Source organism: Lolium rigidum, chromosome 5 (assembly GCF_022539505.1).
Source record: "Lolium rigidum isolate FL_2022 chromosome 5, APGP_CSIRO_Lrig_0.1, whole genome shotgun sequence".
Classification (NCBI taxonomy): Eukaryota; Viridiplantae; Streptophyta; class Magnoliopsida; order Poales; family Poaceae; genus Lolium; species Lolium rigidum.
In genome coordinates this window covers 189,454,934-189,526,403 of record NC_061512.1, presented here as the reverse complement: position 1 = coordinate 189,526,403, position 71,470 = coordinate 189,454,934, and the positions used below count along the sequence as shown (strand labels likewise).

General features: G+C 46.3%; 4 protein-coding genes and 2 long non-coding RNA genes across 6 annotated transcripts; all 6 read right to left on the bottom strand.

The window, feature by feature from the left end:
* Positions 1-11,143: 11,143 nt before the first annotated feature.
* LOC124651698 lies at positions 11,144-12,507 on the bottom strand. The gene is made up of 3 exons (XR_006987481.1): positions 12,398-12,507; positions 12,225-12,297; positions 11,144-11,509 (listed from the first exon to the last, which is right to left on the bottom strand). It is a non-coding gene; the product is annotated as an uncharacterized LOC124651698 (long non-coding RNA).
* Positions 12,508-12,641: 134 nt separating this feature from the next.
* LOC124656876 lies at positions 12,642-15,463 on the bottom strand. Its single transcript, XM_047195536.1, has 3 exons — positions 15,309-15,463; positions 12,786-13,696; positions 12,642-12,655 (listed from the first exon to the last, which is right to left on the bottom strand). Exons 1-3 carry the CDS (start codon positions 15,461-15,463, stop codon positions 12,642-12,644), a joined length of 1,080 nt encoding a protein of 359 aa, XP_047051492.1.
* Positions 15,464-33,049: 17,586 nt separating this feature from the next.
* LOC124651611 lies at positions 33,050-34,412 on the bottom strand. The gene is made up of 3 exons (XR_006987462.1): positions 34,303-34,412; positions 34,130-34,202; positions 33,050-33,415 (listed from the first exon to the last, which is right to left on the bottom strand). It is a non-coding gene; the product is annotated as an uncharacterized LOC124651611 (long non-coding RNA).
* A 134-nt stretch (positions 34,413-34,546) lies between these two features.
* Positions 34,547-35,546, bottom strand: LOC124656874. Its single transcript, XM_047195535.1, has 2 exons — positions 34,691-35,546; positions 34,547-34,560 (listed from the first exon to the last, which is right to left on the bottom strand). The coding sequence occupies exons 1-2, from the start codon at positions 35,544-35,546 to the stop codon at positions 34,547-34,549; spliced, it is 870 nt and encodes a 289-aa protein (XP_047051491.1).
* Positions 35,547-47,552: 12,006 nt separating this feature from the next.
* On the bottom strand, positions 47,553-53,767 carry LOC124656873. Its single transcript, XM_047195534.1, has 3 exons — positions 52,921-53,767; positions 52,682-52,821; positions 47,553-47,834 (listed from the first exon to the last, which is right to left on the bottom strand). Exons 1-3 carry the CDS (start codon positions 53,765-53,767, stop codon positions 47,553-47,555), a joined length of 1,269 nt encoding a protein of 422 aa, XP_047051490.1.
* Positions 53,768-66,990: 13,223 nt separating this feature from the next.
* On the bottom strand, positions 66,991-67,972 carry LOC124656872. The gene is made up of 2 exons (XM_047195533.1): positions 67,075-67,972; positions 66,991-67,010 (listed from the first exon to the last, which is right to left on the bottom strand). The coding sequence occupies exons 1-2, from the start codon at positions 67,970-67,972 to the stop codon at positions 66,991-66,993; spliced, it is 918 nt and encodes a 305-aa protein (XP_047051489.1).
* Between the last annotated feature and the right edge of the window lie 3,498 nt (positions 67,973-71,470).

Sequence of the window (71,470 nt, the reverse complement as noted above, 5' to 3'; positions counted from 1 at the left end):
AGAGTAGTAGACGAGGCCCCATAAATACTACCGATGCTACTAGCTGATGCCCCGTTCCGAGATGGGTTTTTGGTACGAGTGTCCAGGTTAGCCTCTTCTGGCGAAGCATTACTGACATATGGGACCGAGATGGAGGATACGACGACAGGGACCACCGGTCGGCTAGTGTCAACTGCAGCGGTGCCTGTTTTGTGTTCCTCAAGGGAGCGGGCTGAGAAATGAGAAGGCTACGTGGGATGTGGGAAGCGCCTAAACGGATCCAGGACGAAATGCCGTTTTGACTTTATAAAATGTCAATAAAGGCCGCCATCATGATCACCTCATCAGTAATGTGTGCAACGCTGGTTTCCGTTAAAGCACCATCAACTTTTGACTCTGAAACTCCGGAAGAAACATCATCGGTCATTACATATATTTCTTTCAACCGTCTTTGTCTGCGTTGGTTGATAAAAAATAGCCCCATCACTCATGAGATATTTGTAAGATTTTTATGAAATATGCTTTGGACATGGTTTTATTCTAATAATGCTAGTTTTATTCCGACAATATTAGAATATCTTACTATGCCCAGCCCAAGTTAATTTGCCCAGTGCCAATTAATTTGGGTTGGAGGGAGTAACATTTTAACGCAGTTCTATCCTATGAGTAGTTTGCAGGTTTTGCCAAGAAAACAGTCTGCTATATACTTTTTCAGAACCCTAGAGCATCTCTACCTAATTCTCAAAAACCGACTCCCATAATCCAAGTTTGGAAAGAAAAGAATCTAGGAAGGAAAAAAAAACGCCCTTCTATAGCAGCAAGGATGATGTCTTCGACGGCCTCACACAACCGATTAAGGTCACCACACCTTGTGTTGTCCCGAGACAATTGCACAGATGGGCCTTAGGAGGTGTGTCGTGTGCTCAGAAGTGGCGGGAACGAGCGGTGAAGATTTAGCTCGTGGGGTGACCTAAATCGGTCAGATGACCTCGAGGGTGGTGCTAGTGCGGGGTGTGGATGGATGGGGGCGTTACACTCCTCTACGGACGAGTTCGGGTCGAACACAAGGACAAAGAGGGTTTGGGGCGACGGCGGGAGAGTGGATCTTTGAAATTTGAAGATGTTATCATAGACTGCCATAACTTTACGGTGAGCATCTTGAAGCTAATCTTTTAGGTTAACAGTAGCTTAACCTCAGAACACGCATATATGGATTTATTGTAATTCTGGTTAATCATTAGAACACCGAGCATCATCCACATGCTTGGACTCTGAAGCATGGACTGACGTGCACGCTGCCTTTATCATGGCAACCCAAAGGCTCCAAACCCTAAAAGAGCATATAATCTAGTGATGGTGATGGGCTGGCTATGGCATCACCAATATCATTTGCTATTAGCCCCAACTCTACTTGTACACTAAGACTCCGTAGCTAGCAAATCATTCTAGTTATCTAGAGCGGTGTCAGAAGGTGCCTTTCAGGAAAAAAAAAAATCTTTTTGCGTGCTTGTATATATAGTTCGACCAGTAGCGTATACAATTTCGAGCTGGGGGGCATACAAAAAAAATGAGGACCATTATATGCTATGATTATCTTTGAATCTATACGTGCTGTGTTGTGAAATCATATATGCAGCATGGTTTCGTAGAGCGACTGGCAGTATGGTCCACGCAACTCAAATATCTTGTCCTAGCACTCTTTCTGTAGCTGTTACGTATTTTCAGGGTCATGTAAATGCGTAGGTTTTCTCTATTTAGTTTTCGTGCACATCTACTTGAGTGTTACGTGTGCAAGATGTTGGGAGGAAAGGGATGGTGGGATATATCAATATACTAGGCGAGGGATGAACTCAATAAAAATGGTTAAGACCTAATATTCAAGATAAAACGAACTATCTCACACCAAAGTAAATTCAAGATAAAATGACAGAGTGTGTTTTTTTAAAGAAATACACAATAATATTTCAAAATTACAAATAATAGGATTCATTAGACTATTAAATTTTGAAAAGAAAGTGCAACTAGCTGCTACTTTTTTTAATCATTTTAAGATCATTTACTTTCCTGTCAACATGAACAAAGTGTAAGGATTTTAGCGATCAGTTCGTTGACAATTTTTGATCGAGTTCAGCAAAGCCTACATCAGTGGAAGCCTTTTCTCGGGTATTGCCCCCCCCCCCCCCCCCCAGCCCCCGTTCATCGACATAATGCAACCCATCACAAAGCCCATCGATGCTTTTAGTGTAGCATTTCTAATAACCCTATAGGGAAACGATCTAGCCACCCTTGCCTTGAGCGCCAGGAAGACCACCGCCTAAAGCAACAACGACAACTACACGGGGCCAGTGTCGTTGCTGCCCACATGGTCGGTGCCGGTTCCTTTGCCTTCATTGGCTACACCTCTGTCACATTGCACCATGCGCTCTAGGACGACACTTCACCACCCCTGCATCGAGTGCAACATCTCACTTCGGCAGTTATAGCCTAAGCCATCTATGTTAGTTGATCATGCTTCCGCTAATGCGAGGTGCTCGAATGCTTAGTTTATAACCCAATTATGTTAATTAAACCCAAATACAAAAGTCTAACAATTCCGACATAATTTTTTTGACGCGTGATCTTAATTTTGACCTAACACTTAAACCTTTTTTTATTTAATTTATCTCACACAACAGCTTGCCTAATTAAGGTCCTAGTAAGAGAGGCGCTTCCTTTAAAATGACCAATATTACTGGACTTGCAACTCTATCCTGTGTAGTGATAGTTAACATCAGTGTTCCGAATCAGGAAAATTAGCTAAGGAACATCAGAAAGTTATTGTAAAGTAATACTGGTATTCAGGGCTGGACACATGTTCCTTGCCTATGGCCATAACTGGTCTAAGTTTGTGACCACCCAATAATCCACTCATTTTTGACACACAATAGCCACTGATTTCCGGTTATTGGAAAATGATGTTAACATCCAGACTCTTGGACCTCAGCAAATGGAGATAAGCCTAACTTTTCTTTCTTTGCATCAAAGCATAAGCAGAAGTGCCGCTCTCGCTGCGGTAATTGTCCTAATCCTTAGCTGGATGGTCCCATTTAACATTTTGGAATCTTGACATACACATACAGTTAACAAAGACTTTAGGAAAAGTAGTTCTGGCAACTACTTGCCACCACCCATATCCATTCTCTTAATTTTTTTACTTGTTCATGTTCAAAAGATTCTGTAGTAACCCATGGATGTAAGTTCAGGCTATATCATGTGCACATCTGCAAAATAAATTTAAAAGTAGAACCATATGTGAACCAGAAAAAAAATAACAAGAGAAAATGATTAGTGGGACTTATGGCTATTTTTTATTTAGTTTCCTGTACATGTCACAAGGAGCCATTTCATATGAATTTCGTATGAACACATATACAGAATGAACTACATCCACAAATTATTTTAGTTTTTTCAGAAACTTGGAATCTAATTTTTCGACAATAAGGCACAGTGGCAACTAGCTAGTTGCACAAAATTATTAGAGCATGTCTAGCAGGCCCCTCAAAACGCTGGTACCCCGTATTATTCCGGCGGGATAGGGGGTGAGGGCGAAATGGGCCGTCTAGCAGGCCCCGTATTCGGGCCGGCTCGTATCGGCAGAATACAGAGCCCGTCAAACCCACCCCGCCGCCCCCTACAAATAGAGGGTGAAGGTGCGAGTGGGGGTCCAACCCCTCACTCGCAACCCTAGCCCCGCCGTGCGCCGCCGCCAGCCATAACCACTCCGGCGAGCAATTACCCACGGGCACGCCGCCGCATTTGCACCGCCGCCAGCCATGAGCGCACATTGTAGGAGCAGCATGTCGCCCGCCGCCGGATCGAAGCCGGCCACGTTGGAGGAGGCGTGGCACTGCCACTGCAAATTCTCCACCGCCGGGAGTCAGCGTGCGGCGTGCAAGTACGTCGGCTCCGAGTGGATGCCGCCGACGCTCCGGGACTTCGCAAAGGGCGGCCGCTACCACAAGGTCGACCCGCCGTTGAAGCCGATGAGCAGCCGATGAGCGGAGGCGATTTCGAGAAGTGGCGGTGCGCGTGGGACCAGGTGTGCGCATGGAAGGCCGCATGGGAGGGGAGCTCCAGCGGCAGAGCGCCGCGAGCCAGCGACGAGGAAGAGGAGGCGGAGGGGGGGGAGGACTCCCTCTTCTTGGAGGCGATGGCCGCGCCCAAGAAGGAGGCCGCCGACAAGGCTCGGGCGGACGCGGAGGAGGCGGCGCAGGCCATCGCCGCCGTCAAGGAGCTGATGGCTCGGGAGGCCGCCGCCACCACTCCGCTCATCATCCTCGACGACTAGGCTAGCATTGTAGAAGTCGCGATCTAGTAGGATCACGCAATTTTGTAAATCCCCTATCTATGATCAATGTGAAGAACTATCTATGAATTCTCCCGGGTTTTACATTTTAAAAATACGGGGTAAAATAAGGGGTCTGTTAGACGGAATGGTTCGGGCGTTGCAATTTTTTTGATACATGCCCTGTATTCGCTCGATACGGGGCGAGCAAATACATGGTCTGTTAGACATGCTCTTAGTTCCTTTGATGGTCTTCTTAGAAGCATTGGTTACTTGCCTGCATTCTATATCAGCCTTGAATATTTAAGGTTACCTTCAATCACATATTGACCATCATCTTCTTTTCTATACAACACTACCTCCGATTCAAGGAATAAGGCGCCCTCGTTTTACGTGCTTTTTGTTTGACCAAGAATTACTTCAAATATATAAAGATTGTTTATATAAAATTAGCATCATTAGAAAGTGCTTTTCAATACGAATCCAACGATACTAATTACATATAATATAATCAAGATTGTGTTGCTTAATTTTTATGGTCAAAGTTCGTTTTGAAATACGCGTGCGCCTTATTCCTTGGGATGGAGGTTTAATAGAATGACTTAGAAGAGCATACAGAGGATATATACATCAAAAAAATTATTTTCAAAATTCTGCGACAAAAATTTGACACCGATGTTAATTAAAAACATATCAGTAAAATTACACATGCTCCAATGATGTGAAAGTTAGGATATTCTGTATATTACATATTCCGTATTGACAACCGCACAAGGATATTTTTTTGAAGGGCGCTGAAGGAATTGGTTAAGCTTCTCACATGATGCTCATAGGTCTGTGCAAGTGTGCATGTCACACCCCTACCCTAGTAACTCCTAAAACGGGTACATGATACGTCCCCTGATGCCAGCTGGTTAATGCCCCTGCTGCATCCACATGCAGCATCAGCCTCTTCCATTAGATGCAAGGTGGGAAAGAAATGGTATCTTGCTGTCAATGGCACCAAAATCAGCATGATTCCATTTATTGAGTGCATCTTCCATTGGCAATAATAGTGCAAATGGAGTAAAGGTGTCTACGGGAGGGGACGAGTCTGGTGAAAGTTGGGAGTGGGGGAAGAAGAAGAATGATGCTGCTGCCCTTGAGCTAATTTTGTGCAGAATCGCCCTCCCAATATGCAATCAACTAATTCCATGCCCATGACTCCACCAAACTGGGCTGTGCAGAAACAACCTTGCAAGATATAAGCATTCCATGTCCATCCCTCACTGTCACTGGGCAGGGCATCCAAGGCTGGGAGTGGAGGGAAACCACCATCATTGATGCCTCTGTTTGTGTGATTGACAGCATGCATGGGTGGCACTCATACCATATCTTTGTTCAATTGGGGCTTTGATGTCCTCCACAAAGATTCCCTGTGGATGGATAAAATGGAGATGGGTAGCATAATTGACACTACTGCTACTACTACTTGTGTGTGTTTGTGTGTGAGCCTCAGGTGTTGATGGACCATGTCCACTGGATTATGTAGTATATAGCAACAGTTTCCTAGTAGCTGAGAGTAAATCGCATCAACTACGTGTGGGCTCAAAACCAAGATATCTAACTGTCAGATACTTCAATTGGTTCATGATGCATGTGACATGTGGGCTGTTAATTTCCTACTAGATTTTTGGGTTCACCATGACAGTAACAGTTGATGCATCGGGTCCACTGGAGGTTTGTTGTATCTCCATAATTGAGAGGAGTAGAATGGATGGCAAGAGGATGGATGGGGATCTTATCTCTGAAAACCACAACAAAGTTAGCCGAAAGTGTCAAAGATAGCCTTTTCCATCATTTTCCATCTTTATTCCGTAGACGATAATTAAGCCGTCGCTTAACATTCTGGAGCTAGACTCGTCGGAAACAGCAAGCTAGCTAGGATAGATTACTACCCGATCCAATACTAGTCCAATAATGCAACCCTTGTTTCTAGTTCAAACCTGACAGAACAGGCTGTGATGGGATCGATTTGTAACCTCAGTTTTGTGCATCTTCCAGTTGGTCAAATGGGGTGCGCCGTTTGCCGTGGTGCTATGGAATCATGGACTGAGACGGAACAATCCATAATTAATTGATTTTGCAATCAGCTGATAAGTTTGCTTTTATTCCATCAAACGTAACCAATTATGTCAATCCCTTTCGTGAGACGATATTAGCAATGATCCGTTCCGATTGCTTGGCACTGTCGACAAGTCATGGATTACTGGCACGGCACCATTAGTAGGGGATCACAGAGTAACGGGTTAGTGGACTGCGACTTACACTGGCAATTTTTTCTGGGCAAACTAGACTGGCAATTAGAGTTGGGAAGATATATTTTTAGTTTTCAGAGAGAGCAGTTGGGAAGAGTTAGTCGCTGTGTCAAAAACTGCTCATATAGCAACATAGCTGGGGGCTACGTTTTTGTTTTTGTTTTTATTTTTGGTGAGAACCTGGGGGCTCCGTGCGTAATGTGTTGTGTGGACTAGGCCGGCCCATGCTACACTGAACCATTTTGCACTGCATATTTAGTAGTCCCGCTAACTGGCTCTTGGCCGTAGGCTGTATCTCTGCTTCGGGCTTCAATGTCCAAGGTAGTAGGTGTGTTCGGCCGGAAATCCTATACGTCGACCAGATCGGTGCCTACCAGGTCGGGTATTGGGCCTGGCCCATTTTCACCTTCTTTTTCGTTTTCTGTTTCTGTTGTCCTTTTTATTTCTTTTTTTTGTTTATTTTTCTTTTTGTTCAAAATCGAAAAATTTCAGAATTGAAAATAGTTCAAATTCGAAAAACTTTAAATTTTGAAAATTGTTCAAAGCTAAAAATTGTTCACATCCGAAAAATATTCGTAATCGAAAAAATTTCAAATTTAAAATATGTTTATTTTTGAAAAATGTTCAAATTGTGGGAAAAATCGAATTTTTGAATAAATATTCGTTCGAAAAAATGTTCAAATTTTTTTCCAATTTAAAATTTGTTCCAATTTGAAAATTGTTCCAATCTGAAAAATGTTCAAATTTTGAAAAAATCAGATTTGAAAAAGTTCAGAATTTTAAAATATTTCAAAACTTAAAAACACAAAAAACAGAAAAAAAAACAGTAGAAAAAAACGAAAATTCGAAATAGGCAAAAAAATATTGGGCCAACCCAATACCTACCAAAGGGTGTGCGGCAACCGGTATCCACCGATCGGGTCGGTCTACAGCATCACCCGTGTTCGGCATGCCCTGAAGTGGACAAGAAAGAACATACGCTGATGCACCCACTGCCTAAAATTATGTTTTAAATATTTAAAAAGTTTAGGAAGAATATCCACATGTACATCTGGATTTAGTGTTTGCATACGAAGTTTGGCGAAAAAACATTTTTGTTGGGTAAAAAGAAAACCATATGTCTTGTGAAAAACTATTTTAGAACACCAAAAATTATCCTCCAAAATAAAGTGCTACAAAAAATATCATTTTTCTATAAAATTTGTTTGCGGATATAGAATGCCCGGATATATACCTAGGATTTTCCCCTGAATTTTTATAATATTTTAAAATACATCTAATTTTTTTTATCATGAATATATCTAGAATAAAAAACGAGACCAACCCAAGCACAAGCATCCGTTGACTTTTTTTATAGAGGAAAACTCCATGAGCACCCCGAATTCAAACCTAAACAGGATGCGTGCGCTCCCACACCTCAAGCCAGCAGAGCGACGCTCTGTTCTCAATATATCTAGAATTACAAGTCAAAACACCATGTCAATGGAACGTGCACTTTTCCGACTATGGTGGCCACGTGGGCATGGTCACCTAGACACCTACTCGTTAACTAGCCCTGTCCGTTAGTGATGCTGGTTACCACTAAATTGTTTCACAAACCGGTGAAAAGTGTTTTTGGCTCCCGAGCTTTAGTGCTTCTCCATTTAAAAAAATCAAAAAATTATTTATAAGTTATCAAAATATATGAAAACTAATTCTGGAGATTGTTAGTGATATATCTCACAATCATGCAAAATCTCAACACAAAATTCTTTTTTTACTTTGTGTAGATAAAAATAATAAAATCTGACATGTTTTTGGAGATATAAAAATGACTACTCAGATATGCACTTTTGTCATTTCTCTGTAGCTTAAAATATAAAGTATTTGAAATTTATATTTTACATGTTTGTGGGAGACATTATTGACTATATGCAAATTTTTTGTTCAGAATTTTTCAAAATCTAAAAATATGATTTTTGATTTATTTGAAAACTGAGATCACTAGTGCCCATGTGCACCAAATCTCTGACCCAGAAACTGGCTCCTATCTACGAGCTCATGGCTACCTAGGCCCAATAAGATATGTCGCCATAACTTGATAAGATACAAATGCAAATTAGTTTCAATTTCAACGAAATCTACGCAAATTTGATTTGGCTGTCAGTGCATATGGTCCTTTCGTCTAAAAAAATATATTTTCAATTGTAAAAAAGTCTAATATTTTTTTAGCATGTATATCTCAACAATATATGTGCGCTCGTACAGTTTCGCGAAACAACCCATATTTCTTATGGTCAGACAACCCAATATGTGTGCTCCTGAAAGCAATTCACTAATGTAGCAAAATAAAAGTAGTTTCCTAATACCTTTATCAGTACAAAGAAGAATAATTTCAGTAGAGGAACGATAAATACTCGTTGAACTTCGTTTTCACTATTTGTCGGACAACTAAAGTTACTGCTCTAATGGAGTATATGCAAGAAAAAACATTTGCATTGTAGAAAGAACCAATGCATGAACAACTTAAGATGCATTGCCTAGAGCAAGAGACACTGCAATAATGATCAAAATAGTTCCATGCTCCAACTACACAAACAACCCTGAATGCATTGTGGGTCTGAACTCCAGGATGCATCTCATGCATGAACTCAAATAACTTGTCGACCATTATCTTACAAAACATCCAATGAACCCTGAGAAATCTTCGATACTAAATCTTGGTGGACAGGGGCGCAGGTCACAGCGCAGGAGGGTTCGTGTGCAGGGCGGCGGCGGCAGACAGGCTCTAACAGACCTCTAAATTTTTCAAAATGAGGCAAAATATACACATGCTTAAAATCAAACAGGCTCATTAAAAATAACTAAGGTGAAGAGAACTTTGTCTCCCTTTCTCTGAACCTTGGTTGACATCTATAAATAACTTAGGTAAAGACCATTTTGTCTCTCTTTTTTATGCATCTATATTAACCAAATTCTGTTGTTGATAACCATCTATTACTAGGTTCATAACTTAAAATAGTTTTGATCTCAGGTCTTGAACACCCAAGTTTATCTCGTTTGGTTCAGTATCCTAAAGTTGGAACTTTTGTAGAGCAGAAAGTGCTCCTTCCCGGTCATAATTACAGAAACTTTTGTGCACACCTTATATCCTAAAAATCAAAATTGAGCTAAACACTATGATTCTTGTAAATGATATTTAAACACATTCATCTTCTGAAAGGAAAAACGATGTCATATAGCAAGTAATCAAAATAAAGTATGTTCGTAAAATAACAAGAAATTATTTTCAATCTGCAACTGAGCTTATAGCAAGTACTAGTAATTTCTTATAAAACTCTACAAGATAAATAATTAACAACATCAACGTACAAAAGAAGAAAAAAAGACATTTGAAATTACTCGTGGGTGCTCTGTATGAATCAACAACAATGGAATGCGAAGCGAGGTAATTATCAAATAAAATGAGAAGGGGTGTCTATTCACATTCCTCAAAATCAAGCAACTGGAAATCTATTTCAAATGAAGATGCACGCAATATTTATGTGTTTCTACTGCTGCATCCAATTTTCTTGATTCAGAACTATCAATGTATAGAGTTGATTTGGATTTTCACTTTTCATACATAGACCAAGTCTAGAGGAGGCTGAATTAGTTACAGCTTGGACTATCCATGCAAGTAAGTTGATTTCTATCCTAATGAAATGCAGTACTGCTGCAAATTCAATTGGAAATAAAATGTCTCTTTACCTATATGAAATGTGAGTGAACGGATAGTAGCGTATTATTGTGATTCGCGCATATACCTCATATATCTCTGCATCAATAAAGTTTGAGAGTAGAAGCTTACAATATTATTTGGTCTTGAAACAGTTGCATTATATCGATCTGGAAATTACGAATATATAAATTCAATTATTTTTTCACTTTATATTTGATAGCATTCACAAGTAACAAAAATACATGGATTTGTAATTAGCAGAGAATTCCAAATAATAGTCTAAATAAGGTAATCCAACTTTCCTATCTTAATGGGTTGCAAGAGTCTGCGTATGAGATTTGTTAGTTCTATTTGTGGCAACTACCTTGGACCTCCCATATTTTTATAATAAACACATTCAGGTAAGCACTACACCAAGGGGGTAGAATGTATGCGCAACATCAGTGTTACTTCTAGGTGCTCCTTCTCATCTTCTCGCAAAATAACAAAACTATTGATTATGCGATATAAGAAAAGCAGCCAATTATTAACATAGATTGGTGTAGTCAGCTTCTTGTCAAAGAAAATTATCATGCAGACTCAATATACTAACATACATATACTGACTCATTTATTAAAAAACAAAAGTAGCAATTAGTTCCTTCTTCATGCACAACAAAACCCAGATTAACATATATGATCATCTCCGAAGTTGAATATATACCTGTCTCAGTGTACAATAAAGCATTTTACTTGCAACATTACATATTAAATCAAGCACTATCCGGTTTTGTACCAACAATTGAGGTTGAGATGGGATTGCACACCACACGCTTAAATCTGTTGACAAAAACAGCCTAATTTATCTGTCAGTACCGAGCAAAACAGTCTTTTTGCTAGATTGTCTACATATTTTTTGTGGTAACAGTTTCATATAATATGCAGACGAGACTAATAACTTTATCAAACTGAGGTGATTCTGGGAAAATTCACGATAGATCAATGCAATTTCGCAAAACAGATTTAACTAGGCGGTGAACAATCACATCTCAATCTTAACCATTTGTACAATCGGACATTTGGCATGAGCTCAAGCAAGATCATCGACACCAACAGGTGTTTTGTAGGAATAAAGATAGACCAATGAAAATAAGACCCTCTCCTTTTGGTGCTTGGATATATGCAGAATTGAGGCGTCCATAACCTCCACAGTACACGAATCATTCATGCCTAGCAAAAAAAAAAGCAGCATGCAGAAAAGTAGATGTCAGACCAGTGAGCAGACCAACTGAATTAAACTGATCAAATAAAAAATCAAAGAAAAGTAATGCTAAATAAAATACCAAGACACAGAATTAATCAGCTCCTAAATGTGCCAAGTTAGCTTTTTTAGGTTCATGACTCGACTTTTTTTATCAGGAGTAATAAACTGAGAAACAAATCTGCAAATGAGAAATCAGAGGGAAAAGGTGGACCAATTCGATTGAAAGAACACATTTTTAGATACTGCCAATGTGCCTTGCAATGCTAGTTAAAAAAACCATGCTACTCTTTACAAGACAATTTATTTTATATAATAAGGTGTTGCTTGGTGCATCGGAAGAACTAATGTTTGAGCGATGTGCTACTGGCTTACTGCAAAACAAAGTTAAATGTGTAGTGGGATATTCCGCTTAAATTTCAGTTGTTGGCAGCAGAAGAGGCAGTTCGTGAACAAACCAGCATAAAGTGGTTTGTTTGTAGAATTTATACGATTTTGAGATATCCATGGATTTCATATCTAAAGAAAAGTCAAAGCTAGAACTTTGTCATACTGATTCAAGACCAGGCGCATAACTAGCAAGGTATATAAGGACGTGTAGTTGACTATGAGCAAAAGAAGGAGCATCCAGAATTAAAAATGCATGCTCTACAAGAGAATCAAGGCACTGCAGGCGAGACTAACCCCGTATCGCCACTTCCTCTTCACATTCCACGAACGATTACCCTTAACCTGAAAAGAGATTGCTCCTTTGTTCCTGCAGACATAGGTCGGAAAACAACAAGGTACGGAGTAAGAAAGTAGAACAAAAGGCTGCAATCAAGGAAGAACTAAGTTAGGGAGAAGAACTGGCTCACCAAAGACCACGATAGCAACATGTGAAGATATGATGAATGAGGCTACACGGCCCAGGTAGAAAGTTCGATATAGATCCATCAGCTGCCGGGCACCACGTGGAAGTACTCAGTTGGTATTGACCAAGATACACTTTTCCGCCACAAGGTACCATCACAAGAGAGTTGCCCTCAACATTGGGTAGCACCTTACTGCTGACACTTAAAATCCTTCCGGATATGAAGAGAACATTATCCCCGATGCTTGTTACAGGGACAAACCTGCCTAGTATAAGGTCAGCAAGTCTGTAAACTGTAATGCGCGAAAAAATGGGATGACCCAAGCAAATCAGGAGGATCTCCGAGTCACATTCTGCCAGGTAGGAGGAGATGCGATGTTCGCTTGGCGGACCTGTGGCAATCAACTCTGGTGGTGGTGGCAGTGAAGATGAAGCTGAGGGCTTGGCATCATACTGGGGCGGTAGAATCTGGAAAATCCGTGTTGTGGTGGAAACATGATCCAAAATGTATATCCTGCCTTGGAGCGACACTGGATTCAGAGAGAAGGAGAGGTTCCTGCGGGCGACGCTCCATTGCTGGTCCCCGACGGTAGCGATGGCTAAACATTTGATACCAGAGATGATGATCATGACGGTGATGGCTCCATCTGCGCTCACGCTGACGGAGGTAGAGCCGATCTTTCTGAATTTACTCCAGATGCGTCTAGTCTGAGGGCTGTCCTCCGTGGGCGAAAATTGGAACTCAAACTGCCTCAAGAGGGTGATGAGCGGCGGGAGCTCTGCGATGTCACCCGTGAACGGATGGAGGAGGCGGATGGCTGTGTCCTGGTCGCGTTGCAGGAGCAAGAGGCCGTCGACCGAATCGAGGACGCAGTGGTGGCTGAAAAGCGGGAGCTTTGAGCGGACGATGGCACCGGTGGAGAGGTTGATGAAGTGTATGTACTTGCGTAGCTTGCCGTGGCCAGGGTGCAGGCCGTGACCCTCGGGCAGCATCATCCACCGGCGCGGGTGGAAGCGCGGGTCGGGGACGCCGCGGCCGCGTGGGCAGACGGTGCTGCAGCGCCAGTGGTGGCAGACGGCACGGAAGCGGACGTGGTCTAGCAAGTCGCCGGTCTCCAGCAGCCGCCACCCGATCAGGCGGACTAAATCCGGTTGCATAGACGCCCAGGACGATGACGCGTCCGAGGAGGAGACGGCGGCGGGGGTAGTGCGACCGCGACGCTTGCTGCTGCAACCCATGGTGGGCAAATATCGCTTCCGATGCACCCGTGATGAGCAGCCGCTCATGCTAGTAGTAGCAGATCTGGTTGGCAAAAGCAATACAGATTGAAGTGATACAGGTGTAGGTATTACCCTTGCGGAACGACCCAAATAAACGATAATCGCCTGGCAAAGAAGAAGAAGGTAGCCCGGCGGGCCAGAGAACGGCGACGCGGATCGCCGCAGATCCAGACGACGCACTAGCTTAGTTGGATTGCCTTACTCCCGCTATATTAATACAGTGGCAAAGAACGCGTCCCGTCCCGAGGCGCGAGGATACGGAGTATCGCGTCCGCCAAACACGCGAACAAACAGTACGCAGTGGACTCGTTGGGAAAATCGAGCTTTCTTTTCGACCGAGTCAAAGGAGCGCGTGTCATTCACGTGCGCGGGCGGGCGCGTAACGAGAGGACACTTGCTTGGTCCACACCCAAAGGAAAACAAAGCCTCCTGCGTTTCGATCGGCCGAGTGAAAACAAGAGCCTCCTGCGTGCGTTTCGTCCGGCTCTAATCGCCAACAATTCGCTGCTTGCTCTCTTCTCGCATCGCACGCTGCGCCAACCTAATCGCGCCTAATTACCGGCTCGAATTGGCTGGCTACCTATTGTGCACTTAGCCAGTCGCGCGTGCACTCCATTCGCACACCAGCCAGCTTTTGATCCATTCTTACGGTTCAACCACTTCAACGTTCATTCTCGTCCCGCTCGATTAAAACTATTTGATTCATTCAAACTTAGTATATCCATCTACCTCCTCATTCAAACTTCATTAAAACTGTTTGATTCATTCAAAATTGAGCAAAATGACAAGACGAATACATATACTACTAGATGATGATCAAATGTATACACAAAGACTAGCTAATCACAGCAACGAGAAACAATCAGCTTCCCTATATATACGCATGTAGTCCAACTTCAAAACCACCGCTGCCGCTCTTTAGTCCTCCTCGATATCCTCGAACAAGAACAAAGCATCTTCAGGTCAGCAAATAATCATATTTACAAACCAGACTCGAAATAACAGCCGCAAATAAAGACACTTCATTCACTCATTACCCACTACCCAGCAAGAAAAACGCCATGTATGTACTACTTAAACCAAATCACATATCTATGACTCCAAAACATCACAGTAGATGAGAAAGAAGTCTAGATAACCCCCCTAGGTTTCACGTTTGGGACGAAGACCCCCCTCAGGTTTCAAGTGGAGCACTTAACCTCCTCAGGTTTGCATTACCGGATACATTACCCCCTCTAAGCGGTTTGTGAGGCCGATGGTTGTTTTGGAGGCGGTATTGGCCCACGCGGAGGCTGTGCGGTGAGGAGGTGGCACCTGGCCGTGGTCGTTTCCTGGTCGAGCATGACTGCACGAGCTCGTCTCCGCTCTGCTCCTCTCCTCTGCTGGTCTCTCCCGTCGCCACTTCGCTCGACTCTCACTCTCCGATGATAAGCGGCTGAATCTGGCGATTCAAGGGGTCTTCGAATCAGTGCTGGTTCGTGCTCCTTCTTCCCCAAATTAGCTACCTCTTTCCCTCTTTCGTGCAGGACTCAGAGGATGGACGAACTGGAAGAGGACAGATCGAATTGGAGATTCAAATCGGAGAATTGGATTTTTATCATCAGCAATGAACTTGGAGGTTGGGATATATGTACGCTGTGACGAGCTTCCGGTGGAGTATTCCTGCAACGCAGACGTACATGACCTTCATCGGGATTGGCGCCACTCCCAAATCGCGAAGACCCTCAACCGCGAGCTGCATCGCCTCCGCGTCCGCCGCCCTATACACTTGCATCGGCATCGAGCCCATGGCCCCGTGGATTTCTGCGCCTGTGCACTTGCATCGCCATCGACCGAATCGTTGTCGAGCTCGACCCCCACGGCAGCGCAGCGGCGAATCGCACCGGGCGATGGGGAAGAGCATGGGCGGGCGGTGGGGAAGAGTTGCCGGCCCGACGGGAGTGCATGAGAGTAGGAAGCGACAACGTGGACTTTTCTCATTCCCCATCTCTTAACCGTGACTCAGTCCACATGACCCAATACCGCTCACGGAACAGCTAATACAATCACAAACCGCCTGGAGGGGGTAATGTATCTGGTAATGCAAACCTGAGGGGGTTAAGTACTCCACTTGAAACCTGAGGGGGTTCTCCGTCCCAAACGTGAAACCTGAGGGGGTTATCTAGACTTCTTTCCAGTAGATGAGCTGCTACCAACAACTCTTCTTATCAGATTGATAGCACCTTCAGTGAGAAAACGACTTTCTAACAAGTCCAAACAGCAGTGTTCTTTAAACACCCAAAAGTAGCATGTATTCTTCTTCTAAGCTGGCTGGGAATGTGCAAGTGTGTTTAGTGGCTGACAAACAAACTTCTTGGATTAGAAAAGACGACTAGAGAGTTAAACCAAGCAACTACAGACTGATGCTTTGGCAAATGAAAACCAACAACGCCTGGACGTCGCTGCATCATCAACATACTCAAGGCCAAAACAACATCTGGCAGCAGTCAACCATACATTTCACAGCAACTTAAACAACATGTACTTGAAAAATAGGCAGCTCCCATGGGCAGTGCCTCAATCAATATATGTCTATCTCAATTAAGAACATATAGGACGTAATAACCAATTGGTCTATCAGTAGAGCACGACCAAATGCATGCTCAAGAACAACTGTAATCAGTACAGTAGGGAATCAATTCATGCTCAAGATTGATTTTTTTTTTCACTAGCGCAGAGTCCTGCTTCAGTCGATGAGGGGTTGAGAGAGAACGAGATGTCTCACCGGCCCGGGGCGAAGGCCGGGACTCGCAGGCCGGCCGCACCTGCCCCCGCGCGGAGCAGCCGGTCGCCGAGCCGGGTAACCACCACCAGCTGCCGGGGCGCCGCCTTTCCATGGACCTGCTGCTCCTCCACCCGTGACGCCCCGTCTCCTCTCCGCCTCACCACCATCCGCAACAGCGCCGCCGCCCGCCATGGGAGGAAAAAGGCCGACGCTTTCGATCTCCAGGGGATCCTAGTCTAGGGTTTCTGTTGGGGAGGGATTTGGTGGTTCCACGCGGTGGGATAGAGTGTGAGGGGGTTTCGGGGTGGTGGTCGGCAGGGCAGGGCAGGGAGTGGCCGGAGTTGGCCCGGATCAATCCGGCGGCGGAGGTGGAGGAAAGGGGTTGGGTGGCTGGTCACGATGGAGTGGTTGTGGTCGATGGTGTGGGGTTCTGGACGCTGGGATGGGCTCGACTTTTTGTTGCTTGATTTGGGCCCAAGTTCAAAATTGGCTGGGCCTGGGCGCGTGAGCCAAATTCCTGCGTGTGCCTAATTTCAAATTCCTGCGCGGGATTAGCGCGACGATGGGAATTTTGGAGGTACACAGTGAGGTAGCCATTTCCTCTGTTTTGATTGGCTGGAAGCACAAAAATGAATGCATGTGATTACATGTAATATTAGGGAGTGATTCCAAGAGATAGTTTCTAAAAAGGTCCATCGAGGCACCACAAGTTTGGGGACAACACATACTACATATTTGGCGCGGACACCTCGAGGGAAGCATATGTGTCCTCATGATAGCGAAAGACCTATGGAGTTGAGACCATGCTAGATTCATCGACTTGACGTCTGCATCATCGAATTGAGATGGCGCATCGAGCCAAAGTGCTAGACTTTCGAATATCTAGAAGAACCAAGGGGATTATGAAACCAGTGGGCACAAAAGCATCGAAGAGCTTCATTGGCGCTATTTCGTGCATCCCTCTATCTAGTGGGCCCTTGTGATGTCTAAACCCTATCTTTTTTGGAAGTGGTGATTTCCTGTGACTTTAATCTTTTTTCTATGTTATCATGACCAAAGCAACAAAAGAGGAAACTTCTTACAAGAGTTGCGTCAAAATCCTAGAAGCATGAGTTTTGCTTTTGAAGTTCAGAATCTTCCTACAGGGTTGAAGGAAGTGCCACTTCAATTCAACTCTTCAAACAAACCTTATATGTCCATTTTAAGATCACATGCAAAAAATGAAGGATTTTGACCATTAATCGCGACATTACCCATGAGAAACCCCGACTTGTAGGCCCCGCGAAGTCTACCCCTAGTTTTTCCTCGGAACTGGCTATTTGCGGGGCTTTACTCTTTTATATTAGAATGGGTCATGTGAACTAGACCAAACCACAAAGAGGTGCGACTATTATGATAGTTTGGGTCGGTTGTTTCAAAGTGGGAGTTTTCACTACAAGTCTAGAATATTCATGCGGTATGGACATGTTTATGAAGCGAGTGCCATTTCAAAGTGGTGTATTATATTTTCCTCTTTACCCCACATTTATATACCCATATTATGACCCATTGCAAACTAGTAAGGATTTTCGACCATTCCTCGCATGATTTCATGCGTCCCTTATCCATCAAGCCCCGCAATGTTCACCCCCTGGCTTCAAGCCCAAAGTAGTGATTCAATGTCACTTTCCACTTTGCGTGTTCTCACATAGGTCATGGAAACTTGAAACCCCAAAATAGGCCGTTTGTGTTAGTGGCCTCGAATTGGAAATTTTGCATTATAAGTGTCGACATACGTTATTGTCATGTGTGTGGAGGTGGAAGGAAGATACGCGCATTATCTAGCGGGAGAGAGGAGGGACATGAGGAGGAACCGGATGAAGACCATGGCCTTCGTGATGATGCTCATCGTGACCATGTTGGTCATGTTCTATGTGATTGTAGTTTAGGTTAGTAGCTACATTGTGAGGTGTATGACGACACTTGTGACGACTATGTACCGAGACTTGTAACTTTGTGAAGCTTCGTCGTTCGATGTTGCATATGCACATGTGTTGTATGGATCAACATTTCGAAACGAGACTTGCGTATTTGTGTATTGATACCGAAATGAGACTTGGCTCTCTATGTGCTTCTCATATTGCATGTACTGCTGTATAAATATGAACTGTTGCATAAATTTGCAAATATGCATTGTAATACGTTGGAAAAAAGCTATAAAATTGTATTTTCGAGTACTACCGCCGGCGCACCTACATGCCCTACTGCCGGCGCACAAGGTACGCGCCAGTGCTGGCATCCCTACTTTGCGTGTTCTCACATAGGTCATGGAAACTTGAAACCCCCAAAATAGGTTGTTTGTGTTAGTGGCCTCGAAGTGGAAATTTTGAATTATAAGTGTCAACATACGTTATTGTCATGTGTGTGAAGCAATCTACACGAGAACTCATTGACGTTTGTTGTTTGGTGTTGCGGAAGTTCTTACCACCTTTGTTGTTTGGTGTGATGGAAGTTCTCGTGCCAAAAGTGTGAATGCCCTTGCTAATTAAGTTTGACTAATTGACTACCTTAACTACTAGTTGTAATTTTTAGTGAAAAATCTGCTGACCACGTAAAGAAATAGAAAGAAGAAACAATTCTAATTATAGACAGCTAGGTTTTTTTTTTGAGCAAACGCCAGGAGCTCTGGCTATTCATTAAGAAGAAAGGAAAATGATCCAGTTTATAAGAAATACCGGATCGAAAACCATACAAACTTGAGTAACTCCGACATGCGCACTACTCCCAAAGTTTAAAACAACAACACAACAAGGCTCGGCCTGGGCAACGACCCACTTGCTGCCAGCACTCCTCTTCACGCGGGCGCGCGTCAGCAGCAAGCCGGGGGCGCATGGGGCGAGGCACAAGGAAGCTCCGGCAGCTGCGTGTTCGCCGCTGGAGCAGGCGGGCTTCGGGATCAGGAGAGGAGCAGCCTCTGCTCGGAGGAGAAGACCGTCGGCCTGAACGGGGAGGGCGGAAGGGCGCCTGGCGGTGGCGGCGGATGAAGAGGAGCAGGGGGCGCGGCAGCCATAGCGCTAGACTTCGAGGACGGCGACCGTCGCGAGGCCCAGCCTGGCAGGGGGAGGCGAAGGTGGCCGAGCGACGAGGGCGAGGGCGGAGTGGCGGCCTCGCCGAGCTCGGCTGAAGAGGCGGCGGATCCCGCCCAGGCACCGGCAAGAAGGAGCACGGCTCCCGCAACATCGGCAACAGCAGCGCAGGCTAGCAGGAGGGACGGAGAGAGAGCGGAGCGGGGATCCTCGATGCATATCAATTCATGGTCGCAAAAGCGCTACGCTCTAAGCCCTAGCGTGTAGTTTTCCATAGACAGCTAGTTTGGCACGTGATACCTACACTGTTTTCTTTGGCTTTTTTAGTGACGTAATTGGTATCTACATTAGGCCAAGTTTGAGTGATCAATGGAAGGAAAAACAGGAAAATCATAGTTGAGCATAGGATTACCCAACTAGCTCAGCTACATTACTTGATTTTTTTTCGAGGCCGCTGCTACGTACGTCACATCTATCATATTGTGCCACCTTTATTCCACAGAGGAATCTATAGCCCAACACCACGAAGGCAACTGGAAGGCATCTCCGTAAACGCGCTAGCATATTCTTCCTGGATGCTTATCAATTCATGTGTTGTTAAAAGTAAAAACGGCTTTGGATAACTGCCATAAAATAACGGCGTCCTGAAGTTTGGGCGGGAAAATAGCGTGTCCAAAAGTTTGGCCAGGAGGGCAACTGAAGCGGGAGCGGTGCCGGTTGGGCGGGGGTACACATGAAAGGCATCTTGTTAAACACTCTAGCATATTCTCCTTGGATGTTTATCAATTTCAAGTGTTGTTAAAGTAAAAATGGTCTCGGATAACTACCAATAAAATAATAGTGCCCCAAAGTTTGGGCGGGAAAACACGTGTCCCAAAGTTTAGGCGGGAGGGAAGCCGAAGCGGGAGCGGTGCCAGTCGGGCCGAAGTATGCATGAAATATGTCTCGTTAAATGCCCTAGCATATTCTCCTTGGACAACTATCAATTCATGTGTTGTTAAAAGTAAAATTGGCCTAAGGGAACTGCCAATAAAATAATGGTGTCCCGAAGTTTGGACGGGAAAATACCATGTCCAAAAGTTTGTGCGGGAGGGGCATCCGAAGCAGGAGTGTTGCCAGTTGGGCAGGAGTAGGCATGAAATGCGTCTCGTTAAACACAACAACATATTCTCCCTCGATGCATATCAATTCATGTCTTGTTAAAAGCAAAATTGGCCTCGAAGAACCACCAATAAAATAATGACATCCTGAAGTTTGGGCGGGAAAACGCCATGTCCAAACGTTTGGGCGGGAGGGCATCCAAAGAGGGAGCGGTGCCATTTGCGCGGGACTACGCATGATATGCGTCTCGTTAAACATGTTAAACATATTCTCCCCGTATGCCTATCGATTCATGTGTTAAAATTTAAATTGGCCTCGGAGAACTGTCAATAAAATAATAGCGTCCCGATGTTTGTACAGCAAAAGGCCATGTTCATGTGTTGTTAAAAGTAAAATTGGCTTCAAATAACCGTCAATAAAATAATGGCGTCCCGAAGTTTGGGAGGGAAAACAAAGTGTCCAAAAGTTTGGGCGGGAGGACAGTCGAAGCGGGAGTGGTGAAAGTTGGATGGGAGTACTTATGCCAGGCATCTCACTAAACGCGCTAGCATGTTCTCCCTAGAGGCATATCAATTTATGTGTTGGCTCGGTGTCTTCAAACTGGGACTTTCTCACTATAAGTCTAGAACTTCCGACAAGATAGTATAGTGTGCGAGGGTAAGTGTATTTTACCCTTCCTCACGCGATTTCATGTGAAACCCTAATATTGAGCACGTCGATGTCGCTACCACTAACTTATAATTGAACTTATGGCTCCATGTAACTTTACTCTTTGTTTAAGTTAGAGTATTTCTCTTGTTCTTCAATCTCTGATTCTTGGAACTGAGAAAAGCATCGGCGGATCTCATGCTACCACCTTGCTGCCGCGTCCATGACGAGATCTGTTCTTGGCTGGTCTTGCTCTTGTTTTCCCCACCCCTTCTTGCTGCAATAAAATGCCTCTGTGGTGCTATTTGGAAGCTTTGGTTGATCTTGGCATGCTGTTGCGCTGCCGTGCTGTCTGGCGAGTTCTTCCTTGGGGGACATTTGCTGGCTTCGCTGCCTCGCCCCCTTGTTCGGTGGCCGAAGGGCGGAGCTCGACCAGAAGCCCTACCTCCTCTGGAGGCCCTCTGCTACACATCATCGGAGCTCGCCGTGGCTACACCCCCAAGTGGTTCGTCCCCGGTGGTGTTGACATGGCCGTCGCTGGTAGATCTTCGTCGGATTGGAGAGCGCCCCGAGCTACCTCCTCTCTGACCTCGGCGTTCTGGACCTCGAGGTCGCCGGTGACCGGTGGAGAAGGAGACCGAGCACCTGATTGCTTTTCCAGATTTCTTGCTAGGGTCCTTTCTGTAAAGTGCAATGTCTTTTCTTCAAATTTCAGGTTTTTTAGGGCTAGAGATGCAAAGGGGCATTGCTGTAATTCCTGTACCCACCGCTTTTAATTAATGCTTCCAGGCCTTTCGGGGCCGTTCTTGTTCAAAAAAAAAGTTAGAGTATGTCATAATAACTAGACACAATGAAAATGAGGCCAAGTTATTAGAATAGTTGGGTTGGTGGCCTCGAAGTGGGTGTGGGACCGCACACAAAAGGGAAAGAGTTTTTTTTACCCTTTCTCGCGCACTTTCATCCATCCATCTATGTGGTGGCGTCTACCTCTAACTTCCCAAAAAGGTCATGATTCCACGTGATTTAAGTGTTTGCTTGTGTTATAGTAGGTCATAGGAACATGAACAATCCAAAAACAGTTCCTTTCTTGGTGTGCCACTAGTAGTTTGTTATTATGGTGCACCAATAAAGTGGCACGCCACTTGTAAGTAGCCACCACCTATTGGTGGCGTACCAATTTCTTGGTACACCACTAGTAAGTTAGGTCAATGGTGGCCACAATAGACATGGTACAATTGTCCATGCCTGCGGACCCTAGTCTTGTACGCCACCACTAGTGCGTGGTGTATCTGATATTTTGAAGGGCCTACCCATGTGATACTGGTCGCACCGCCTGCCTCGCAACCACGCACACACCAACCACATACACAAAAATAAATAAAATAGAATGTGGACGCTAGGAGCCTAGGACACATCACCAGGCACACACTGCACATTACACACACAAACACACCCTATCTACCTTAATTCTCTCCTTATGCTCCCAATCAATGATAGCAGCCCCACCCTCTCCCTATCCCCCAAGTCCCTCTCCTCGTTGAAGCCCCTCTCTGCAGGTCACGTCACCCCAACCCTCTCTCTCTCCCCCTCTCCATGTCGACGCCCCTCTCCGCCAGTCGTGCCACCCCAACCTCTTCCTCTTCCTGCAGAATACGGGCGGCGGCACGCTTGGGGGCTGAAGCGCCCATTGCCGCATACTCGTACAAGCCCGTGTCCTCTCTTTGCCTCGTGGACTCACCGCCCACGTGCCATCGACCATGTTCCCCTAGACAGGGAGGACGTGCCCCCTCCCATCTGTCGCCGTTTTCGTGGCGCTCCGGCTGGTCATCAACGTCCACCACCAGTAGCTCGACCATGAGGCTCCAGGAGGAGGCAGTGGCACTTTCGGTTGCTTATTGACCTCCACCGCTAGGAGCTCAACCGCGGAGTGTGTTTGGAAGAGGATTGCCGACAGGAGAAGGTAGCGAGCGCCGACATGACCAGGCGGCGATACAGAGCTCTGGCCGGGCGGTGGAGGAAGATGTAGTGGACCCGATTGTTTTCTATTTTCATTTTAGGTTGTTCGCTATAATTTGCCTGCCCAATGATTATATTTTGTTTACTGCTCTAGAGCAAGGAAAAAAATCCTAGCATCAAATGTGATGCCCGGGAAAAACCTACGGAGGGCTATACAAAACTGAATGTGGATGCGTCATTTTATGTGGAGTCATTCACTAGGGCGACGAGAATTGTGATCCGTGCTGAGAGGGGAGGGTTTATCGTTGGGTGCTGCTCCACGATACCCTCCATCGCTGATGCCTCTTTTGTTGAGGCTAGGGCACTTAGTGATGTGCTCCTGGTCGCTGGCCAGGTAGGATGTACCAGAATGATCGTTATTAGTGATTGCATCGAAGTTATCGAAACAAAGCAAGATGATGCATTTTCTTTCCAGAGGTTTCGCCCATGTTATTTTTTCTTATTGTGCTAGGAAAGGCAGCAAAGTAGCCCATACTTTGGCTTGCGCGGTGGAGGGACCCTAGTCAATTTGTTTGGAGGATCCTCTAGATTTTATTTCTAGGATTCTTGCAAATGATGTAACTATTTTCATTAATCAATAAATTTTCGGTGGTGGCTTTCCCTAAAAAAAGTATGGCCCAAACCTACCCGTTGTCCACAATTCAAACTTGATTTTGGTCCCATGGCCACCATCACTTGGGGATCAAGAACACGGGAGAGAAGGAAGATCGCATGGCCTCCATTGCTCCATCATGCTTCCAACGACGCAGGTGCCAATTGCAGCTCAAGGACAATTCACCAACCAGTTCACCTTCTTCTGTGGACTCCCCCTGGCCAACCCACCGTCCCACCATGTCGCCTTCATGAAGTTGCCGCCCAAATCGTCGATTTCCGCAGACACGACGTCGACAAGGTACACGTCATGGAGCTGCAAAATTGGATAGGATGCACCATAGGATGTCAACAGTTGCTTGCTTCGGCTGCAGATGCGCAATAGCTACTTGTGAGATGAACGTGGCTCGCACAGCTGTGCTGCCACATAGGATGGTACATGAATCAAATGGAAATTGTCGTACATATAGCAGCGCCGTTCGTGATGTTTTCAGTTCCCGCGCTGCGGATACACACACAAATCTTGGAATGCCGCGATAGTATGAGAAATTTGGGATCCCGCGCGACTGGCGTACGGAAATCGCGCCAAAACTTGGAAAATTTCGGGAGGAAGAGGTGAGTTGCGGGCCAAAAGATTCGAGTTGGCCCGAGCGGGAGTATTTTGGGTCAAAATTTTGGGGTCAAAGGAAACGCTAGACGCAAACCCTACCTACCCAGGCGGATCCCCTTTCTCCCCGCGACCTCCTTCCCGCGCCGCCGGCTCCTTCCCGCCGGCCGCCTCGCCGTCTGCGCCGCCCCTCCTCCTACCACACCACCCCTGCCCCCCGCGCCTCCGCAAAGCCTCAGAGTAGCGGCTGTGGGTCCGGCGTCGAGAAGTCTGCCCGGTGCTGGCACTCGCCGCCGCCGCCGACCGGAGCAAGTAGAGGCCCTCGTCCGGATGGAGCTGCACAAGCCGTAGACGGCCATGGCGACGGCAGTGCCCAAGAAGCGGCATACCCCCTTCACAACGTCCTCGTTGAGCTCGCCAGCCATGGTAAGCTCACGATCTCCAAGTACCCTCTCCGCCTCCATACCTCGATTCCATCTTGCATTCTTGCTGAAGCTCGTTCCTGCGCAGAAAAGGAGGAGGTGATGGCCGGCCTACTCAGCTCCTGCTGGTTTGTGGTCGCCGGCACGGCCAACGACAGCCCGCACGCCGGAGCTGCTGCAGCTGGGCCTCTGGACGGCGACGAGGACGCGCAAGGTGACGACGTCCGGGACATGCCCGACTAGGAGGAGGAGCTCGCCCCAGCCATGGGCGGCTTCTACTACCACCCCGTTGACTCACCTCCAGTTCTCCGGTCAGTCCCTCATCTTCCTTCACCTCCTATGCGTCGTCTTCCTCGCTACTACTGTTGCTGCTCCTGCTATTGGTGCTCTGCTAACGCAAATGCCTTGTTGAGGTCCGAAGACTAGCTGCTCTGCTCGGAGGGAGGAGAAGGAGACCAAGGCCGGACTAACTCAGCTCCTGCTTCTGTGTGGAGCTGCAGCTGGGCCTGGACCTGGCGGCGACGACCTGAAGGAGGAGCTCTCTCAGCCTGACCCTGAACATGACGACGCTCACAAAGCCATCCTGCTGGCTCCCGAGAGCTATGCAGCCATGTGTTACACCGGTGGTGTCGGTGATGGCGTGGGCACTACCGCAACCCCAAGTGGTAGGTCGCTGTCTTGTGACGTTGGTGCTGGGCACAACCATGGAACCATGGCGGTGTTCCTGCTTCGGCATGCTCCTTCTGTCCTGCCAAGGTTAAGTTGTTAATTTTATTGCTAGTTGATTTGCTCTTTGAAACAAAAGTATTTCTTAATGTGATTGCTAGTTGTTTTGGTCTTTAATGCTTAACACGTTGAAAAAACTGAAACCTCTACTTGAACTACAGGGTAGTGTCTATAAGCATGTCTTTTTGTTTTAACTATCTGTTGGGATTTTTTTTTTTGGATGAACCTGAACTAAAAAAGTATACTTGGGCACCTTGTGTGTATGCTTTTCTAGATATATTGCACTTTCATGTTCTTGTAAAAATTCAGAGAGAGTGGTTCAGTTAATGCTTCATGCTAGTTTAATTGCTCAGGTTGGACTCCAGTAAAGGCAAATGAACTGGTTCACCAATTGCTGGTTTTCACATGTTGAGTTCAAACCGTTGAACACCTTACCAGGAAACAACACCTTTCCTAACTGCTAGTAGGAGACAGTGGCAAGAAATAAAATAGGCTAAACCTACGTAAGTGCTTGATTCTGCTAGAATAGATTACTGTAGCAAAACCATTGTGATGTTACTGTAGTTCTGGAATTGACGGATGCTTTATCACCTCGTGGAGATGGTAATATGTCTATTTCCAGTATGCCCTGTTGTTTTCTCTACGCTTGACAACGGAGTATGGATGCTGACTGTTATGTACTCAAATTCTCACCCTATCTTTCAATATAAAAAACAAATCATCTAGGGGTTGTTTGGCAGCGGTGTGAGGGAAGGAGATATCCAATTTAGCTTGTATCTCTTAAAAATACCTGGAGCATGTTGTATCATTTTTATGCCGATACAACAGCTGGTCCTGAGTTCTTTCTTCTCATGTAGCCAGTTATTGAGCTTGTTAATCTTCTGCATAATCTGCTAATTCTTCAGACAAATTTGTTTGGATTATAGCCTTTTGGCATTGCTTGTTTGTAGAGTGTCTGCTATGTGAAGCCATCACTGCTCCCAAATGTAAAGCCTTTTGGGTTTGCTTGCTTGTATATTGTCTGCTATGTTTGTATAGTGTCTGTTTTCATGAACATATTGTATACTTGAATATTCCTTTTGCCATGTGTACATGTACTGTCAAGTGTGAATTTCTGTACATGATGTGTAAAATGTCATGTCAATTGCGTGCCTACCTGATGGTGCAAGTTGTACTAAGTTTCTGTTGACAGCAGAAAGCAATTACATATTTGAAAATCACATGATGCACTGCTGTTGTAAAATCTTGATGATTTTGTTATGCAATCGCACATGGAAGCATAACTGTTCAAATCCACATATGCATCTCTTGGTTTATGCTTTGCTATTTTACCAGCATATTTAGTCCTATGAGTAGAATCTTGCTCCGCTGATATCTATTTCCTGAAAAACATTATGTTGTAATTCCGCATAGGTGCCTGCTGCAATTTCGAGAAAACAAACATGCTAGCTAGCCTGTTGTAGATGCTCTAGAGCTGATCATATTGTTTATCTTTTTTGCTCTAGAGCTGACCATCTTGATTTGTTATTGTTGTTGGAGGATACTGAGGATAACTATATGACTGGAGAAGTAGCAGCAGACGTGACACATCACTTGGAAGGCTCGAAGGCCTGGTGCTTCCTTTATGGAACAACAACCTTGATTAATAACTCTCTGCTATGGTTCAATGCATGAGCAGCCAAGGTTTAATATTCGGAAGTGTGTCGCAATGCAGCATGTGGTGTTGTGTTGTATGTAATCGTCCAAGGCTGGGCTGGGATGGGACTGCGGAGACCTTGATGTTGGGAAAGTTCTGTGATGTTGATTGAAGTATATATTGTTTATCTTGCAGGTTTGGATGTCCAACAGACATGCCAATTTTTTTAGCACTCCGTGGCATTTTCTTTAGTAGGTTTTTTCTCTAGTTGATTAATTCCTTGGCGCCCTGATACTTGGAAGTTGACATTGATGTACTTGTATTGTGTGTTTGCCAAGCCTGATCTGATGGCATTCTAGCTAAGCATTCGTTGCGTACTTCACTATCGTCATTTGCATGTACATTTTGCTTATAAAATATTTTTCGAACTTGAGTGATGTGATCATTTGGTGCAATCTTATATCTTATTAGATGACCCAACAATAGGATGAATCAGCATTTTGGCAGCACTAGTAACTACGCAAATATTTTTCTTTCTTTTGTGTTGCACTCGCATCATATGGCAGAACCCCTCAATACATATTTCTTACAAAACCAGCCTCTGGTCACTTCGTATGAGATTGTAGGGAGCTAATAATCTTGTGGAGGATTAATTAGGACTTCAGGGATTTTTGCTGGCCACATGTTGAACGAGATAAAGTAGGTGTGGGTCCTATCGCATCAGGAGAGAAAGATGCAAACAAAATCTAGCATTTATTTTTGAGATGTCTATAACGTCAAAAATAATCCTATAGAATTCAATGAACACGCTTTGGTCCCAACAAAATGTCCCTCTGGGCCCATAAAACTGTGCAAATCCTGAGAAGCAGGTGCGTGTGTGCATACCCACCATATGATTGCTTAGACTTACAATGTGCATGCATACCCATCACATGATTTCTTAGGCCCCACAATTCCAGGATACCATCCTCCACGTCACCGATCCATGGCAATACGCATCCCAGCCGCTCAACTGCCCATCGCTCTCATCAAGCATGAAGGAGAGTTGAGCATCAGTTCTTCCAGCCCTCCCTCACTTTCCTGAAAGCTCACCCTGCCCCTGTCTCTATATATACTAGTCCACCATCACCAACCGCGTGCGGGAAGCGCGTGCGACTTAGACTTTGATCTTTGTCGAGGAGAGGAGAGGAGAGGAGAGGAGAGCAAGGCGTGGATACGGAGCCATTGATTCGATTTACAACCGGCGGCGAGCTAGCTCTTCTCCCCATCGATCCATTTGGCAGGATGGTTTCTTCTCTTTTTCTTGTTTGGATCCATATTGCTGCTGCCTCAACCCATTTTTTTTTTTACTTTGTGCTAGACAAAAATAACAAAATCTAACATGTTTTTGGAGATATGAAAATGACTAGTCACATTTATCATTTGTGTGTAGCTTAAAATATAAAGTATTTTAAATTAACATTTTACACGTTTGTGGGATACATTATTGGCTATTTTAACCAGAGAGCATACCCCCTCCACCGCGTCTGTGTCGAGCTCGAAATCCATGGTAAGCTCAGTATCTCCTACCCTCTCCGTCTCCATACATCGATTCCATCTTGCTAAATCTCGTTCTTGCGCAGAAATGGAGGAGGTGATAGCCTGCCTACTCAGCCCCGGTTGGTGTGTGACAGTCAGCACGCCAAGGACGGCCGCGCTTCGGAGCTGCTGCAGTTGGGCGTTTGGGCGGCGACGAGGACGTGCAAGGTGAAGACATCCTGGACATGCATGCTAGACCAGGAGTAGGAGCTCGCTCTTATAGGCATGCGTGGAGCTCACTCGCATAGCTAGCGACGAGCACCAACAAATCATTTCCATCATGTACGAAAACAGGCTGAAACCGGATTCAAATGTCCGACGGGCATGGCAAAATGCCGCCAGCTCGAGCGGGGATTACCCGATCATGCCGGCTGTAGGAATGGAAGCTTCTTCGTTATCGTCCGTGGCAAGGCACGCTGTGGCAGGCGAGTGGGCACCCAGTGGCAGGTGGCAGGCTCGGTGTAGTAGCAGCCATGGAAGCGAGGAGGAGAACATCCACAACAGTCATATCGATCGAGGATGAGAAGAGTAGGATGAACGCCATGCCAAGCGTGCCCGAGAGAAGGTTGATCACCATGGCAAACACGTATTTAGACCTTTAAACATATGGTTGCTTGCTTTTCATTAATTTCACCGTGGCCACCAGAAGTACGTACACGTGTAGTGAAAACACGAGCAAACATTTCATACTACACAGATAGTTTCTCTGGGCATGCAGCTCACTCGCGTGGCTAGAAATAAATGCCAAACAACTAGTTTCAAAATAGTGAAAGCAGGAAAAAAACTGGTGGCCACGCCGGAGAACCGGAAGAAACTAGCCTAACTCTGGTTTCCTATCAGGCAAACCGGGAGAACCTGCCAAATTCTTGCCAAGACTGGGGCGGACCGTTGAGAATCGTCCTAAATATTGCCTATTCTGGGCTGAACCGGAAAATTTCTCGATTTCGCGGAGACAAGACGAAAAACGGGTGTTTTCTACCCAAATCTGGGCCAGATTCCGGTTTTTTCTGGGAATCTGCCTCTTTCTTGCTTAGACGCAGGCGTGCCTTGCCCTCTTGCCTCGTTTCTAGATGGGCCTTCATTTGAGTGGGCTGGCCAGACGAATGCATGGGCCGTTTCTATGGACTCTCGTGAGCTAACCATTATGTTTCATGTAAATGATATTCAAGACACATTTTACTTGTAACGGTACATATTACATCAAAAAATATCCGGTTCTGTACCAACTAGCCCTGTCCGTTAGTGATGCTGGTTACCACTAAATTGTTTCACAAACCGGTGAAAAGTGTTTTTGGCTCCCGAGCTTTAGTGCTTCTCCATTTAAAAAAATCAAAAAATTATTTATAAGTTATCAAAATATATGAAAACTAATTCTGGAGATTGTTAGTGATATATCTCACAATCATGCAAAATCTCAACACAAAATTCTTTTTTTACTTTGTGTAGATAAAAATAATAAAATCTGACATGTTTTTGGAGATATAAAAATGACTACTCAGATATGCACTTTTGTCATTTCTCTGTAGCTTAAAATATAAAGTATTTGAAATTTATATTTTACATGTTTGTGGGAGACATTATTGACTATATGCAAATTTTTTGTTCAGAATTTTTCAAAATCTAAAAATATGATTTTTGATTTATTTGAAAACTGAGATCACTAGTGCCCATGTGCACCAAATCTCCGACCAGAAACTGGCTCCTATCTACGAGCTCATGGCTACCTAGGCCCAATAAGATATGTCGCCATAACTTGATAAGATACAAATGCAAATTAGTTTCAATTTCAACGAAATCTACGCAAATTTGATTTGGCTGTCAGGTGCATATGGTCCTTTCGTCTAAAAAAATATATTTTCAATTGTAAAAAAGTCTAATATTTTTTTAGCATGTATATCTCAACAATATATGTGCGCTCGTACAGTTTCGCGAAACAACCCATATTTCTTATGGTCAGACAACCCAATATGTGTGCTCCTGAAAGCAATTCACTAATGTAGCAAAATAAAAGTAGTTTCCTAATACCTTTATCAGTACAAAGAAGAATAATTTCAGTAGAGGAACGATAAATACTCTGTTGAACTTCGTTTTCACTATTTGTCAGACAACTAAAGTTACTGCTCTAATGGAGTATATGCAAGAAAAAACATTTGCATTGTAGAAAGAACCAATGCATGAACAACTTAAGATGCATTGCCTAGAGCAAGAGACACTGCAATAATGATCAAAATAGTTCCATGCTCCAACTACACAAACAACCCTGAATGCATTGTGGGTCTGAACTCCAGGATGCATCTCATGCATGAACTCAAATAACTTGTCGACCATTATCTTACAAAACATCCAATGAACCCTGAGAAATCTTCGATACTAAATCTTGGTGGACAGGGGCGCAGGTCACAGCGCAGGAGGGTTCGTGTGCAGGGCGGCGGCGGCAGACAGGCTCTAACAGACCTCTAAATTTTTCAAAATGAGGCAAAATATACACATGCTTAAAATCAAACAGGCTCATTAAAAATAACTAAGGTGAAGAGAACTTTGTCTCCCTTTCTCTGAACCTTGGTTGACATCTATAAATAACTTAGGTAAAGACCATTTTGTCTCTCTTTTTTATGCATCTATATTAACCAAATTCTGTTGTTGATAACCATCTATTACTAGGTTCATAACTTAAAATAGTTTTGATCTCAGGTCTTGAACACCCAAGTTTATCTCGTTTGGTTCAGTATCCTAAAGTTGGAACTTTTGTAGAGCAGAAAGTGCTCCTTCCCGGTCATAATTACAGAAACTTTTGTGCACACCTTATATCCTAAAAATCAAAATTGAGCTAAACACTATGATTCTTGTAAATGATATTTAAACACATTCATCTTCTGAAAGGAAAAACGATGTCATATAGCAAGTAATCAAAATAAAGTATGTTCGTAAAATAACAAGAAATTATTTTCAATCTGCAACTGAGCTTATAGCAAGTACTAGTAATTTCTTATAAAACTCTACAAGATAAATAATTAACAACATCAACGTACAAAAGAAGAAAAAAGACATTTGAAATTACTCGTGGGTGCTCTGTATGAATCAACAACAATGGAATGCGAAGCGAGGTAATTATCAAATAAAATGAGAAGGGGTGTCTATTCACATTCCTCAAAATCAAGCAACTGGAAATCTATTTCAAATGAAGATGCACGCAATATTTATGTGTTTCTACTGCTGCATCCAATTTTCTTGATTCAGAACTATCAATGTATAGAGTTGATTTGGATTTTCACTTTTCATACATAGACCAAGTCTAGAGGAGGCTGAATTAGTTACAGCTTGGACTATCCATGCAAGTAAGTTGATTTCTATCCTAATGAAATGCAGTACTGCTGCAAATTCAATTGGAAATAAAATGTCTCTTTACCTATATGAAATGTGAGTGAACGGATAGTAGCGTATTATTGTGATTCGCGCATATACCTCATATATCTCTGCATCAATAAAGTTTGAGAGTAGAAGCTTACAATATTATTTGGTCTTGAAACAGTTGCATTATATCGATCTGGAAATTACGAATATATAAATTCAATTATTTTTTCACTTTATATTTGATAGCATTCACAAGTAACAAAAAATACATGGATTTGTAATTAGCAGAGAATTCCAAATAATAGTCTAAATAAGGTAATCCAACTTTCCTATCTTAATGGGTTGCAAGAGTCTGCGTATGAGATTTGTTAGTTCTATTTGTGGCAACTACCTTGGACCTCCCATATTTTTATAATAAACACATTCAGGTAAGCACTACACCAAGGGGGTAGAATGTATGCGCAACATCAGTGTTACTTCTAGGTGCTCCTTCTCATCTTCTCGCAAAATAACAAAACTATTGATTATGCGATATAAGAAAAGCAGCCAATTATTAACATAGATTGGTGTAGTCAGCTTCTTGTCAAAGAAAATTATCATGCAGACTCAATATACTAACATACATATACTGACTCATTTATTAAAAAACAAAAGTAGCAATTAGTTCCTTCTTCATGCACAACAAAACCCAGATTAACATATATGATCATCTCCGAAGTTGAATATATACCTGTCTCAGTGTACAATAAAGCATTTTACTTGCAACATTACATATTAAATCAAGCACTATCCGGTTTTGTACCAACAATTGAGGTTGAGATGGGATTGCACACCACACGCTTAAATCTGTTGACAAAAACAGCCTAATTTATCTGTCAGTACCGAGCAAAACAGTCTTTTTGCTAGATTGTCTACATATTTTTTGTGGTAACAGTTTCATATAATATGCAGACGAGACTAATAACTTTATCAAACTGAGGTGATTCTGGGAAAATTCACGATAGATCAATGCAATTTCGCAAAACAGATTTAACTAGGCGGTGAACAATCACATCTCAATCTTAACCATTTGTACAATCGGACATTTGGCATGAGCTCAAGCAAGATCATCGACACCAACAGGTGTTTTGTAGGAATAAAGATAGACCAATGAAAATAAGACCCTCTCCTTTTGGTGCTTGGATATATGCAGAATTGAGGCGTCCATAACCTCCACAGTACACGAATCATTCATGCCTAGCAAAAAAAAAAGCAGCATGCAGAAAAGTAGATGTCAGACCAGTGAGCAGACCAACTGAATTAAACTGATCAAATAAAAAATCAAAGAAAAGTAATGCTAAATAAAATACCAAGACACAGAATTAATCAGCTCCTAAATGTGCCAAGTTAGCTTTTTTAGGTTCATGACTCGACTTTTTTATCAGGAGTAATAAACTGAGAAACAAATCTGCAAATGAGAAATCAGAGGGAAAAGGTGGACCAATTCGATTGAAAGAACACATTTTTAGATACTGCCAATGTGCCTTGCAATGCTAGTTAAAAAAACCATGCTACTCTTTACAAGACAATTTATTTTATATAATAAGGTGTTGCTTAGTGCATCGGAAGAACTAATGTTTGAGCGATGTGCTACTGGCTTACTGCAAAACAAAGTTAAATGTGTAGTGGGATATTCCGCTTAAATTTCAGTTGTTGGCAGCAGAAGAGGCAGTTCGTGAACAAACCAGCATAAAGTGGTTTGTTTGTAGAATTTATACGATTTTGAGATATCCATGGATTTCATATCTAAAGAAAAGTCAAAGCTAGAACTTTGTCATACTGATTCAAGACCAGGCGCATAACTAGCAAGGTATATAAGGACGTGTAGTTGACTATGAGCAAAAGAAGGAGCATCCAGAATTAAAAATGCATGCTCTACAAGAGAATCAAGGCACTGCAGGCGAGACTAACCCCGTATCGCCACTTCCTCTTCACATTCCACGAACGATTACCCTTAACCTGAAAAGAGATTGCTCCTTTGTTCCTGCAGACATAGGTCGGAAAACAACAAGGTACGGAGTAAGAAAGTAGAACAAAAGGCTGCAATCAAGGAAGAACTAAGTTAGGGAGAAGAACTGGCTCACCAAAGACCACGATAGCAACATGTGAAGATATGATGAATGAGGCTACACGGCCCAGGTAGAAAGTTCGATATAGATCCATCAGCTGCCGGGCACCACGTGGAAGTACTCAGTTGGTATTGACCAAGATACACTTTTCCGCCACAAGGTACCATCACAAGAGAGTTGCCCTCAACATTGGGTAGCACCTTACTGCTGACACTTAAAATCCTTCCGGATATGAAGAGAACATTATCCCCGATGCTTGTTACAGGGACAAACCTGCCTAGTATAAGGTCAGCAAGTCTGTAAACTGTAATGCGCGAAAAAATGGGATGACCCAAGCAAATCAGGAGGATCTCCGAGTCACATTCTGCCAGGTAGGAGGAGATGCGATGTTCGCTTGGCGGACCTGTGGCAATCAACTCTGGTGGTGGTGGCAGTGAAGATGAAGCTGAGGGCTTGGCATCATACTGGGGCGGTAGAATCTGGAAAATCCGTGTTGTGGTGGAAACATGATCCAATATGTATATCCTGCCTTGGAGCGACACTGGATTCAGAGAGAAGGAGAGGTTCCTGCGGGCGACGCTCCATTGCTGGTCCCCGACGGTAGCGATGGCTAAACATTTGATACCAGAGATGATGATCATCACGGTGATGGCTCCATCTGCGCTCACGCTGACGGCGGTAGAGCCGACCTTTCTGAATTTACTCCAGATGTGTCTAGTCTCAGGGCTGTCTTCTGTCGGCGAAAATTGGAACTTAAACTGCCTCAAGAGGGTGATGAGCGGCGGGAGCTCTGCGATGTCACCCGTGAACGGATGGAGGAGGCGGATGGCCGTGTCCTGGTCGCGTTGCAGGAGCAGGAGGCCGTCGACCGAGTCGAGGACGCAGTGGTCGCTGAAAAGCGGGAGCTTTGAGCGGACGATGGCGCCGGTGGAGAGGTTGATGAAGCGTATGTACTTGCGTAGCTTGCCGTGGCCAGGGTGCAGGCCGTGCCCCTCGGGCAGCATCATCCACCGGCGCGGGTGGAAGCGCGGGTCGGCGACGCCGCGGCCGCGTGGGCAGACGGTGCTGCAGCGCCAGTGGGGGCAGACGGCGCGGAAGCGGACGTAGTCCAGCAAGTCGCCGGTCTCCAGCAGCCGCCACCCGATCAGGCGGACCAAATCCGGTTGCATAGACGCCCAGGACGATGACGCGTCCGGCTCCGCCGACGAGGAGACGCCGGCGGGGGTAGTGCGACCGCGACGCTTGCTGCTGCAACCCATGGTGGGCAAAGATCGCTTCCGATGCACCCGTGATGACCAGCCGCTCATCCTAGTAGTAGCAGATCTAGTTGGGAAAAGCAATACAGAATGAAGTGAAATAGGTGTAGGTTTTACCCTTGCGGAACCACCCAAATAAACGACAATCGCCTGGCAAAGAAGAAGAAGGTAGGCGACGTGGATCGCCGCAGATCCAGCCGACGCACTAGCTTAGTTGGATTGCCTTACTCCCGGTATATTAATACAGTAATCGATCAAAAACGTTGGATTGGCTTGCGGGAGAAAGAAGGTGTTCCGGCGGGACAGAAAATCGAGCGACGTGGATCCAGCCGAGGCAAACACGCGAACAAACAGCGCCCTGCGTATCGACGTTCACGGGCGTTGGCGTGAGCTGTGTTTATTACTCAGGTTTCGACCGAGTCAAAGGCGTGGGCGTGCGTCATTCACGTGCGCGGGCGGGCGGGTCAAAAGAAGAGCCTCGTGCGATTCGTCCGGCTCCTCTCGCATCGCACGCTGCGCCAGTCGCGCATCGCATAATTCAACAATTAATTACCCGGCCAGGCGGGGCGGGGCGCGAGCGAACCTACTAGTAGTATACCACTGCACGACTTGGCTTGGCGGATTAATTATCTTCTCTTTATCGTCCCGTCGCGCGCTCGCTGCTTGGTGCATCCGTAGAATTAATGTGTGACGCCAGCATCCTCGCCCAACTTTATTATTATTGGATTGGATTGCAAAGAATCTAGCTACAGAGTAGCTCTTATCCTTGCTCTACCGCACCAAAATTGCTCACCACAAATCTTGTGCTCCCTCCATCCCACAAACTCGTTATCTAAGATTTATCAAAATTTGAATGTTTCAAAACAAATAGCATCTAAATACATCCAAGTTTTCATAAATCTCAGACAACCTTCATGCCACAATCAAAGTATTAATTTATCGCGGTCTAGGCTAACCAGACCACTGGCAACATCTTTTTTAACAACAAATATTACAGCATATTTATCGATCAACAATACAAAACCAACAAATCTGCACAAAGCTTGCACAACTACTACACCTGCCTCAACCAAGCACCTGAATCACGCATGTCAACTCCCACCACATCCTACCACAACAGCAGGAACCCAACTGGCCCATACAGCCCGCCATGCGCCGCCGGAGCCAGCCGTCGTTTCTTCCATAAGGCCCCCGCCCGAGTTCCAGGTTGGCTCGCTGTACCTGCACTGGACCGACGGACAGAAACAAGTGAATCAACCAAGGGGAGAAAACCTGGGAAATCTAGAGGATTTCTTCTTCTTCTTCTTCTTTATTATTAACATGATACCAAAAGCACTAGCTACTGACACCTTCTTCAAGTTTAACTGATCAGAAATCAATGGTACTCGATATTTCACATGCGCCTTTGCCCTTTTTTATTTGGACGGACATCCAGACCACACTTCTTGTATATATGCTCGCACAAACAGTAAAAGAGCACCGCCCCTAGATACCATTCAAACACACAATCCACCTCCACCAAGTATGTTGGTCAAATGCTGGCAAGATCAACTAACTCATGCTAGAGCCCACTTCAGGTACTGGCACAAATCACCCATTGGTAAAAAGAAAATCCTCAAGCTCAGCCTATCTGGTTGATTGGGTTGGCAGCAAAATGACTACTACTAGATGATCAAATGTATACACAATGACTAGCAAATCACAGCAACGAGAAACAATCAGCTTCCCTATATGCATGGAGTCCAACTTCAAAGCCACCGCTGCCGCTCTTTAGTCCTCCTCGATATCCTCGAACAAGAAAAAAAGCGTCTTCAGGTCAGCAAACAATCATATTTACAAACGAGACTCGAAATAACAGCCGCAAATAAAGACACTTCGTTCACTCATTACCCAGCAAGAAAACCATCTAGGACAATACATGCATCCCGATATGTATGTACTACTTAAACCAAATCAGATATCAATGACTCCAAAACATCACAGTAGATGAGCTGCTACCAACAACTCTTTTTATCAGATTGATAGCAGCAAAGTGAGAAATGAATGACTTGGGCAACTTGAATAAAAGCCATTCTAACAAGTCCAAACAGCTAGCAGTGTTCTTTAAACACCCAAAAGTAGCATGTATTCTTCTTCTAAGCTGGCTGGGAATGTGCAGGTGTGTTTAGTGCCGGACAAACAAACTTCCTACTCTTCATTAGTTCACTTACTCATGACCCAGCGACCAAAAACACTTGAATCAAACCTTGCATGCCAGCAATATGTATGCAATACTTGAACCAAATTCATGGTCAAGAACAACTGTAATCAGTACAGTAGGGAATCAATTCATGCTCAAGGTTGATTTTTTTTTCTCACTAGCGCAGAGTCCTGCTTCAGTCGATGGGTTGAGAAAGAACGAGATGTCTCACCGGGCCGGGGCGAAGGCCGGGACTCGCAGGCCGGCCGCACCTGCCCCGCGCGGAGCAGCCGGTCGCCGACCCGGGTAACCACCACCAGCTGCCGGGGCGCCGCCTTTCCATGGACCTCCTGCTCCTCCACCCATGACGCCCCGTCTCCTATCCGCCTCACCACCATCTGCAACAGCGCCGCCGCCCGCCATGGGAGGAAAAAGGCCGACGCTTTCGATCTCCAGGGGATCATAGTCTAGGGTTTCTGTTGGGGAGGGATTTGGTGGTTCCACGCGGTGGGATAGAGAGAGGGGGTTTCGTGGTGGTGGTCGGCAGGGCAGGGAGTGGCCGGAGTTGGCGGCGGAGGTGGAGGAAAGGGGTTCGGTAGTAGAGTAGTAGAGGGAGGCTGGTCACGATGGAGTGGTTCTGGTCTTCTGGTCGCTGGGATGGGCTCGACTTTCTGTTGCTAGAATTTTGGGCCCAAGTTCAAAATTCGCTGGGCCTGGGCGCGTCAGCCAAATTCCTACGGGTGCCTAATTTCAAATTCGCTGGGCGCCTGAACCAAATTCCTGCGCGGGATTAGCACGACGATGGGAATTTTGGAGGTACACAGTGAGGTAGCCATTTCCTATGTTTTGATTGGCTGGAAGCACAAAAATGAATGCATGTGATTACATGTAATATTAGGGAGTTGTTCCGAGAGATAGCTTCTAAAAAGGTCCATCGAGGCACGACGAATTTGGGGACAACACGTACTACATATTTGGCGCCCACTTGAGGGAAGCAGTCGTATCCTCACGATAGCGGAGGACCTACGGAGTTGATACCATGCTAGATTCATCGACGAGATGTCTGCATCATCAAATCGAGATGGCGCCTCGAGCTGAAGTGCTAGACATTCGAATATACGAAAGAACCGAGGGGAGTATGCAATTAGTGAGCACAAAAGCATCGAAGAGCTTCACTAGCGCTATGCCGTGCATCCCTCTATCCGGTGGGTCCCTATGATATCTAAACCCTGTGTTTTTTGGAAGTGGTGATGCTGCCACCGGTGGGATGAGCGCGACTTTTGGTCGCTCGAATTTTGGGCCCAAGTTCGAAATTCGCTAGGCGCGTGAGCCAAATTCTTGCGCGGGATTAGGATGACGATGGGAATTTTTGGGGTACACTATGTGGGCTGATCCCTGTAGCTTTTTTCTCTTCTTTGATTGTATGAAGAAGAGAAACAAAAAAATGAATGCACGTGATTACATGTAATATTAGGGAGCGATTCCAAGAGATAGTTTCTAAAAAGGTCCATCGAGGCACCACAAGTTTGGGGACAACACATACTACATATTTGGCGCGGACACCTCGAGGGAAGCATCCGTGTCCTCACTCTGGCGAAAGACCTATGGAGTTGAGACCATGCTAGATTCATCGACTTGACGTCTGCATCATCGAATCGAGATGGCACATCAAGCCAAAGTGCTAGACTTTTGAATATCTAGAAGAACCAAGGGGATTATGCAATCAGTGGGCACAAAAGCATCGAAGAGCTTCATTGGCGCTATTTCGTACATCCCTCTATCTAGTGGGCCCTTGTGATGTCTAAAGCCTATCTTTTTTGGAAGTGGTGATTTCATGTGACTTTACTCTTTTCTCTATGTTATAATATGTTGGAGGAACATGACCAAAGCAACAAAAGAGGCAACTTCTTACAGGAGTTGCGTCAAAATCCTAGAAGCGTGAGTTTTGCTTTTGAAGTTCAGAATCTTCCTACAGGGTTGAAGGAAGTGCCACTTCAATTCAACTCTTCAAACAAACCTTATAGGTCCATTTTAAGATCACATGCAAAAAAATGAAGGATTTTGACCATTAATCGCGACATTACCCATGAGAAACCCTGATTTGTATGCCCCACGAAGTCTACCCCTAGTTTTTCCTCGGAACTGGCTATTTGTGTGGCTTTACTCTTTTATATTAGAATGGGTCATGTGAACAAGACCAAACCACAAAGAGGTGCGACTATTATGATAGTTTGGGTCGGTTGTTTCAACGTGGGAGTTTTCACTACAAGTCTAGAATATTCATGTGGTATGGACATGTTTATGAAGCGAGTGCCATTTCAAAGTTGTGTATTGCATTTTCCTCTTTACCCAACATTTATATACCCATATTATGACGCACTGCAAAATAGTAAGGATTCTCGACCATTCCTCGCATGGTCATGCGTCCCTTTATCCATCAACTGCAATGTTCACTCCTTGGCTTCAAGCCGGAAGTAGTGATTCAATGTCACTTTCCACTTTGCGTGTTCTCACATAGGTCATGGAAACTTGAAACCCCCAAAATAGGCCAAGTTCTCAAAAAAATGTTGTGTCAGTGGCCTTGAAGTGGAAATTTTGAATTATAAGTGTCGACATATATACGTTATTGTCATGTGTGTGAAGCAATCTACACGAGAACTCATTGACGTTTGTTGTTTGGTGTTGCGGAAGTTATTACCACGTTTGTTGTTTGGTGTGATGCAAGTTCTCGTGCCAAAAGTGTGAATGCCCTTGCTAATTAAGTTTGACTAATTGACTACATTAACTATTAGTTGTATTTTTTAGTGAAAAATCTGCTGACCATGTAAAGAAGTAGAAAGAAGAAACAATTCTAATTATAGACAGCTAGTTCGGCACGTGATACCTACACTGTTTTCTTTGGCTTTTTTAGTGACGTAATTGGTATCTGCATTAGGCCAAGTTTGAGTGATCAATGGAAGGAAAAACAGGAAAAACATAGTTGAGCATAGGATTACCCAACTAGCTCAGCTACATCACTTGATTTTTTTTTCGAGGCTGCCGCTACGTACGTCACAGCTATCATATTGCGCCACCTTTATTCCACACAGGAATCTATAGCCCAACACCAAGAAGGCAATTGGAAGGCATCTTTGATAAACGCGCTAGCATATTGTCCCTGGATGCTTATCAATTCATGTGTTGTTAAAAGTAAAAACGGCCTTGGATAACTGCCATAAAATAACGGCGTCCTGAAGTTTGGGCGGGAAAATAGCGTGTCCAAAAGTTTGGGCAGGAGGGCAACTGAAGCGGAGCGGTGCCAGTTGGGCGGGAGTACGCATGAAAGGCATCTCGTTAAACACGCTAGCATATTCTCCTTGGACATTTATCAATTCAAGTGTTGTTAAAGTAAAAATGGTCTCGGATAACTACCAATAAAATAATAGTGCCCCAAAGTTTGGGCGGGAAAACACGTGTCCAAAAGTTTAGACGGGAGGGAAGCCGAAGCGGGAGCGGAGCCAGTCGGGCAGGAGTATGCATGAAATATGTCTCGTTAAATGCCCTAGCATATTCTCCCTGGACGACTATCAATTCATGTGTTGTTAAAAGTAAAATTGGCCTAAGAGAACTACCAATAAAATAACGGTGTCCCGAAATTTGGACGGGAAAGCACCATGTCCAAAAGTTTGTGCGGGAGGGGCATCCGAAGCAGGAGCGTTGCCAGTTGGGGCAGGAGTAGGCATGAAATGCGTCTCGTTAAACACAACAACATATTCTCCCTCGATGCATATCAATTCATGTCTTGTTAAAAGTAAAATTGGCCTCGGAGAACCACCAATAAAATAATGACATCCTGAAGTTTGGGCGGAAAAACGCCATGTCCAAAAGTGTGGGCGAGAGGGCATCCGAAGAGGGAGCGGTGCCAGTTGTGCGGGACTACACATGAAATGTGTCTCGTTAAACATATTCTGCATGTATGCCTATCAATTCATGTGTTGTTAAAATTTAAATTTGCCTCGGAGAACTGTCAATAAAATAATAGCGTCCCGATGTTTGTATGGCAAATGGCCATGTTCATGTGTTGTTAAAAGTAAAATTGGCTTCAAATAACCGTCAATAAAATAATGGCGTCCCGAAGTTTGGGAGGGAAAACAAAGTGTCCAAAAGTTTGGGCGGGAGGACAGTCGAAGCGGGAGTGGTGAAAGTTTGATGGGAGTACTTACCAGGCATCTCACTAAACGCGCTAGCATGTTCTCCCTATACGCATATCAATTCATGTGTTGGCTCGGTGTCTTCAAATTGGAACTTTCTCACTATAAGTCTAGAACATCCGACAAGATAGTATAGTGTGCGAGGGTAAGTGTATTTTACCCTTCCTCACCTGATTTCATGTGAAACCCTAATATTGAGCACGTCAACGTCGCTACCACTAACTTATAATTGAAATTATGGCTCCATGTAACTTTACTCTTTTTTTAAGTTAGAGTATGTCATAATAACTAGAGACAATGGAAAGGAGGCCAAGTTATTAGAATAGTTGGGTTGGTGGCCTCGAAGTGGGTGTGGGACCGCACACAAAAGGGGAAGAGTTTTTTTACCCTTTCTCGCGCACTTTCATCCGTCCATCTATCTGGTGGCGTCTACCTCTAACTTCCCAAAAAAGTCATGATTCCATGTGATTTTAGTGTTTGCTTGCGTTATAGTTTTTTTTCAAAATGGGGGAAATATCACCCCACCTTCTACATCCAAGGGATGCACACGGCTTTTTTATTACATTATTCACAACACATTACAAGAGCAATACAAAAGATCAAACTCGAAGACACCTCGCAAAACCTACAGAGAGATGAAGGGGGTGACAATTCACCAACTCACGTCATCCAACAAACCAAATGCCTTCCCAGGATGCCCAATAGCAGATGAGAAGCACATCCAGTCAAGCAGACTATCAGCGCACGCCAACACACATGCCATAGAAGTTGCTACCTCCGTCTTCCTCGACTCCATCTTCAAGAGAGATCATCACATTGACCATGCCAGGCCTTCCATCGATGTCGTCACGGCGCCAGACGACTCCCCCATCCTCAGCACCACCACCATCCGTTGTCTGCTCAAAAAACGATGCCCCCAACAGGTAGAACGGCGTTGCGCGCTGCCATCGTCCGATCCGGGAGACCCGGGTCTAGGGTTTCCCCTGGAGAAGCTCAGGCGAAGAACGCAGACTGTAGAGACAATGTCTTCAACAAGGTAAAAATGAACAACACCGCCATCATCTGCCATGACCGAAGTCCGAGCCGGCTTTCACCGGCATCTGCGCCTCGCCATCGGGAGCTAGGCGACGGATCGCGAGATCCGCCAAGGCTAGCCACACAACTAGCTGATCTCCTCCGGCGAAAGAGAAGACCACCACCGCGGTGCCACGGTCAGCAGCACCGAACGCTCGCCACCCGCCACCAGGTCAACACCGTCACCGCCATCCAGGGCCATAGGAACATGAACAGTCCAAAAACAGTTCATTTCTTGGTGTGCCACCAGTAGTTTATTATTGTGGTGCACCAATAAAGTGGCACGACACTTGTAAGAGCCACCACCTATTGGTGGCGTACCAATTTCTTGGTACACCACTAGTAAGTTAGGTCAATGGTGGCCACAATAGACATGGTACAATTGTCCATGCCTGCGGACCCTAGTCTTGTACGCCACCACTAGTGCGTGGTGTTCCTGATATTTTGAAGGGCCTAACCCATGTGATATCGGTCCCGCCGCCTGCCTCGCAACCACGCACACACCATTCACATACACAGAAATAAATAAAATAGAACGTGGACGCTAGGAGCTAGGACACACATCACCACGCACACACTCCACATTACACACATGATGGCAACCCCACCCTCTCCCTCTCCCCCAAGTCCCTCTCCTCGTTGAAGCCCCTCTCTAAAGGTCATGTCACCCCAACCCTCTCTATCTCCCCCTCTCCATGTTGATGCCCCTCTACGCCAGTCGTACCACCCCAACCTCTTCCTCTCCCCGCAGAATACAGGCGGCGGCACGCTTGGGGGTTGAAGCGCCCATCGCCGCATACTCGTACAAGCCTGTGTCCTCTCTTTGCCTCGTGGGACTCGCCGCCCACGCGCCATCAACCATGTTCCCCTAGGCAGGGAGGACGTGCCCCCTCCCGTCTATCGCCGTTCGTGGCGCTCTGGTTGGTCGTCAACGTCCACCACCAGTATCTCGATCCTGAGGCTCCAGAAGGATGCAGTGGCACTTTCGGTTACTTGTTGACCTCCGCCGCTAGGAGCTCAACCGTGGAGCGTGTTTGGAAGAGGATTGCCGACAGGAGAAGGTAGCGAGCGCCGACACGACCAGGCGGCGATACAGAGCTCTGGCCGGGCGGTGGAGGAAGATGCAGTGGACCCGATTGTTTTCTATTTTCATTTTAGGTTGTTCACTATAAATTTGCCTGCCCGGTTGTGATTATATTTTCTTTGCTGCTCTAGAGCAAGGAAAAAAATCCTGGCATCAAATGTGATGCCCGGGAAAAACCTATGGAGGGCTATACAATGTGGATGCGTCATTTTATGTGGAGTCATTCACTAGGGCGACGAGAGTTGTGATCCGTGATGAGAGGGGAGGGTTTATCGTTGGGTGCTGCTCCACGATACCCTCCATCGCTGCTGCCTCTTCTGTTGAGGCTAGGGCACTTAGTGATGGGCTCCTGGTCGCTGGCCAGGTAGGATGTGCCAGAATGATCGTTACTAGTGATTGCAAGCAAGATGGTGCCTTTTCTTTCCAGAGGTTTTGCCCATGTTATTTTTTCTTATTGTGCTAGGAAAGGCAGCAAAGTAGCCCATACTTTGGCTTGCGCGGCGGAGGGACCCTGGTCAATTTGTTTGGAGGATCCTCTAGATTTTATTTCTAGGATTCTTGCAAATGATGTAACTATTTTCATTAATCAATAAATTTTCCGTGGTGGCTTTCCCTAAAAAAAGTATGGCCCAAACCTACCCGTTGCCCACAATTCAAACTTGATTTTGGTCCCATGGCCACCATCACTTGGGGATCAAGAACACGGGAGAGAAGGAAGATCGCATGGCCTCCATTGCTCCATCATGCTTCCAACGACGCAGGTGCCAATTGCAGCTCAAGGACAATTCACCAACCAGCTCACCTTCTTCTTCTGTGGAGTACCCCTGGCCAACCCACCGTCCCACCATGTCGCCTTCATGAAGCCGTTGCCCAAATCGTCGATTTCCGAAGATACGACGTCGACAAGGTACACGCCATGGAGCTGCAAAATTGGATAGGATGCACCATAGGATGTCAACAGTGGCTTGCTTCGGCTGCAGACACAGTAGCTACTAAGAGCATCACTAGTAGTACCCTTAAACCCTCCAACCCTCATAAATAACCGTTTTTTCTATGGGTTGGAATGAAAAAAAAGCAAAGATTAGAACCCCTAAACCCCTAAATAATTTTGAGGGTTGGACCCCGGGTTGCCGTCCCAACCTTTAAAAGTGAGGGTTGGAGAGGGGAAACAACCCAACCCCTATTCCTCCGCTGTGGGAAATAACCGTTTTTTACGGGTTTGAGGGTTCTAGTATTTGCCCCTATTTTTCAACCCTTAGAGCATCTCCAGCCGCGTCCCCCAAACCGTCCCCCAAAGGGATTTGGGGCGTGCCGGACAGAAAATGCGTTCCAGCCGCGTCCCCCAAAGCCCATTTTTGTCCGGCGCGCCCCCATTCGGTGTCCGGCGCCCCGAGCCCGTCCCCGTCCCATAGGGGACGCACCGGGCACGCCGGACACAACGAAATGAGAGGCGGGGAGTGGCGGGGCCGACGCGTCAACGGCACGGAAGCTTAGCCGCCGCCTACGTAGCGACGGTGCAGTTCCCGGGAAGCGAAACCGTTGCATTGGTAACCGCGTCGACGACGCGGCAACCGCCGGAATGGAGTCGGGACTCCTCGGAAGAGCAACCACTGCTCTTTTCGACTTCTGCGCCGCCGTCCCGCGCTCAATAATAAGACCCGTACGTCGGCGCTTTTGGATCTTCACCGGCCGCATCCGACACCTCCAGCGACGATGAGCTACATCTCCGAGCTCCCGTCCGACACCTCCAGCGAGGGAAAGCCTGCTGGATGGCGCCATTGGTGGGACAAAGCTCCGACGCCCAGCAGCGGCGACGATTCCCTCCCGCCACTTGACAGCGCGGAGGAATGGCTGGGCGTGGAGGATGACGCGGAGGAACAAGGGTCAGAGGAGGTGGCGGTGGCCCGTGCGAAGGCGGAGGCGGACGCGAAGGCCAATACCGCCAAGGCCAAGGCGCAGCCGACGAGCACCGGCGACAACGAGGAGGACTCCGACGCGTCGGCCGACACCGCCTCTTCGGAAGAGGTGACGAGCAGGAAGCGCCACCGTGATGACGACGACGAGGCAGGGCCATCATCGAAGAAGAAGAAGAAGTAGTTTAAAATAATTTATATGTAATTTAATTATGTTTTTCGAAGTTTTATATGTATTTTGTTTATGTTGAACCGATTTAAATATTAGTAAAGAGTTTTATTCTATCTATTTAAATATTGGGGCGGCGTTTGGGGGACGCGACGTCCCCCAAACGCGGCACCAACGAAATACGTCCCCCAAAAGCTCAATCCGGCGCGCTTTGGGGGACTCTTTGGGGGACACGGCTGGAGATGCTCTTATGAGTGCTAAAAAATGTCAATTCTCGACCCTTAGACTGGTTTGAGGATTTGAGGGTTTGAGGGTACTGCTAGTGATGCTCTAACGTTGCTCGCGCAGCTGTGCTGCCACATAGGATGGTACATGAATCGAATGGAAATTGTCGTACATATAGCAGCGCCGTTGGTGATGTTTTCAGTTCCCGCGTTGCGGATATACACACAAATCTTGAAATACCGCGCTAGTCTGAGAAATTTGGGATCGCGCGCTGACTGGAGTACCGAAGTCGCGCCAAAACTTGGAAAATTTCGGGAGGAAGAGGTGAGTTGCGGGCCAAAAGATTCGAGTTCTTTTTGGGTCAAAGGAAACGCTAGACGCAAACCCTACCTACCCAGGTGGATCCCCTTTCTCCCCGCGGCCTCCCTCCCGCGCCGCCGGCTCCTTCCCGCCGGCCACCTCGCCGTCTGCGCCGCCCCTCCTCCTACCACACCACCCCTGCCCCCGCGCCTCCGCAAAACCTCAGAGTAGCGGCTGCGGGTCCGGCGTCGAGAAGTCCGCCCGGTGCTGGCACTCGCCGCCGCCGCCGACCGGAGCAAGTAGAGGCCCTCGTCCGGATGGAGCTGCACAAGCCGTAGACGGCCATGGCGACGGCAGTGCCCAAGAAGCGGCATACCCCCTTCACAACGTCCTCGTCGAGCTCGCCAGCCATGGTAAGCTCACGGTCTCCAAGTACCCTCTCCGCCTCCATACCTCGATCCCATCTTGCATTCTTGCTGAAGCTCGTTCCTGCGCAGAAAAGGAGGAGGTGAAGGCCGGCCTACTCAGCTCCTGCTGGTTTGTGGTCGCCGGCACGGCCAACGACAGCCCGCACGCCGGAGCTGCTGCAGCTGGGCCTCTGGACGGCGACGAGGACGCGCAAGGTGACGACGTCCGGGACATGCCCGACTAGGAGGAGGAGCTCGCCCCAGCCATGGACGGCTTCTACTACCACCCCGTTGACTCACCTCCAATTCTCCGGTCAGTCCCTCATCTTCCTTCGCCTCCTATGCGTCATCTTCCTCGCTACTACTGTTGCTGCTCCTGCTATTGGTGCTCTGCTAACGCAAATGCCTTGTTGAGGTCCGAAGACTAGCTGCTCTGCTCGGAGGGAGGAGAAGGAGACCAAGGCCGGACTAACTCAGCTCCTGCTTCTGTGTGGAGCTGCAGCTGGGCCTGGACCTGGCGGCGACGACCTGAAGGAGGAGCTCTCTCAGCCTGACCCTGAACATGACGACGCTCACAAAGCCATCCTGCTGGCTCCCGAGAGCTATGCAGCCATGTGTTACACCGGTGGTGTCGGCGATGGCGTGGGCACTACCGCAACCCCAAGTGGTAGGTCGCTGTCTTGTGACGTTGGTGCTGGGCACAACCATGGAAGCATGGTGGTGTTCCTGCTTCGGCATGCTCCTTCTGTCCTGCCAAGGTTAAGTTGTTAATTTTATTGCTAGTTGATTTGCTCTCTGAAACAAAAGTATTTCTTAATGTGATTGCTAGTTGTTTTGGTCTTTAATGCTTAACACGTTGAAAAAACTGAAACCTCTACTTGAACTACAGGGTAGTGTCTATAAGCATGTCTTTTTGTTTTAACTATCTGTTGGGATTTTTTTTTGGATGAACCTGGACTAAAAAAGTATACTTGGGCACCTTGTGTGTATGCTTTTCTAGATATATTGCACTCTCATGTTCTTGTTGTAAAAATTCAGAGAGTGGTTCAGTTAATGCTTCATGCTAGTTTAATTGCTCAGGTTGGACTCCAGTAAAGGCAAATGAACTGGTTCACCAATTGCTGGTTTTCACATGTTGAGTTCAAACCGTTGAACACCTTACCAGGAAACAACACCTTTCCTAACTGCTAGTAGGAGACAGTGGCAAGAAATAAAATAGGCTAAACCTACGTAAGTGCTTGATTCTGCTAGAATAGATTACTGTAGCAAAACCATTGTGATGTTACTGTAGTTCTGGAATTGACGGATGCTTTATCACCTCGTGGAGATGGTAATATGTCTATTTCCAGTATGTCCTGAGCTTGTTTTCTCTACGCTTGACAACGGAGTATGGATGCTGACTGTTATGTACTCAAATTCTCACCCTATCTTTCAATATAAAAAACAAATCATCTAGGGGTTGTTTGGCAGCGGTGTGAGGGAAGGAGATATCCAATTTAGCTTGTATCTCTTAAAAATACCTGGAGCATGTTGTATCATTTTTATGCCGATACAACAGCTGTTCCTGAGTTCTTTCTTCTCATGTAGCCAGTTATTGAGCTTGTTAATCGACAAATTTGTTTGGATTATAGCCTTTTGGCATTGCTTGTTTGTAGAGTGTCTGCTATGTGAAGCCATCACTGCTCCCAAATGTAAAGCCTTTTGGGTTTGCTTGCTTGTATAGTGTCTGCTATGTTTGTATAGTGTCTGTTTTCATGAACATATTGTATACTTGAATATTCCTTTTGCCATGTGTACATGTACTGTCAAGTGTGAATTTCTGTACATGATGTGTAAAATGTCATGTCAATTGCGTGCCTACCTGATGGTGCAAGTTGTACTAAGTTTCTGTTGACAGCAGAAAGCAATTACATATTTGAAAATGACATGATGCACTGCTGTTGTAAAATCTTGATGATTTTGTTATGCAATCGCACATGGAAGCATAACTGTTCAAATCCACATATGCATCTCTTGGTTTATGCTTTGCTATTTTACCAGCATATTTAGTCCTATGAGTAGAATCTTGCTCCGTTGATATCTATTTCCCGAAAAACATTATGTTGTAATTCTGCATAGGTGCCTGCTGCCATTTCGAGAAAACAAACATGCTAGCTAGCCTGTTGTAGATGCTCTAGAGCTGATCATATTGTTTATTTATTTATTTTTGCTCTAGAGCTGACCATCTTGATTTGTTATTGTTGTTGGAGGATACTGAGGATAACTATATGACTGGAGAGGTAGCAGCAGACGTGACGCATCATTTGGAAGGCTCGAAGGCCTGGTGCTTCCTTTATGGAACAACAGCCCTGATTAATAACTCTACGATGCTATGGTTCAATGCATGAGCAGCCAAGGTTTAATATTCGGAAGTGTGTTGCAATGCAGCATGTGGTGTTGTGTTGTATGTAATCGTCTGAGGCTGGGCTGGGATGGGACTGCGGAGACCTTGATTTGCATTTGCTTTACCTGGACATCAGTTTGTTATCCGATGTTGGGAAAGTTCTGTGATGCCTAGTTTATCTAGTTGATTAATTCCTTGGCGCCCTGATACTTGGAAGTTGAAATTGCTGTACTTGCATTGTGTGTTTGCCAAGCCAGATCTGATGGCATTCTAGCTAAGCATTCATTGTGTACTTCACTATCGTCATTTGCATGTACATTTTGCTTATAATTTTTTTTTGAAATTGAGTGATGTGATCCTTTGGTGCAATCTTGTATCTTATTAGATGACCCTGCAATAGCATGAATCAGCATTTCAGCAGCACTAGTAACTAGGCAAATATTTTTCTTTCTTTGGTGTTGCACTCGCATCATATGGCAGAACCAATCAATACATATTTTCTTACAAAAGCAGCCTCTGGTCACTTCGTATGAGGTTGTAGGGAGCTAATAATCTTGTGGAGGATTAATTAGGACTTTAGGGATTTTTGCTGCCCACATGTTGAACGAGATAAAGTAGGTGTGGGTAATGGGATTTCCTATCGCATCAAGAGAGAAAGAAGCAAACAAAATCTAGCATTTTTTTCGGGATGTCTAGAACGTCAAAAATAATCCCATAAAACTGTGCAAATCCTAAGAAGCAAGTGCTTGTGTGCATACCCACCATATGATTGCTTAGGCCCACAATGTGCATGCATACCCATCACATGATTTCTTAGGCCCCACAATTCTAGGATCTCATCCTCCACGTCACCGATCCATGGCAATACACATCCCAGCCACTCAACTGCCCTCATCAAGCATGAAGGAGAATTGAGCATCAGAATTCAGAATACCCTCTCCGCCTTATTCCCGCCCTCACTTCCCTCCCTCACTCCCCTGAAAACTCACCCTTCCCCTGTCTTTATAAATACTAGTCAGCTATCACTAACCGCGTGCGGGAAGCGCGTGCGACTTAGACTTTGATCTTTGTCGAGGAGAGGAGAGGAGAGGAGAGCAAGGCGTGGATACTGAGCAATTGATTCGATTTACAGCAGGCGGCGAGCTAGCTCTTCTCCCCATCGATCCATTTGGCAGGATGGTTTCTTCTCTTTTTCTTGTTTGGATCCATATTGTTGCTGCCTCATATTCCTGGTCTGAAGATCGTTTGACCGTGAAGACTGGCTTTTCAGTGCAAAAGCATGAATCATCAACACCAACGGGCGGGCCGGCCGGAGGCAGGCGGGCGGCGGGGCAGGCCGGCCAGGGGCGGTCAGGCGACGGGACGGGCACCGGGGCTGTCCGGCCGGGGGCGGGCGGGCGCCAAGGCTGGCCGGCCGGGGGCGGGCACGTTACATATTACATCAAGCACTATCCGGTTTTGTACCAACAGTTGAGGATGAGATGGGATTGGACACTACATGCTTAAATCTGTTGAGCTTTTTGCTAGATTGTCTACATATTTTTTGTGATAACAGTTTCATATAATATGCAGATGAGACTAATAACTTTATCAAATTGAGGTGATGCTGGGAAAATTCATGACAGATCAATGCAATTTTGCAAAACAGATTTAACTAGGCCATGAACAATCACATCTCAATCTTAACCATGTCAATCGAACGTGCTCTTTTCCGGCTATGGTGGCCGCGTGGGCATGGTTACCCAGACACCTACTCGTCAACTAGCCCTGTCCGTTAATGATGCTGGTTACCACTAAATAGTTTCACAAACCGGTGAAAAGTGCTTTTGGCTCCCGAGGTTTAGTGCTCTTCATTTTTTTTTAAGTTGTTTATAAGTTATCAATAAATCTGAAAATAAATTCTGGAGATTGTCAGTGATAATATCTCATAATCATGCAAAATCTCAACCCAAAATTCTTTTTACTTTGTGCTAGACAAAAATAACAAAATCTGACATGTTTTTGGAGATTTGAACATGACTAATCAGATCTACACTTTTGTCATTTCTGTGTAGCTTAAAATATAAAGTATTTGAAATTGATATTTTACAAGTTTGTGAAAGACATTATTCGCTATATGAAATTTTTTTGTTCAGAATTTTTCATAACTTAAAAATATGATTTTTGATTTATTTAAAAAACGAGATCACAGAAAAGTAGATGTCAGATCAGTGAGTACACCAACTGAATCAAACTGATCAAATACAAAATCAAAGAAAAGTAATGCTAAATAAAATACCAAGACACATAATTAATCAGCTCCTAAATGTGCCAATTTTAGTTAGGTTTTTTAGGTTCATGACTCGATTTTTTTTTATCAGGAGTAATAAACTGAGAAACAAATCTGCAAATGAGAAATCAGAGGTAAAAGGTGGACCAATTCGATTGAAAGAACACATTTTTATATACTATCACTGTGCCTTCCAATGCTAGAGTTTAAAAAACCATGCCACTCTTTACAAGACAATTTATTTTATATAATCAAGGTGTTGCCTTGTGCATCCGTAGAATTAATGTTAGAGCGATGTATTATTGGATTACTGCAAAACAAAGTTAAATGGGTGGTCGGATATTCCGCTTAAATTCCAGTTGTTGGCAGCAGATGAGACAATTGGTGAACAAACCAGCATAACTGAGTGGTTCGTTTGTAGAATTTATACGATTTTGAGATATCCATGGATTTCATATCTAAAGAAAAGTCAAAGCTAGAACTTTGTCATACTGATTCAAGACCAGGCGCATAACTAGTAAGGTATATACGGACGTGTAGTTGACCATGAGCAAAAGAAGGAGCATCCAGAATTATAGATGCATGCTCTACAAGAGAATCAAGGCACTGCAGGCGAGACTAACCCCGTATCGCCACTTCCTCTTCACATTCCACGAACGATTACCCTTAACCTGAAAAGAAATTGCTCCTTTGTTCCTGCAGACATAGGTCGGAAAACAACAATGTACGGAGTAAGAAAGCCGAACAAAAGGCTGCAATCAAAGAAGAATTAAGTTAGGGGGAAGAACTGGCTCACCAAAGACCACGATAGCAACATGTGAAGATATGATGAATGAGGCTACACGGACCGGGTAGGAAGTTTGATATAGATCCATCAGCTGCCGGACACCACGTGGAAGTACTAAGTTGATATTGACCAAGATACACTTTTCCACCACAAGGTACCATTACAAGAGAGTTGCCCTCAACATTCGGTAGCACCTTACTGCTGACACTCAAAATCCTTCCGGAGACGAAGAGAACATTGTCCCCAATGCTTGTTACCGGGACAAACCTGCCTAGTATAAGGTCAGCAAGTCTGTAAACTGTAATGCGCGAAAAAATGGGATGACCCAAGCAAATCAGGAGGATCTCCGAGTCACATTCCGCCAGGTAGGAGGATATGGGACGTTCGCTTGGCGGACCCGTGGCAATCAACTCTGGTGGTGGTGGCAGTGAAGATGAAGCTGGGACCTTGGCATCATGTCGGGGCGGTAGAATCTGGAAAATCTGTGTTGTGGTGGAAACATGATCCAAAATGTATATCCTGCCTCGGAGCGACACTGGATTCAGAGAGAAGGAGAGGTTCCTGCGTGCGACGCTCCATTGCTGGTCCCCGACGGTAGCGATGGCTAAACATTTGATACCAGAGATGATGATCATGACGGTGATGGCTCCGTCTGCACTCACGCTGACGGAGGTAGAGCCGACCTTTCTGAATTTACTCCAGATACGTCTAGTCTGAGGGCTGTCTTCTGCGGGCGAAAATTGGAAGTTAAACTGCCTCAAGAGGGTGATGAGCGGCGGGAGCTCTGCGATGTCACCCGTGAACGGATGGAGGAGGCGGATGGCTGTGTCCTGGTCGCGTTGCAGGAGCAGGAGGCCGTCGACCGAGTCGAGGACGCAGTGGTGGCTGAAAAGCGGGAGCTTTGAGCGGACGATGGCGCCGGTGGAGAGGTTGAGGAAGCGTATGTACTTGCGTAGCTTGCCGTGGCCAGGGTGCAGGCCGTGCCCCTCGGGCAGCATCATCCAGCGGCGCGGGTGGAAGCGCGGGTCGGCGACGCCGCGGCCGCGTGGGCAGACGGTGCTGGAGCGCCAGTGGGCGCAGACGGCGCGGAAGCGGACGTAGTCCAGCAAGTCGCCGGTCTCCAGCAGCCGCCACCCGATCAGGCGGACCAAATCCGGTTGCATAGACGGCCAGGACGATGACGCGTCCGACGAGGAGACGCCGGCGGGGGTAGTGCGACCGCGACGCTTGCTGCTGCAAGCCATGGTGGGCAAAGATCGCTTCCGATGCACCCGTGATGACCAGCCGCTCATCCTAGTAGTAGCAGATCTGGTTGGGAAAAAGCAATGCAGATTGAAGTGATACAGGTGTAGGTATTGCCCTTGCGGAACGAACCCAAATAAACGACAATCGCCTGGCAAAGAAGAAGAAGGTAGCCCGGCGGGCCAGAGAACGGCGACGCGGATCGCCGCAGATCCAGCCGACGCACTAGCTTAGTTGGATTGCCTTACGCCCGCTATATTAATACAGTGGCAAAGAACGCGTCCCGTCCCGAGGCGCGAGGATACGGAGTATCGCGTCCGCCAAACACGCGAACAAACAGTACGCAGTGGACTCGTTGGGAAAATCGAGCTTTCTTTTCGACCGAGTCAAAGGAGCGCGTGTCATTCACGTGCGCGGGCGGGCGCGTAACGAGAGGACACTTGCTTGGTCCACACCCAAAGGAAAACAAAGCCTCCTGCGTTTCGATCGGCCGAGTGAAAACAAGAGCCTCCTGCGTGCGTTTCGTCCGGCTCTAATCGCCAACAATTCGCTGCTTGCTCTCTTCTCGCATCGCACGCTGCGCCAACCTAATCGCGCCTAATTACCGGCTCGAATTGGCTGGCTACCTATTGTGCACTTAGCCAGTCGCGCGCGCACTCCATTCGCACACCAGCCAGCTTTTGATCCATTCTTACGGTTCAACCACTTCAACGTTCATTCTCGTCCCGCTCGATTAAAACTATTTGATTCATTCAAACTTAGTATATCCATCTACCTCCTCATTCAAACTTCATTAAAACTGTTTGATTCATTCAAAATTGAGCAAAATGACAAGACGAATACATATACTACTAGATGATCAAATGTATACACAAAGACTAGCTAATCACAGCAACGAGAAACAATCAGCTTCCCTATATATACGCATGTAGTCCAACTTCAAAACCACCGCTGCCGCTCTTTAGTCCTCCTCGATATCCTCGAACAAGAACAAAGCATCTTCAGGTCAGCAAATAATCATATTTACAAACCAGACTCGAAATAACAGCCGCAAATAAAGACACTTCATTCACTCATTACCCACTACCCAGCAAGAAAAACGCCATGTATGTACTACTTAAACCAAATCACATATCTATGACTCCAAAACATCACAGTAGATGAGCTGCTACCAACAACTCTTCTTATCAGATTGATAGCACCTTCAGTGAGAAAACGACTTTCTAACAAGTCCAAACAGCAGTGTTCTTTAAACACCCAAAAGTAGCATGTATTCTTCTTCTAAGCTGGCTGGGAATGTGCAAGTGTGTTTAGTGGCTGACAAACAAACTTCTTGGATTAGAAAAGACGACTAGAGAGTTAAACCAAGCAACTACAGACTGATGCTTTGGCAAATGAAAACCAACAACACCTGGACGTCGCTGCATCATCAACATACTCAAGGCCAAAACAACATCTGGCAGCAGTCAACCATACATTTCACAGCAACTTAAACATGTACTTGAAAAATAGGCAGCTCCCATGAGCAGTGCCTCAATCAATATATGTCTATCTCAATTAAGAACATATAGCACGTAATAACCAATTGGTCTATCAGTAGAGCACGACCAAATGCATGCTCAAGAACAAATGCAATCAGTACAGTAGGGAATCAATTCATGCTCAAGATTGATTTTTTTTTTTTCACTAGCGCAGAGTCCTGCTTCAGTCGATGAGGGGTTGAGAGAGAACGAGAGGTCTCACCGGGCCGGGGCGAAGGCCGGGACTCGCAGGCCGGCCGCACCTGCCCCCGCGCGGAGCAGCCGCTCGCCGAGCCGGGTAACCACCACCAGCTGCCGGGGCGCCGCCTTTCCATGGACCTCCTGCTCCTCCACCCGTGACGCCCCGTCTCCTCTCCGCCTCACCACCATCCGCAACAGCGCCGCCGCCCGCCATGGGAGGAAAAAGGCCGACGCTTTCGATCTCCAGGGGATCCTAGTCTAGGGTTTCTGTTGGGGAGGGATTTGGTGGTTCCACGCCGGTGGGATAGAGAGAGGGGGTTTCGGGGTGGTGGTCGGCAGGGCAGCGAGTGGCCGGAGTTGGCCCGGATGAATCCGGCGGCGGAGGTGGAGGAAATGGGTTCGGTGGCTGGTCACGATGGAGTGGTTGTGGTCGATGGTGTGGGGTTCTGGACGCTGGGATGGGCTCGACTTTTTGTTGCTACAATTTTGGGCCCAAGTTAAAAATTCTCTGGGCCTGAGCGCGTGTGCCAAATTCCTGCGTGTGCCTACAGGGTTGAAGGAAGTGCCACTTCAATTCAACTCTTTAAACAAACCTTATAGGTCCATTTTAAGATCACATGCAAAAAAAAAAGAGAATGATTTTGACCATTAGAAACCCCGATTTGTAGGCCCCGCGAAGTCTACCCCTAGTTTTTCCTCGGAACTGGCTATTCCGTGTGGCTTTACTCTTTTATACTAGATGATTCACCGCGCGCTGCTGCGGAACATTCAACAAAAAAGGTGTTAATTTGAAGATGCTTCCGGAAATAGGTGCATACACATTTTAAGTACAACTTGCATACAATCGATGTAGGAATAGAATTATCACAACCTAAATCATTCAGAAACATTTGATCGTGTTAAGTTTCTAGAATGAGATGATAGAGATGTCCTTTAAATTTTATGGTGCTTGCATATATGCATGAAAAACAAAAGAAAGAAGTGCTTTGTCCAGAGCAGAAAAATCATCTCTGGTGGGACGCAAGATAGCTGATGCCATGATCGATAATCATACATACTTTTGGAAGTTCTGCCCATTTTTAGCCCCTGGCTTCTGGACGGAAGCCTCTAAAGCAAACTGACAATATGTATTTCTTTACCTGATCTGTCACATTTTCTGTGAGCAAACGGGATGATTAAAGAATACAATCCTGCACCAATGATTGTTAATGCTTATTGTTCAGATCCATGAAATTAGTGGTGATGATACAATTCGTTTATCAGAATAGAGCGGCCAGGTTTAGCTTAATATGTGCTACCATTGAATAGAGTTAATATATAATACGTATTTACCTTTAGTTAATGAAGACGTGTATCTTTGCCACCGTGACAGTTAAGCAAGGAAAAAAATAGCGCGCTATAACAAAATAGTGTGGGTCTAAAAATACGCTATTAGCATGCTATAGCGTGCTATTAACGTGAATAGCGCGGTATAGCGCCGAAATAACGTAGCGTCGGCTCTCCAGATATGCTATAGCATGCTATTAACGTTGGAATAGCGCGCAATTTTTTTCCATGCAGTTAAGGCTTAGTTCAAAAAAACACGAGTTCTGCGCAGGATGCAGTAGAAGTGAAGTAACTTGTACACTTTCAAGCGGTGAAGCTTATTGTACTACAGTGAACAAATCAGGCTTATTTCATATAGCCCACATATCAGGAGGACCAACGGTTTGACAGAAAGTATTCATAAGGGGATATGTGATCCGGTAGAAGAATCCTTACCTTATATGCAGACCAGATGTAGGTACAAACTGTATATAACATTGACGAAAGAAAACTGAATCGAGGTTGCTTATCTCTGCATCAAAACTGTAGGCACCAAATATAGAGTTCAGAGAAATGTTTGCTTGCATTACTCGCTGATTACCATGGATCGCAGTACCTGTATCGTTGGCAAGCAAGCGTATGGTTGCTGAAAAGACCACCATGATGAACCCTGAGAGCAGGGATCTTTACGACAGAGAAAAGCAACAACACAGTATACATATGGTATTATGGATTGTCCAGAATTTGCAAGAACACCAGCAGTCGACCAGCCTCATCTACAGGAGCTGTCGCTTGGTAGACGCTGACACACTGAATCCTTACCTGCTTTTGGAGGGGGATTGGCGCCATTTGTGGCGAAATGATATTTGCCTTGCCTGGTCTGGTGTCACCCAGAACAAAAACCAAACGCCCTTTGACACATAGACCGAACTTTCTTCTTTGCCCACGGCGTGCCAATCCAGGCGCCAAAATTGTCATTAGTATGATAGCAAGAGCTCTGTTTTTATTCCCCGACTCTGTGCTACCGCTGATGGGGGAGGCGTGTGAATATGAAACTCAAGAAGAATGAAGGATCCAGGGCTGAGTCTTGGCGGAAGAGACATTGAGTCGACGATGCATTCCCTGCTACACTCCATGCGCTGCCGTGAAGCTCCTTGGGCACTGCTCAGATTAATAGCCATGATTCATCGGCAATAAAAACCCATTATCATCCGTTATAGGAGTCCAAGGATCAGTTGTTGATCACATGAAAGAGAGACTGTGATGCATTTTTAGATAAGAAAATAAATAGGATGGTCCACCACCATGCATGCATAGGATGGAACCAACGTCTGAACTGAAGTTGAGGCGACGTTCTGTTGGCAAAAAAACAAATGTAAAGATCCGCTGAGGTGGCTCAATTGCTTAGGTGGATAGATTGCATGTGGATATGTGGTGGGACCGCTGAGGTGGCATGGCTGCATGTTAAGAGAAATAGGTTAGTGGGGATGAACTTCTTAGTTATATAGGATTACAATGGGTCATGTGAATAAGACCAAACCACAAAGAGGCGCGACTATTATGATAGTTTGGGTCGGTGGCTTCGAAGTGGGAGTTTTCACTACAAGTATAGAATATTCATGCGGTATCGACATGTTTTATGAAGCGAGTGCCATTTCGAAGTGGTGTATTATATTTTCCTCTTTACCCCACCTTTATATACCTTATGACCCATTGCAAAATAGTAAGGGCTTTTCACCCTTCCTCGCATGATTTCATGCGTCCCTTATCCATCAAGCCCCGCAATGTTCACCCCTTGGCTTCAAGCCGGAAGTAGTGATTCAATGTCACTTTTGTGTGTTCTCACATACGTCATGGAAACTGCAAAACCCCAAAATAGGCCAAGTTCTCCAAAAAAAAAAAACTATGTCGGTGGCCTTGGTAATTAAGTTTGACTAATTGACTACCTTAACTTTTGTTGTTTGGTGTGATGGAAGTTCTCGTGCCAAAATGTGAATGCCCTTGGTAATTAAGTTTGACTAATTGACTACCTTAACTGCTAGTTGTATTTTTTAGTGAAAAAATCTGCTGACCATGTAAAGATCGAAGTAGAAAGAAGAAACAGTTCTAATTATAGATAGCTAGTTTGGCACGTGATACCTAAACTTTTTTCTCTCGCTTGTTTAGTAACGTTTGATCTTTGCATTAGGCCAAGTTTGAGTGATCAATGGAAGGAAAAAAGGAAAATCATAGTTTAGCATAGGATTTCCCAACTAGCTCAGCTACATCACTTGATTTTTTTCGAGGCTGCTGCTAGGTACGTCACAGCTCTAATATTGTGCCACCTTTATTCTACACAGGAAGCTATATAGCCCAACACCACGAAGGCAATTGGAAGGTATCTCGGTAAACGGCTGGACGCTTATCAATTCATGTTTTGTTAAAAGTAAAAACAGCCTTGGATAACTACCATAAACTAAAGGCGTCTTGAAGTTTGGGCGGGAAAACAGCATGTCCAAAAGTTTTGGCAGGCGGGAGCGGTGCCAGTTGGGCGGGAGTACACATGAAAGACATCTCGTTAAACATGCTAGCATATTCTCCCTGGACGTTTATCAATTCAAGTGTTGTTAAAGTAAAAAATGGTCTCGGATAACTACCAATAAAATAATAGTGCCCCAAAGTTTGGGCGGGAAAACGTGTGTCCAAAATTTTAGGCGGGAAGGAAGCCGAAGCGGGAGGTGCCAGTCGGACGGGAGTATGCATGAAATACGTCTCGTTAAATGCCCTACCATATTCTCCCTGGACGACTATCAGTTCATGTGCTGTTAAAAGTAAAATTAGCCTCGGAGAAATGCCAATAAAATCGGTGTCCCGAAGTTTGGGCGTGAAAATACCATGTCCAAAAGTTTGTGCGGGAGGGCATCCGAAGTGGGAGCGTTGCTAGTTGGGCGGGAGTAGGCATGAAATGTGTCTCGTTAAACAAAACAACATATTCTCCCTCGATGCATATCAATTCATGTCTTCTTAAAAGTAAAATTGGCCTCGGAGAACCACCAATAAAAATAACGATGTCCTGAAGTTTGCGCGGGAAAATGCCATGTCGAAAAGTTTGGGCGGGAGGGCATCAGAATAGGGAGTCGTGCCAGTTGCGAGACTAGACTAGGGAGCGTTAGCAAAGGGAGCGGACCCGAGGAAGGCGCATAAAATGATAGGTACTCGCCTTCGCATGCAGTAAATAAGGTCTCCGAGGACGCATGGCAACATGGTTGTGCATGGAACGGTAGGGCCCATGTTACCATTTAGTGCATAAAAATAGTGACACATGTCAATTTAAAGGGCCAATTGACACGGGGCCCATGCCACCATTTAGTCTGGCTAAGAGCATCTCCACTCGTTTGCCCTCCCCACACCGAAATCCGGGGAAATTTACGTTCGGATTGGACGTAAATTGCGCTTCCGCTCGCCGGAGGTGTCGGGTTCACGCTTGGGGCGGAGCCGTCCTTGCGCCGTCGAGGGCTCGCGGATGACGATCCCGCCGCTGCCGCGCGCGCGGGTGCTCGGCGGGGAAGACGGTTCCTTTTTCACCGGCGCCCAAGATGGCGCCGACCTGGAGATCGACCTCGACGCCGAAACGGACGACGAGGAACTGGCAGCCATGCGCCGTGGCTGCCAGCTACTTACCCGGCGGCGGCTGGCTGATGCCCTCGACAGCGGGGGCATCGTCAGAAGGGGGAAGTTGCCGCCCTCGATGTGCTCGAGGATGGCCTCGAGCGTCCGGCCCGGCACGCTCCACCACCGCTTGCGTCCGGCGGTGTTGTTGCGCGGAGGCGGAGGCGGCGGGCCGTCGTACACGGCGAGCTCCTGCTCCCACCGGCGAAGGAAGTAGGAGTTCCACGCCGTCAGGTTGTCGGGGTGGTAACGTGGCTCGGCGCGGTCCTGGTCCGACAATGTTAGTCGGACCTCCTCGATGGTGGCTTCGAGGGCGCGTCCCTGGGGCGGCGGCGGGATTGGCACGCCGCCCGCACTTAGCCGCCACCCGCCGCCGGGAGGCCTCGTCTCCGGCGGGCAGGGGTACCCCGCCTGGTGGAGGAGGTGCCCCTCCCACGCGTGGAGCGACCGGCGGGGGAAGCCGTTGTTGGCCACGCCGTCTTCGTCGTTGAACGCCATGGATCTCGTCGAGGGTCGAGGGAAGAAAGAGGAAGAGGAAGAGGAATGGTGCGACGCGTCGCGGCGAGCGGGGTATTTAGGTGGGGCTGGAGCCGGCGATTTAATGCAGCGTGGATGCTACGCGTCCGCGGCGAGCTGACCGGCGGCAGCCTTTACTCCGCGCAGAAGACGATGCGTCTGTCGCTGACCGGCCGGGTCCATCTCTCGCGCGGAAGCCGAAGCGAAAGCGCGGGAGAGAAATCTCGGCGTTTCGCGCGCTTTCGCTTCGTCCGGAGTCCCCGAGCGCGCCTCGGGGGACCGGGGTTGGCGTGGGCTCGCCAGATGTATTTAGGCCCAAATCCGGAGAAAAACGAGGAATCGGGGGCGCGACTGGGCCGAAATTTGCCGTCCGGATGAGAAAAACGGCGTTCGGGGGCCAAGTCGGGGAGACGAGTGGGGATGCTCTAAGTTAGGGAAACCCTAACTTCACGTGATGATTCCAACATCTAGTCTTAAATTTGATCTATGGGGAAAAGGTAGGGTGGGAACACCCGGTGAGTACGTAAGTACGAACTTTGGGTGGGAAAGTTGTCGGTACCAAAGTTTAGGCGGGAAAAGTCCAAAAATCTGTGTGGTCATAGCATCTGAATATGCATGAGCGCTGGGCCATGTTGCTAGGCTCTCGACGATACGGGGAAGGGACAAAAACACAAATCATGAAATGCCGCACTGGTCTTAAATTTGAGATCCCGCTCTACTGTACTCTCGATGGACTGAAGCCGCACCAAACTTAGATCATTTCGAAAGCAGGAGCCAAAAGATTCGATTTAGGAAAACGGGGCGCTGTTGTATTCTCGATAGACCGCAACAACGCTAAAACTTAGAGCATCTCCAACAGACGCGGAAAAACCCGCGTGCGCAAAAAAATCTGCCTGTTTGGCACGCGCGGGCGCCCGCGCGAACCTCCAGTGGACGAGCGAAAAAAGGGCGCGCGCTAAATTTTTTACCGTGCCCGTGCTTTTGCGCTATCCCGCGCGGGAAAGTTGCCGCTTCGGCAGGCGCGCACGCTATAAAACGCCACGCGGGCGCGAACCCAACCATCCTGAACTTTCACTCTTCGCCGCGTGTCGCTTCTCCTCCGCCTCCCTCCTGTCGCCGCTCTGCCTCCCACGCCGCGCCCGCGCCGACGCTCCGTCTTCGACGACCATGCCTCTGTGTCGCCGCTCCTCCGCCGGCTACCGCGGCATCCGCACGCGGCCGAGCGGACGCTTCGATGCCGAAACCACCTTTGACACGACGCACGAGGCGGCGCACCCCTACGACGTCGTCGCCTGGCGCCTCGGCCGCCCCCGCCATCCTATGAATTTTGACGACGTTTCGACGCGCGAGCAGGCGAAGATGCTCGCGCCGCCATCACCGGCCGTCACGAGCGAGCAGCAGCGGAGCAACCGCGAGCTCGAGCAGCGCCTGCGCATCACGGAGCAGGACGAGTGCCTCCGCGTCGGGTGGGAGCGCGCTGTCCCGGAGGACGTCGCCGCGTATGAGGCGTTCTACGCGCAGAAGAAGGAGCAGAAGGCGAAGGCGGTGGCGAAGAAAAAGGCCGACTGCGAGAAGCGCCGGGCTGAGTCGGCGGCGAGGAAGGCGGGGAGGGCGGAGAAGGCGGCGCGGAGGGCGAGGAGGGCGGAGGAGAAGAAGAACGGCGCCGGGCCATCGACGAACATCCCCTCCTCCTCCCCCTCCTCCTTCGAGTGGACGACCACTCCGGTGTCGGACACTACTCCGACCAGCGGATCGTCAAACTTCGACTGGGAGGACTCCGATTAGATTTAGGATAGTTTAAATAAAATGTCGGTGCCCGTCGAACTTTGATATATTTCGTAATTTCCAGTTAAATTTTCGTGTTTTATTTGATTTGTTTGATTTGTTTCAAACCAAATACGATCAAACTAGCCGTTCGCGCGGCCTCGCGCGCTGCATAATGGCGCATCTGGCGGAGGACCAATTTTACCGCCCGCGCACGAGCTGCATTTTGGAGCATCCGGCAGGTCAAATTTCGGCCCAACGCGCCATCCGTTTACAGCGCGGCAGAAGGGAGGTTTAGCGCGCCGATTTTTTGTGCGCCTGTTGGAGATGCTCTTACAAAGCTAAAAGATTCGATTTGGGCAAGCGGGAGCTTTGGGGTTAAACTTTTGGCTTCAAACAAAAGGCGAGACGCTGGCACTCGCCGACGCTGCCGACCTGAGCAAGGAGAGGCCCTCGTCCGGATGGAGCTGCACCCAATGGCGAAAACAGGGCCCAAGCAGCAGCATACCCCCTCCACCGTCTGTGTCGAGCTCGAAATCCATGGTAAGCTCAGTATCTCCTACCCTCTCCGTCTCCATACATCGATTCCATCTTGCTAAATCTCCTTCTTGCGCAGAAATGGAGGTGGTGATAGCCTGCCTACTCAGCCCCGGTTGGTGTGTGACAGTCGGCACGCCAAGGACGGCCGCGCTTCGGAGCTGCTGCAGTTGGGCGTTTGGGCGGCGACGAGGACGTGCAAGGTGAAGACATCCTGGACATGCATGCTAGACCAGGAGTAGGAGCTCGCTCTTATAGGCATGCGTGGAGCTCACTCGCATAGCTAGCGACGGGCACCAACAAATCATTTCCACTATGTACGAAAACAGGCTGAAACCGGATTCAAATGTCCGACGGGCATGGCAAAATGCCGCCAGCTCGAGCGGGGATTACCCGATCATGCCGGCTGTAGGAATGGAAGCTTCTTCGTTATCGTCCGTGGCAAGGCACGCCGTGGCAGGCGAGTGGGCACCCAGTGGCAGGTGGCAGGCTCGGTGTAGTAGCAGCCATGGAAGCGAGGAGGAGAACATCCACAACAGTCATATCGATCGAGGATGAGAAGAGTAGGATGAACGCCATGCCAAGCGTGCCCGAGAGAAGGTTGATCACCATGGCAAACACGTATTTAGACCTTTAAACATATGGTTGCTTGCTTTTCATTAATTTCACTGTGGCCACCAGAAGTACGTACACGTGTAGTGAAAACACGAGCAAACATTTCATACTACACAGATAGTTTCTCTGGGCATGCAGCTCACTCGCGTGGCTAGAAATAAATGCCAAACAACTAGTTTCAAAATAGTGAAAGCAGGAAAAAAACTGGTGGCCACGCCGGAGAGAACCGGAAGAAACTAGCCTAACTCTAGTTTCCTATCAGGCAAACCGGGAGAACCTGCCAAATTCTTGCCAAGACTGGGGCGGACCGTTGAGAATCGTCCTAAATATTGCCTATTCTGGGCTGAACCGGGAAATTTCTCGATTTCGCGGAGACAAGACGAAAAACGGGTGTTTTCTACCCAAATCTGGGCCAGATTCCGGTTTTTTCTGGGAATCTGCCTCTTTCTTGCTTAGACGCAGGCGTGCCTTGCCCTTTTGCCTCGTTTCTAGATGGGCCTTCATTTGAGTGGGCTGGCCAGACGAATGCATGGGCCGTTTCTATGGACTCTCGTGAGCTAACCACTATGTTTCATGTAAATGATATTCAAGACACATTTTACTTGTAACGGTACATATTACATCAAAAAATATCCGGTTCTGTACCAACAGTTGAGGTTGATTTGGGTTTTCACTTTTCATACATAGACCAAGGCTAGAGGAGGCTGAATTAGTTACAGCTTGGACAATCCATGCAAGTAAGTTGATTTCTATCCTAATGAAATGCAGTAGTGCTGCAAATTCAATTGGAAATAAAATGTCTCTTTACCTTTATGAAATGCAAGTGAACGGGGTAGTATCGTATTATTGTGATTCGCGCATATACCTCATATATCTCTGCATCAATAAAGTTTGAGAGAAGAAGCTTACAATATTATTTGGTCTTAAAACAGTTGCGTTATATCGGTCTGGAAATTACGAATATATAAATTCAATTTTTTCACTTTATATTTCATAGCATTCACAAGTAACAAAAAACATATGGAATTGTAACTAGAGAGAATTCCAAATAATAGTTTAAATAAGGTAATCCAACTTTCCTATCTTAATGGGTTGCAAGAGTATGTGTATGAGATTTGTTAGTTCTATTTGTGGCAACTACCTTGGACCTCCCATCTTTTTATAATAAACACATTCAGGTAAGCACTACACCAAGGGGGTAGAATGTATGCGCAACATCAGTGTTACTTCTAGGTGCTCTTTCTCATCTTCTCACAAAATAACAAAACAATTGATTATGCGATATAAGAAAAACAGCCAATTATTAACATAGATTGGTGTAGTCAGCTTCTTGTCAAGGAAAATTATCATGCAGACTCAATATATTAACATACATATACTGACTCATTTATTAAAAACCAAATGTAGCAATTAGTTCCTTCTTCATGCACAACAAAACCCAGATTAACATATATGATCATCTCCGAAGTTGAATATATACCTGTCTCAGTGTACAATAAAGCATTTTACTTGCAACGTTACATATTACATCAAGCACTATCCGGTTTTGTACCAACAGTTGAGGATGAGATGGGATTGGACACTACACGCTTAAATCTGTTGAGCTTTTTGCTAGATTGTCTACATATTTTTTGTGGTAACAGTTTCATATAATATGCAGACGAGACTAATAACTTTATCAAATTGAGGTGATGCTGGGAAAATTCATGACAGATCAATGCAATTTTGCAAAAACAGATATAACTAGGCGGTGAACAATCACATCTTAATCTTAACCATTTGTACAGTCGGACATTTGGCATGAGCTCAAGGAAGATCATCGACACCAACAGGTGTTTTGTAGGAATAAAAATAGACCAATGAAAATAAGACCCTCTCCTTTTGGTGCTTAGATATATGCAGAATTAAGGCGTCCACAACCTCCACAGTACAGGAATCATTCATGCCTAGAGAAAAAAAGGAGCACACAGAAAAGTAGATGTCAGATCAGTGAGTACACCAACTGAATCAAACTGATCAAATACAAAATCAAAGAAAAGTAATGCTAAATAAAATACCAAGACACATAATTAATCAGCTCCTAAATGTGCCAATTTTAGTTAGGTTTTTTAGGTCCATGACTCGATTTTTTTTTTTATCAGGAGTAATAAACTGAGAAACAAATCTGCAAATGAGAAATCAGAGGTAAAAGGTGGACCAATTTGATTGAAAGAACACATTTTTATATACTATCACTGTGCCTTCCAATGCTAGAGTTTAAAAAACCATGCCACTCTTTACAAGACAATTTATTTTATATAATCAAGGTGTTGCCTTGTGCATCCGTAGAATTAATGTTAGAGTGATGTATTATTGGATTACTGCAAAACAAAGTTAAATGGGTGGTCGGATATTCCGCTTAAATTCCAGTTGTTGGCAGCAGATGAGACAATTGGTGAACACCAATTAGCATAGCTGAGTGGTTTGTTTGTAGAATTCATCTTCAGTGCCACCACCAGAGATATCCATTGATTTCATATCTAAAGAAAAGTCAAAGCTAGAACTTTGTCATACTGATTCAAGACCAGGCGCATAACTAGCAAGGTATATAAGGACGTGTAGTTGACCATGAGCAAAAGAAGGAGCATCCAGAATTAAAAATGCATGCTCTACAAGAGAATCAAGGCACTGCAGGCGAGACTAACCCCGTATCGCCACTTCCTCTTCACATTCCACGAACGATTACCCTTAACCTGAAAAGAAATTGCTCCTTTGTTCCTGCAGACATAGGTCGGAAAACAACAAGGTACGGAGTAAGAAAGTAGAACAAAAGGCTGCAATCAAGGAAGAACTAAGTTAGGGAGAAGAACTGGCTCACCAAAGACCACGATAGCAACATGTGAAGATATGATGAATGAGGCTACACGGCCCAGGTAGAAAGTTCGATATAGATCCATCAGCTGCCGGGCACCACGTGGAAGTACTCAGTTGATATTGACCAAGATACACTTTTCCGCCACAAGGTACCATCACAAGAGAGTTGCCCTCAACATTGGGTAGCACCTTACTGCTGACACTTAAAATCCTTCCGGATACGAAGAGAACATTGTCCCCAATGCTTGTTACCGGGACAAACCTGCCTAGTATAAGGTCGGCAAGCCTGTAAACTGTAATATGCGAAAAAATGGGATGACCCAAGCAAATCAGGAGGATCTCCGAGTCACATTCCGCCAGGTAGGAGGATATGGGACGTTCGCTTGGCGGACCCGTGGCAATCAACTCTGGTGGTGGTGGCAGTGAAGATGAAGCTGGGAACTTGGCATCATGTCGGGGCGGTAGAATCTGGAAAATCCGTGTTGTGGTGGAAACATGATCCAAAATGTATATCCTGCCTCGGAGTGATACTGGATTCAGAGAGAAGGAGAGGTTCCTGCGGGCGACGCTCCATTGCTGGTCCCCGACGGTAGCGATGGCTAAACATTTGATACCAGAGATGATGATCATGACAGTGATGGCTCCATCTGCGCTCACGCTGACGGAGGTAGAGCCGACCTTTCTGAATTTACTCCAAATGCGTCTAGTCTGAGGGTTGTCTTCTGTGGACGAAAATTGGAACTTAAACCGCCTCAAGAGGGTGATGAGCGGCGGGAGGTCTGCGATGTCACCTGTGAACGGATGGAGGAGGCGGATGGCTGTGTCCTGGTCGCGTTGGAGGAGCAGGAGGCCGTCGACCGAGTCGAGGACGCAGTGGTGGCTGAAAAGCGGGAGCTTTGAGCGGACGATGGCGCCGGTGGAGAGGTTGAGGAAGCGTATGTACTTGCGTAGCTTGCCGTGGCCAGGGTGCAGGCCGTGACCCTCGGGCAGCATCATCCACCGGCGCGGGTGGAAGCGCGGGTCGGCGACGCCGCGGCCGCGTGGGCAGACGGTGCTGGAGCGCCAGTGGTGGCAGACAGCGCGGAAGCGGACGTAGTCCAGCAAGTCGCCGGTCTCCAGCAGCCGCCACCCGATCAGGCGGACCAAATCCGGTTGCATAGACGCCCAGGACGATGACTCGTCCGGCTCCGCCGACGAGGAGACACCGGCGGGGGTAGTGCGACTGCGACGCTTGCTGCTGCAACCCATGGTGGGCAAAGATCGCTTCCGATGCACCCGTGATGACCAGCCGCTCATCCTAGTAGTAGCAGCAGATCTGGTTGGGAAAAGCAATACAGATTGAAGTGATACAGGTGTAGGTATTACCCTTGCGGAACGACCCAAATAAACGATAATCGCCTGGCAAAGAAGAAGAAGGTAGCCCGGCGGGCCAGAGAACGGCGACGCGGATCGCCGCAGATCCAGCCGACGCACTAGCTTAGTTGGATTGCCTTACGCCCGCTATATTAATACAGTAATCGATCAAAAACGTTGGATTGGCTTGCGGGAGGAAGAAGTGAAAAACGGAATCTACTCTTTAAAAGGAACGTGGAGCAGAATACGGAATAGTAAAAGTATATCTAGCATAACCCGCGCGAACTTCGTATTCCGCGTGGGGAGAGATGGCGCACTGAAATTTACTAATCCCCTCGTGCGCGCGTACCTCGTTTTGTTCCGCTAGGCAAGATGGCCGCCGCCATGGATGCGCCCTAGTGGTCTAGTTCAGTCACGCCCGAGACATAGATCCCGCGAAGGTAAGATTTGTTTGGAATGTTCTCCGAGTTCATTCATTCGAGCACGATTTGATTTTGACGGCAGATTGTTGCAGTGACGGCGGGTTGTTGCAAACTTGCAGATGTCTTCTTCCTTGAGCTACGAGCTCTTTTTCGAGGACTCCTCTTTGTCGGATGATTCGGACCTAAACGAATTGCTCAACGACGACGACACAAAGCACATGATCATCCTCGCCACGAAGGAGCTCCAAGATATATTCAACCTCAACCGGCGGCGCGGATCTATGGCCAGCGCATTTGCATCCCGCGGAACCGAGCGCTCTGGCACGCCCCGCTGATGCAAGACTACTTCGCCGAGGTACCAACATACCCGCCTCATTTTTTTGTAGAAGGTACAGGATGCGCCGTAGTTTGTTTGTCGACATAGGAAAAGATTGCCGAACAATTCTCGCTATTTTACTCGCCGGAATCCTAAAAACACCATGGGGTTAGCCCTTATTAAAATTCTCCGTGGTTATGCAGGTGATCGCATATGGCATCTCCGCGGATTATACCGATCAATATCTTCGCATGGTAGAAGATACAACCATTCAAGTTGTTCAGATGTTTGCCAAGTTGATGATCCGGGTGTTTGATCTCGTGTATCTTCAATCTCCAAATGACGAAGACCATCCAAAACTCTCAAACAAAGAAACAAGCTCAGTTTTCCAAGGCACAAGAAGCATGCGAAAAGAACATTGAAAGATCTTTTGGTGTTTTGCAAGCTCTCTTTTGGGACAAAAAAAAAACTGACGAGGTGGCTCCTCGGCAATACCCACCATGAGGGGCTTAGGGTTAGCGGAAGGTGACGATGGAGATTCCGGGAGCGAGATGACACACGACGTACCCAGGTTCACGTCCTGCGGTGGAGGATCGCTACGTCCTGCTAGCAATCCAGTATATGAATATCTGTGTATGTCTAGTCTAGTTCTAATCTACGGGTATCATCGTATGCGTCTATGATTTTATGTGCCCCCAAGGGGCGTCCCTGCCTGGCTTTATATATGCAACCAAGTTAGGGTTTACAAGAATCCTAGTCTATTACAAATTGGTGTCCTCTTTCTTGTAGTCCAAGTCGATATTACATATGGGTCCAGTCTTGTCGAGTCCTTGTGCTAGTTCACCTCCATAATCCGCACCAGGTATAGCAATAATGGGTATCCGAGGGGTAATGCCCACATCAGTAGCCCCCGAGTGTCTAGGGAAGTCGAAAACTTGCGTAGAGACTCAAGCATCTCGAATATCACCTCCAAGTGACATGATCAGTCGAAGAATGTTGAATCCATGCTTGATGAAGAGTCGAAGTTATTTTTTATCGAGTGCGCGACAAGCGCTCCCGATGGGAGTAGTCCCCGAGTCTATGGGCGGGTGCTTGTAGCCGCGTGTAGACTCAAGTTGTACTACTCGAAGAACTTGATGAAGTTGTCGACTTTTTTGAATCCACGTGCTCCCGATGGGAGTGCCTTGGTTGACGCAGTAGCCGAAGTTTTCGGATCCTTGCTTCTCCGATGTTAGAATTTTCTATCGGGTGTGCGCGGGGAAGTGCTCGACCCATCTTGTAAACTGCAAACAATGAGATGTGAAATATTTGTTACTTAAGAAATATTGTATTTGCAACTTATAATGATGTTGCAATGTATAATGTTGATGGCGGTGATAGGAACCATGGCGTGGTCACTATATGTCGAGCCTTTTCGTTAGCCCGCCGTCCAAAATCTCAATGCCTTACGAACCTGACGGTTCGGCTGCAACTGGGTTGGAGTTTTCAAGGATCAAACGAGGATCAGCAGCTACTTAGGTCGCATGTGAGGTGTTAGACGCACGAAGTCGATAATATATATTGAGATGTATACACCATCATCAATTGATAGTTTACTTCGCAGTACCCGAGTAATCGGGTGTATTTGCGGTAACGATGTAATGGCGCAACCCCGAGTGTCAGGTGTATTTGCTGTAATGGCGCAGCCCCCAAGTATTCGGGTGTGGCTAAAGTAAATAATAATTGACTCTTGAAAGAGGAACACTTAGTGTCGAGGCGGTTCCTTGGCAATGCCCACTATGAGGGGTTTGGGTTTAGAGAAAGGCGACGATGGAGGTTCCGGGAGCGAGACGGTACACGACGTAACCAGGTTCACGTCCTCGCGGTGGAGGATCGCTACGTCCTGCTAGCAATACTATATGAATATATATGTGTACAGCGCCATAGGCGGAGTTGTTGTATCTAGTGTAGTTCTAATCTACGGGTTGCGATATCTAGGCGTATCGCCTCTATGTTTTCTGTTTCTGAATATGTGTGTCCTAAGTGGTGCCCCTGTCTGGCTTTATATATCAGCCATTATGGTTTACAAGAGTCCTAGTAGGATTCGTATTGGAGTCTTCTTTCCTTGTAGTCCAAGTTGATAACGCGTGTAGGTCCAGCTTGTCGAGTCCTTGTGCTGGTCCATCTTGATAATCTCTACCGAGTATGGTAATGTCGGGTATCCGAAGGGTTATGCCCACATCAGTAGCCTCCGAGTGTCTGGCCGAAGTGAAGCTTCGAGCAGGGACTAAAGTTATCATCGTTTGAATGTCTTGATCATCTGTTGAATCTTGTGCTTGATATAGAGTCGAAGTTACTTTTGTCGGGTGCGCGAAGCGCTCCCGATGGGAGTAGCCCCCGAGTCTATGGACGGGTGCTTGCAGCCGCGCATAGACTCAAGTTGTACTACTCGAAGATCTTGATGTCGATGCCGATGTCTTCGGGTTTATTCCTCTTTGTCGACGAAGTTGCCATCTTTTTATCGGGTGCGCGACCAGCGCTCCCGATGGGAGTAGCCCCCAAGCCTGTAGATAAATATGAAATAGTCATGTATAGGATGTAAAATGCTAAGCCGAATACCGCAGATTTCTTCGGGTTCCGAGAACGTTTGGATGCTTTTGATGATGTCACAGAGGA

Coding starts and splice junctions, on each gene's coding strand:
- LOC124656876 (XM_047195536.1), bottom strand. CDS start 15,463: ATGGGCTCGATGCCGATGCAAGTGTATAGGGCGGCGGACGCGGAGGCG. Junction 13,697..15,308: donor CACCGGAAGCTCGTCACAGC/GTACATATATCC, acceptor TTTGCCAACCAG/ATCTGCTACTACTAGCATGA.
- LOC124656874 (XM_047195535.1), bottom strand. CDS start 35,546: ATGGGTTGCAGCAGCAAGCGTCGCGGTCGCACTACCCCCGCCGGCGTC.
- LOC124656873 (XM_047195534.1), bottom strand. CDS start 53,767: ATGGCTTGCAGCAGCAAGCGTCGCGGTCGCACTACCCCCGCCGGCGTC. Junction 52,822..52,920: donor ACCAGAGTTGATTGCCACGG/GTCCGCCAAGCG, acceptor CGCGCATTACAG/TTTACAGACTTGCTGACCTT. Junction 47,835..52,681: donor AGGGCAACTCTCTTGTAATG/GTACCTTGTGGT, acceptor TAACCTTGGCAG/GACAGAAGGAGCATGCCGAA.
- LOC124656872 (XM_047195533.1), bottom strand. CDS start 67,972: ATGGGTTGCAGCAGCAAGCGTCGCAGTCGCACTACCCCCGCCGGTGTC. Junction 67,011..67,074: donor ATCCTCCTACCTGGCGGAAT/GTGACTCGGAGA, acceptor TACAGTTTACAG/GCTTGCCGACCTTATACTAG.